This window comes from Puma concolor, chromosome E1 (assembly GCF_028749965.1).
Source record: "Puma concolor isolate L17-30 chromosome E1, mPumCon1.1.hap2, whole genome shotgun sequence".
In the NCBI taxonomy this organism is placed as follows: domain Eukaryota; kingdom Metazoa; phylum Chordata; class Mammalia; order Carnivora; family Felidae; genus Puma; species Puma concolor.
The window spans coordinates 53664647-53736735 of record NC_141680.1 but is presented as its reverse complement, the minus strand read 5'-3'; the positions used below and the strand labels follow the sequence as shown (position 1 = coordinate 53736735).

Genomic DNA, 72089 nt, shown 5'->3' with positions numbered 1-72089 from the left:
TTTATGTAAAGACTGAAATTGCGACACATGCTAAAAGAATCAAATATAATTAACAGATCATTAGAACAGAACTAATTTTTTTAAGTTTTATTTATTTTGAGAGAGAGAGTGAACACAAGCCAGGGAGGGGCACAGAGAGAGGGGGAGAAAGAGAATCCCAAGCTGGCTCCGTGCTGTCAGCACAGAGCCTGATGCAGGGCTTGAACTCAAACTGTGAGATCATGACCTGAGACGAAATCGAGTTGGATGCTTACTGACTGAACCACTCAGAGCCCCTGGAATTGAACTAATTTTTAATGGTAATAATTTGCAGAAAATAGGGTGTGGCTAATAACGTTTTATTGATGGTGCATAAAAGTTATCACAGGTGATTGCTTATCCACTTGAAAGCCAACATTCTTCCAGGGGAATAAGTTTTAGTTATTCTGGTTTGATTCAATTTGATTTTAAAATGGCTTTTGGTTAGGTAATAGAAGTACATGTAAGAAGTTTCAACAGGGATGCCTGGGCAGCTCAGTCAGTTAAGCGTCCAACTTTGGCTCAGGTCATGGCTCTCGCAGTTTGTGGGTTCCAGCCCTGCATCAGGCTCTGTGCTGATAGCTCAGAGCCTGGAGCCTACTTCAGATTCTGCGTCTCCCTGTCTCTCTGTACCCCCCCTGCTCACATGCTCTCTCTCAAAAATAAACAAACATGAAAGAAATTTCAACATCTGACCCTCTTACCCTCAACCATGTTACTTAATCTTTTTTGTTTGTTTGTCTTATTTTGGAAGCAATCACAGTTTCTTTTGTATCCTTTAACAGAGCTATATGTCTAAAAGTCTACGCATATATACACCTAACCATACACATAGTTTATTACTGTAAAAAAGTCATCACTGGAAAATGGCTAAAAACCTAGTTTTCCACAGGTAGACAGAAGGAAAACATTTAAAAACAATTTAAGTAGATTTAAAAATGTGGCTGTGAATAAAAACAAATGCAGCTAATAGAGTATGTATCATTGTTTAGTCTCGTTAGCTGGGAAGTACAGTTGGATGGGGGTTAAAGCAGAGGCTCAGGAAACAGATCTCAGCTTTTAGTTGGGTCTCAACTTGTACTTGTGTCAGGACTCTATGTCTTGGTTGCCTCACCTGTAAAATGGGTATAAAGACTGTGTAAACCTGAAGATTACTGACACAATCCAGCTAACATGCCTAGCACAGTGCTTGACACATATTAGAAACTCAAGCTTTAGAAACAGGAAAGAAAAACTGGCCAGAAACACAGCAATTATGTGTGATGTGTGTGTGTGTGTGTGTGTGTGTGTGTGACAGAGAGAGAGAGAGAGAGAGAGAGAGAGAGAGAGAGAGAGAGAACATGTGTTTTCAGCCCGGAGTGTTTTGGGGGGAAAAATGTCTTTCTAATTATTTTAGGCATTGCTTTCAGAAAATGGTCTTTATTTGTAAGCTTAGGAGATATAACATTGGAAAGCTCATTTACAAATTCAGAACTGGAGACTTAACACTTGATTTAAATTCATTTCTCAGTTTCCCGCCCCCCCCCCCACAAGCAGTGTATTAAAGTAATGGATGAAACCATAACAGAGGTTTCAAATGACAACAGACTTAGAATCTAAGTGATAGGTCAATAAATGATGGCTTTCCTATGGTTCTAGCTTTTGCTCTAATAGATTGTTCCAGGCTATAATTTTTTTTTCTTTTAGGATTCCATTATACTTCTTTTGCTTCATACTTCTTTGACATGCATTACCTTTCTTGGTCTGTTCTCTCACACTTGAGAGAGTAAGGTATATCCTTCTAAAAGACCCAGGCTTCTCCTTCTAAACTACCACCCACCAACCTATAAAATTTTAGAAGGCTCAAAAAAAAATAATAACTTTCACCTGGAGCAAATAGATGCATAAGCACACATCTCTACCCTGTTTGTCATCATCACTACCAGCAGCGATGCTTGATGTTAGCTTGGTGTTAGCGAAAGTACCATGGGAAGGAAAAGGTTGGAAAGTGCTGACAGAGATGTGGGAGAAACTTAACCTTTTGGCAAACAGTAGATAGATGTGAAAATAGAACCTAGCAGATATATCCGGTTGCCCATCACCTCTCCTCAAAGGACCTCACTAAAGTCAATATCACCTTGGCTCCCATGACAACCCCTTGACAAAGATAAATAGGTATCAAATATGCGTTTGCTCCCAAGACCTCTGGGCATTGGTACAAAATGCAAATGCAAAACTCAGGCTGAATTAATCTCCTGATGTACCACTTAACGAAAAAGCCACAGAATGCAGGTTTACCGGTCCAAGCTTCTAGCCCTGCCTCTGCAAGGCTGTCAGCACCCTCTAAAAAAGAAAGTTGATAAAATTAAGCAGGCAGTTTCTGTTGGCATTTTCACACTGTATGAAACACATGTTCTGTTTAGAATGCAAACATGACTCCAGGGTTATAGGATCTTTCTCGGGATGCATGCCAATGAAGAGATTTCTGATCACAGGATTATGGTCTCAAAGTTGAAAACTTGGTTGAAACTACAGCAAGTAAATCAAGGCCCTCTTTGAGGAGAAGATTAGACAAATATCTAGCAACCTGGAGCCACGAAGTCGGTGGGTCTGCAAAAATCAGTGCTCTGCCCTGGCAACCTCAAACTCTCTAACAAGTTCCTGGGCGCTGGCTCAACACTGAATGGATTCCTTCTGTTTGACAAGAGTGTTGTTGTCTGCTGTGGAAGAGGAAAAAGACTAAAGCAGGTGTTACCCTTGGGGTCTCTTTTGCCTTTACCAAGCTTAATGGTACCGAAATGGAAAAGATTCTACCGAAGAAAAAATCACCAAATTATACCTGTGTTAGTTACATGCAGTGTGCTGCAGTGATTAAATTCTCAAATCTGATGGTCTTTACCTGTTGGTCTTGTTTTCCTCTGCTTGAACCTTTATTTATTTTTGAGACAGAGAGAGACAGAGCATGAATGGGGGAGGGTCAGAGAGAGGGAGACACAGAATCTGAAACAGGCTCCAGGCTCTGAGCGGTCAGCACAGAGCCCGACGTGGGGCTCGAACTCACGGACTGCGAGTTCACGAACTGAGCCGAAGTTGGATGCTCAACCGACTGAGCCACCCAGGCGCCCCGTGTTTTCCTCTGCTTTAAAATGAGGATAATAGAAAATGCTCCAGTGAGCACATTTGAAAGTGGAAGAAAATCCTAGCTATAAAGAAAAGCTCAGCTTAAGAGTGGATACTTATTTTATACTCCATATAGATTAATGACCCTTTCTAAAGCTGTCTTGATTTCATATTGGCTGAATTGTTCTGCATTCATATATTAAGGTTACTGTATGTATTCTGTGTTCTATATGGTAAAATTACTCTTCTGGAAGGCAGAAAGTCTGTGGAAGGAAAAGAAGAGATTTCTCCTAAGAAAGAAGTAGGAGGGCAGCAGAGAGATATTGAAGTCCAGTTTTCTATGTTTTCTCCACGTCTCTGAATATCCACACTTTCCCTCCAGCAGGACACAGGCCTGAGGGGAAAAGAACTGGGGATATGTTTGTATCTGTTTTGCACAAAGCTTTGAGTAGAAAGAACTCAAAACCATTGGCAACTCAGAGTTCTTGGAGGGAAGATTCCTTTAGCCAATTAGGCTTAAGGAAATATATTTCCAGGTCCTCTCTTGCTGGTTTGGGTACTAATCCCAGGTCTCAAAATAATATTCTGGCTCTCCCCTAGCACAGTCCTCTTATAGCAAAAGGTCACATAAAGGGAATAGGCCTGGAGCCAGAGGCCTTGGGGGTGTCCCTCGCTGTGTGGTCTACTGGCTGTGACACTAAACCCTCCTGTCCACAACTTGTATCTGAGCTCCGGGCTTCAGCAAACGTATAGCTGTTCACATCCAGGTATTTGGCTATTTGCTTTATTTTATTGTCCCCCCTCCTCCCCTGGAAAGTATTATATATTCACAAATATCATTGTATGTAGCTAATAAATGACCGAAAACCAACCTCAAAATGTATGAACTATAATTTCAGACCACTATGGGTTTTTATTTTCTTAGAGAATTATGCAGCATCATAGTTCGCTTTATTCCCACCCCCCCCCCATCCATATAATTTGTTCAGAAAAGTACAATGTGAAGGGCGCCTGGGTGGCTCAGTCTGTTAAACAACCAACTTCAACTCAGGTCATGATCTCATGGTTCACGGGTTCGAGCCCAGCGTCAAGCTCAGTGCTGACAGATTCTCTGTCTCCCTCTTCTTTCTCTGCCCTTCCTCTGTGTTCTCTCTCACTCTCTTTCAGAAAGAAAGAAATAAACATTAAAATAAAAACAGGAAAGCACAATGCAATAGGTCTTGGTCTGACACAAATCTCTCCTTGTTTTGTATAAAAAAATAGAAGATGCACACACTGATCATTGAGAGAGTTTTCCTGTGGCTGTGTTTTACTGAACTTGCCTTCCAATGGCATGGTTTTTTGTGTTTCTCTTCCTAGGTGCATGAGAAACTATATCGAAGGGTATGACCTGTGGGAGAAGGGCGGGTCATTCCTCTCAAGTCAGCAACACCATCTCTCTTCATCTTCTTGTCTGTTTCCCTCTCTTGCTCTGTCTTTAGCTTCACATGATTGCAATTGAATGAATCCACCTGCTCTGAAAGCTCATTTCTTAGTCCCCAGTGGGACGATTCAAGTTTTATTACTTTTAAAGATTCACCCAGGCTTTCACGAACATGAAAAGTGGATCACCTCAGAGTGGCAGCTTTTGGGTTTAAAAGATTTAAACTCCAAAGCAGAAACTGGCTTCTAATGCTCCACTTGAAAGGCTGCAAAGCCCCATTGGATGTATGTTTAACAGTTTTTATTCTCTTGTGAAAAATGAGGATGTTTATATCTTCGCCAAAATCATAAAAAGACCCAGGTAGAAAATTTTCCATTACAAGTCACTGTTCCTGTGGTGTCATTTTAGGTAGAATAAATGAACGGGATCTGATCACAGGCTTGTAAATGTGAAATAACTCCTGAGTGATGTCAAACATCACAGCCATCCCACCTTCTGTGTGCAGAACACGTCTCATGAGACATCTCTCCACAACCCTTCCCCCATAACATCATTTTCCCCTTCATGTCTCTGGGGCTGCGTTGCAATAAGAGTGATACATGGAGTACAAGCATCTGTGATACTCAGCCTCAGAAAGTTCCGGGCTGGGCTGGGGGTGGAGAGGTGAATCAGTGCCAAAGCACAGCACAGCTCAACTGCCAGATGTCCAATACTGACAGCTGCTGCCTGGGGTTTACCTTGCAAGGGCTGCTGTCTAATTTCAACCGTAGACACAACAGGGAGAGAGAGAGGCTAATGTTCCTAAACCTGCCTTCAGAAGCTCTGGTCTTTGCCTCTCCATCCCTCAATGCTGTTGCGTCTCTAACAGGGATTCAGACAGCTTTAATTGCCCCGGTGGCCATCTTGCCTGATATTCTAAATATACACATAGTTGGTTTGTAAAGAGGTCAGGTTGAATGCAAGTGAATGGACCCAACTCAATTACTGTGAGAATAAGGCCTGACATCTGTGGTCAGTGGATAGGGTCTCATCTGAAAAAAAATGCCCACACTTGTAATCACTTCCCTAAAGAACAACTGGGGTGTTACTCAGGATCCTAAATTGAAAAGGGACATCCCTAACAATAGAGGACATAAAAAGCAAGTGCAAATGCATTGGCTTCAAGATGTTCTAAGACTTGTTATTAACAGTTATTTCAACATAACTGTACCCCAAAATTTGCATTGATCAGTCTTTTACACATAAATATTGTCCATCTTCTTGAAGTCTCGTTAGTGCTGAGTGGTGGATTTATCTTCCATTTAATTCCTCTGACAAATTCCCCACAATTAGTAATAAATGTATCCAATTCTCTTTCATTTCCTAGAATTGATTCATCTTCTCGCACTTTAAACAAAAGTGTGGCATGACCTGGATTGTTTCTAACTGACATGACCTCATTAATCTATTTGTACATAACAACCATTCCCCAAATGTAGTGTTTTAAAACAACCACCACTTAATTGGCTCATGTTTCTAACTGGTTTGCCATGGCTCAGCAGGGAAAGCTTACTTCTTCTCCCTGAGTTGATAGCTGGGCTTGGTCAGGTTGAACCCAGTCCAGGCTGGAAGATCCAAAATGGCTTCCTTCACATGCCTAGCACCTCAGCTGGGAAACTGAGGCTCACTCTCCTCATGGTCCTTCATCTTCTAGGTCCTCCTTTCCCTGTGGGCTTCTACCCTTCAGAAGGTCATGATCTCCATCTGATCTCTCTAGCGGGATAACCAAACTTAGTTATGGTAAATCGAAACTCTAAGCAAGCAAAGGCAGAGTCAGCCAAGCTTCTTAAACCCAAAGCCCAGGAGTGGTGTAGCTAACTCCTAACCTCTAATAACCAAAGCAATTCTCAGGCCAGAGAATGCTCAAGGGAAGAGGAAATTCTCTCCATTTCTTGGTAGGCGAGCAACATCCACATATAAGAATGAGAAGAATTATTGGCAGTCATCTTTGCAGACAATTGACCACACCTATCATGCCATACATCTGTGTAAACACAGAGGGGAAGAAATACATGTGGGAATTTAGTATATATTAAGTTGTATGAGCCAAATACTTGGGGAAACTGATCTATTTAATAAATTGTTTTGAGGCCTTTGGTTAACCGTTAAGAAGAAGGAATCCAGCTACATTAAAGAACACAATGTGATGAATAAATTTTAAAGAACTATAATGTTTTCTTTTTCTCAGAATGTGGAAGAGATTAAATGTAAAATTGAAAAAATACACACAACAAAGTCATAAAGGTAAACTCTGACTGATCTGACAGATCTTACCAAATATAAACTTTATTTTTTTCCCAAATATAAACTTTGGAAGTGGATCCCAAAACCCTGTGTGCTGCCTCTGCTTAAGGTAAAGGAATATACAAAAGAATATTGATCCCACCCTAAAAGTGAAGGGGGAAAAGCCAGATAATTTATAAAATCATCTCCTTTCTTGACCTTATCAGAGAACAGAGGTCACACTGCAGCCAAATGAAGTGAATTCCAAAAGATAACAGCCACTTTAAGAAGAGAAGAAAGACCAGTTTCGCCTGGGGCAGAATATGGAAGGAAAGGTCAGCCACCATAACAGCAGGGAAGAAGAAAACAGCCAAAATTTTGGCAAATTCCTAAAAGCCAAATTTATGGGCTAACAGGACAGCTTAAAATACCTGGGAGCCCTAGACCTGAGGAGAATCCACAGTCCCTTATAGCCTCCTTTTCATGGACCTCTCCTGGTGTTCATGGGAAGCACTTAGGGACAGGGCAAGGGACCTGAGAGAACCCCCTTCAGTAGCACTCAGCATGAAGCCACACCCACTTTCTTGGAAACTTCTCTCATACAAAGCAAATGCCCTAAGTCACCGGGGTAGGGGCAGGTAACCCTTCTGTCCCAAAGGTTCAGACACAGATTAACTGTCTCTGAGAGAAAAAACAAACAAGGGGCATCAGCTACTGAAGGACAAAGCCAAGGTACATTTCTGCTGAGTGAGGGGTCAAAGCAAGAGGTCTGCCCCCGAGATGGGGATAGCATAGCCCACAGCCACAGGAAGGGCACTACAGTTCCTCCCACTGGTCTCAGGCAGTGGCCCAGTACGGCTGCCGAAGAAATAGAATAAAACCCCTCCGCTTGGGGAGGAGACACAAGAAAATCCCTCCCACCCAAGAACCCTCCCCTTCCACCAATACAAGGTACACTTTGGACGGCATGGCAGAGGGGCAGGAATGCTAGCAACATCTGCTTGATTACCAACCCGATTGACTCAACTGCCCATGCTAAGGATCAGAAAGAAAAACAAATGTGCTTGTTTCAGGCCATACATGCCGGTTACCTCCCTCTTTACTCTTATACATAAGCAGTGTCCACTATTCAAACAAGAATTGTAAGAAAGGAGAGGAGGACAGAAAAGGAGAGACAGAGGGAAAGAGAGAAGGAGAGAGGGAAGGACGAAGGAAGGAATGAAAGAAAGGATAAGGCAGTCAACCTTACCAAATCAGAGATTGGACTCATGTGAGGATTACCAGACAGGAAATTTTGCAAATTATGTTTATTTTTAAATTTTTTATGTTTTATTTATTTATTTATGGGAGAGAGAGACAGACAGACAGACAGAGTGTGAGTGGGGGAGGGTCAGAGAGAGAGGGAGACACAGAATCTGAAGCAGGCTCCAGGCTCTGAGCTGTCAGCACAGAGCCCGATGTGGGGCTCAAACCCACAGACCCAGAGATCATGACCTGAGCCGGAGTCAGATGCTCAGCCACCCAGGTGCCCCTCAGACTATGTTTAATATGTTAAAATACTGAATGGAAAAGGTAGAAGACATGTCTGGGCAGATGGAAAAGTATAAAAAGAAGCAAATGGGAATACGGACAGGGTGGGAGATTTACAACATAATATTGGAAATGAAAACTTCCATGGGCTTATTGGCAGATGTGATGCTGAAGATAAAGGATTCAATGAATTTGAAGGTGAGTCATGGATATGATCAAAACAGGGGGAACACAAGCAGTTTTAAAAAATATCAAATAGTACACCAGAGCAGTAGGAAAGACGTAATAGTGGAACATCCGTGCAACTGGGAAGGAAGGAAGGAAGAGAGAGAGAGAGAGAGAACAGAAACAGGAGATATTTGAAGAGATAACATGGGCTGAATTTTCCACTTTTAAGGAAACAAACCAAACCACGGGTTGAAGAATCTTAGTAAACCCCAAGTAGGTTAGAAATGAACAAACAAAAAGATAACAGACATATCATAGCCAAACTGCTCAAAACTATGAAGATATCACCTTAAGACAGCACAAGAATGAAGGATCATTACATATAGAAAAGCACAGATGAGAATAATAACAAGTTTCTTGCAGAAACTAAACAAGCCAGCTTAAAGATAGAGAAATGTCTTTAAATTTGGGGTGGGGGGAGGGTTGCCTGGGTGGCTCAGTTGGTTCACCGTCGGGACTTCGGTTCAGATCATGATCTCATGGTTCATGAGTTTGTGCCCCACGTCAGGGTCTGTGCTGACATCTCAGAGCCTGGAGCCTGCTTTGGATTCTGTGTCTCCCTCTCTCTCTGCCCCTCCCCCACTCACACTCTCTCTCAAAAATAAATAAACATAAATTTTTTTAAAAAAAAATTGGGGGGAGGGAGTCAACAAAAATATTAAACTGAGGAAAAATATCTTCTAAAACTGAGGAATCTATAAAACTTTGTTTTTTTCAGATACAAAAGCAGAGAGAATCATTGCTAGCATGTCTGTGCCATAAGAAATGTTAAAGTAGAAAGACTATAGAATCAAAATAAAATTTAGACCTATACAAAAAAAAGAAAAGTAAGGCACCTCGGTGGCTCAGTCAGTTAGGCGTCCAACTCTTGGTTTCAGCTCAGGTCATGATCTGGCAGTTTCATGAGTTCGAGCCCCATAACGGACTCTGTGCTGGCAGTCAGGAGCCTGCTTGGGATTCTCTCTGTCTCTCTCTCTCCCTCTCTGTCCCTCCCCCACTTGTGCCGCCTCTCCTTTTCTCAAAATAAATAAATAAACTTTAAAAAAATTGAGTAAACATTATTTAAAAAGAAAAGAAGTGAAGAGCACCAGAAATGATTTTAAAAAGAAAAAAATCATGTTTTGTTTGTGTTTTTTACTGTTTATCATCTTCTTAAAAATGATTGGTTATCTAAATCAAAAAGGCTTAACCACTGTGTGATTGATAATGTATGTAGAAGTATGATGTCAGTGTAATGAGTTAGGAGGAATGGAAGTGTAAGATTTTTATGATATGTGATAAGTGGCATGATATTAGCAAATAATTGTGGTAAGTTCAAGATGTAGATTGTAACCACAAACACACAAGAAGACAAATAATACAACAATGAAAACTAATTATAAACTATACTTGATAAATTAATGCAAGAAAAAAAGATAAGATAAATAGAATTCAAATAGCAGGATAATACACTCAAATACTTTATCAATAATTACATTAAATATCCAGACACCCCAAATAGAAAATAGATTGTCAGGTAAAATAAAAGCAAAGGTTCAACGTTATGTTGTCTATGAGAAAGTCTTATGAATTGCTTGAATATGAAAAGATGCAAAAAGAATATGTAACATTAATCAAAAGAAAGCTAGAGTGCTCTATTGATATCAGAAAAGTAGATTTAAAAATAAGAACTATCACCAGCTTTAAAAAAAGACAATACATAATAAATGAACCACTCTGGTGCAGGATTTTGATGGTGGGAGAGACCATGTATGTATGGGGACAAAGGGTATACGTGAATACTCTGTACTTTCTGATCATTTTTGCTGTAAACTTAAAGCTATTCTAAAAAACCAAGACTATTAAAGTAATAACAATAATAACAGTATATAATAATAAATGGTTAAATAAATCAAGAGGAGATAATAATCCTAAATATGTGGGTACCTAGTTCCAGAGCTCCAAAATACATGAAGCAAAAACAGGTAGAACTAAAAAGAGAAAAATAGACATACCCACAAATATAATTGGAGACTCCAATGCATGCCTCTCAGAAATTGATAGAACAAGCATAAAGTAAACAAATAAAAATAGAGAAGATCTGAATAATGCTATTAACCACCTTGACCTAATAGCCATTTAGAGAACACTACATCCAATAGTAATAGAATGAACTTGTAATTTAAGAATACATTATCCACAGGGGCACCTGGGTGGCTCAGTTGGTTGGGCTCTTGGTTTTGGCTCAGGTCATGATCTCACGGTTCGTGGGCTCAAGCCCTGAGTCCGGCTTGTGCTATCAGGGCAGAGCCTGCTTGGGATTCTCTCTCTCCCTCTCTCTCTCTGCCCACCCCTCCCCCCGCTTGCTCTCTCTGTCTCTCTCTCAAAATTAATGAATTTTAAAAAATAAAAAATATATTATCCACAAAGGTAAAACTCATTCTGTGCGACAAAACAAATCTTAACATGTTTTAGAGAGGGGCGCCTGGGTGGCTGGCCAGTCAGTTGAGCGTCCTATTCTTGATTTCCTCTCAGGCCAGGATCTCACAGTTTGTGGTATCGAGCCCCACGTCAGGCTCTGCACTGTCAGCACAGAGCCCACTTTGGATTCTCTTTCTCTCTGCCCCTCCCCTGCTTGCTCTCTCTCTCTCTCTCAAAATAAATAAATAAACATTAACAAAATTAAACTTTAAAAGAATTGAAATAATACAAAGTATGTCCTCTTACTGCATAGGAATTAAAATAGAAATAAAGAGAGAAGAAAGATAAATTATCTATGAGTCAAATAAGAAGTCGTAGGGAAAATTGGAAAACTGAATTGAATTGAATGAAAACAAAAATACAAAATGTCAACATTTGTGGGATGCAATTAAAGCAGTACTTTAGAAGGCTATTTGTAGAAATAAATGTTTATAGAAGATAATAAAGATTCAAAATAATGGTCTAGCTTCCCTCTTAGAAACTCAAAAAAGAGAGCAAATTAAACCCAAAGTAAGCATGAGAAAAGAATAATAAAAATAAGAGATAGATTAAAGAATAGAGGGGATTAAGAGTACACTTATCGGGGCGCCTGGGTGGCGCAGTCGGTTAAGCGTCCGACTTCAGCCAGGTGGCGATCTCGCGGTCCGTGAGTTCGAGCCCCGCGTCAGGCTCTGGGCTGATGGCTTGGAGCCTGGAGCCTGTTTCCGATTCTGTGTGTCCCTCTCTCCCTCTCCCTCTCTCCCTCTCTCTGCCTCCCCCGTTCATGCTCTGTCTCTCTCTGTCCCAAAAATAAATAAACGTTGAAAAAAAATTTAAAAAAAAAAGAGTACACTTATCATGATGAGCACTGAGTAATATATAGAATTGTTGCTTATATTGTACACCTGAAACTAATATAACACTGTATTTTAATTATACTTCAATAAAAGAAATTTCTAGATAAAAGAAAATTTTTAAAAAGAGCAAAATTCAAAGTAAGGAAAGGAAAACAGATAAGCAATCAAAAACTTAAAGGAACCGAAAACTGTTTTAAGAGATCAAAGCAAATACTGATCAAAAAATGTAGAAGAAGGTGTAATATAACAATATTACAGCTGAAAAATTGCTTATCAGTACATACTCTATAGACTTTAAAATGTTAAGAGAATATTATGAAAAAAAGTTTACATTAAGAAATTTGATAACATATGAAATGGACAAGTTTTTTGAAAGACACTATTAACAAAGCTCATTCAAGAAGAAATAGATTAATATCCATTAATGAAATTCATTTAATAATTTAAAAAGATTTCCCCTTAGAAAACTTGAGGCCCAGATGGCTGCACCAGCAAATTTTACCAAACGGTAAAAATTAGTAGTAATAGTAATACAAATCGTGCAGAAAATAGAAGATAGAACACTTACCAACTCATTTTATGAAGCCAGAATCTCTCTATTAACGAAACCAAAGATGTTACAAAAACAAAATAAAACAAAAAAAGCATAAAGCAGCATCTTCTATTAAGTTAGAGATATAAATCCTTCACAAAATGTTAATAAATTGAATGCATCAACAACAACAACAACAACAACAACAACAAAAACCCCCAAAACAGATAACACAACAAGACACATTAGGGTTGGTCTTAGGAATGCAAAGGTGGCTCAATATTAACAAAAGCAGTGTACTAGACTTTTAAGCAAAGTGTGTGTGTGTGTGTGTGTGTGTGTGTGTGTGTGTATACATATATACATACGCAGAAAAAGCACTCAACAAAATTCAATGTCAACTCACTATAAAAATTCTCAGCAAATTAGAAATAGAAATTCCTCAACTTGAAAAATGACACCTACAAAAAAAACAGGGAGCATCATACTTAATGGTGAAGAACTGAACGTGATCCTCCTAAGACAAAGAAAACATCGTCCGCTTAACATTGTTCTAGTGGTTCTACCACTTAAAACAAGGAAAATAGAGGCATGTACATTGGAAAAGAAGATATAAAACAGAATTTTATTTACAGAATGGATGATAATTTACATAGAAAACCCCAGAGCATTTACAAAAGAGCTACCAGGACTAACAAGTGAGCTTAGCAATGCAGGAGGAGGAGCACTAATACATTAAAATTTCATAACAATGAACAATTAGAAATTGAAATAAAAATAGCATCAAAAGTTACAGTAGCATCAAAATCAAGAAACTTTTAGAAATAGCTTTGAAAGAAGATGTGCTATATCTATATGCTAAAAGACTACAAAACATTGAATGTGAGAAGCCAAATTTTAAAAATAAATTATGTAAGTGGGAAAATATATTCATTGATCAGGAGGACCTAAGATTATCAAAGTTGTCATATCTCCTCCGAATCAGTCTGTACATTGAAAACAATCCTGGGGCACCTGGATTGTGGCTAAGTCAGTTGAGCATCTGATATTGGCTCACGTCATGATCTCACAGTTCATGAGTTCAAGCCCCACATTGGGCTCTCTGCTGTCAGTGCAGAGCCTGCTTTGGATCCTCTGTCCCCCTCTCTCTCTGCCCCTCCCCTGCTCATGCTCTCTCCCCCAAAACTAAATAAACACTTCTAAGAAAGAAAGAAAGAAAGAAAGAAAGAAAGAAAGAAAGAAAGAAAGAAAGAGAAAGAAAGAAAGAAAAAAGAAAGAAAGAAAGAAAGAAAGAAAGAAAGAAAGAAAGAAAGAAAACAATCCCAATTAAAAAAACCTAGATTTTTTTGGTGGAAATTGAAAAACTGATTCAAAAATGTATATGAAAACGAAAAAGACTTACAATAATCAAAGCAATTGGGAGAATAAAAACAAAGTTGGAGGACACACATACAGATTTCAAGCTTTACTATGTATGGAGTTCCATAATTTAGACCCTGTGATGTTAACAATGTAACAGACATACAGATTGATAGAACAAAATGCTTATTTTGTTAGTTATTTTCAGATAAATGCCATCCCATTTCTTTGAAAAATAATTCACTTCTGCTTCGATCATTCATCTCAACTCTCTCCTTTATTCTGTTACTCAGTCAATTTACATGATTGCCTTCCTCCCTGTGAGCTTCCCTTCTGCGTAGAAACTGAAGCTTTTTCAGGAGTTTTCTGGAACTTTCTTTTAGCTAAAACTAACAACAGCATTCTTTCTAAACCTATTTTCCTTATCTGGGAATTTTTTCACTTTGCCACTAGTTCCTTTTAGAAACTCTCTCTGTTCCTTTTAGACTCTAATACCACATTTTTTGGTTTCTCTTCCTTTTTTTTTTTTTCTTTCATTTCTCCCCCCTTTGAGAACCTCCAGATTAGAAGGGAGCTGGAAAAAAAAAATGGACAGGAATTAATTTTTATCTTCTAATAATTTTGCTTTCTCTCTCTAGAGTGGAATTTCGGTTCATCTAGGACTAATTTTTATTTATTTATTTTTGTATTCAGTTTATTTGAACAAACCCAAGTTTGTTTTTTGTTTCTGTTTTTGTTTTTCAGTTTAACTGTTTCTCTTCTTGTTGACTTCTCTATTCCTGGCTCACATGGTGATTTTTCTTCCTCCTCAAGCCCTTTCCCAAAGATGCTTAACCTTCTGCTCATTTTTCTCATGTTCTCTCTTTCTATTAGTTTCTGTATCTTTAGTCATCACCCCTGTGTCAACAGCTCTCAGAGCCCCACCTCCAGCCTCAGCTTCCTTTGCAAAATTCAGTCGCTATTTTCACCCCTCCAGGGTCTGTAAAAAGTCTTCATATGGATACCCCATCCTCTCTTTTTGTGCTTCAGATATGAGTACATTTTTATCTGAAGGACAATAGCACTCTTAATTCATCTCTAGTTCTCAGTTCTTATTGATCCTTCTTGAACATTCCTCACCTTTATTTTCTTCCCTTTCCAATCAAGTCTCCAACTCTTGTTATTTTCCTGCTCAGAGAATTCCAGTTGCAATAGCTTCAAATTACTTCCCTTTATTTGTGTGTCTCCAAATGTGACACTACTCAAAACACACAAATTTTATATTCTGTCCTCATTGTGTGTCCTTATTTATTCCCTAACCATTCTCAGTAAAAATCTTTATTGCTATTGTTCTTCTGCCCATACTTACTTCAACTCAAGGATATTTTCTCTGTGTGAGGGGTGCTTGGGTGGCTTCGTCAGTTAAGCCTCCAACTCTTGATTTAGACTCAAGTCAGGAACTCACAGTTCGTGAGTTTGAGCCCCGCATCGGGGCTCTGTGCTGAGTGCAGAGCCTGCTTGGGATTCTTTCTCTCTCCCTCTCTCTGCCCCCTCCTGCTTGCACATGCGTGCTCTCTCTCTCTCTCTCTTTCTTTCTCAAAATAAATAAACTTTTTTAAAAAGGTAACTTTCTCTGTGCAAGATACTGTGTTACATGTTGACCATAAAAGAGAAGTTTAAGCACTTAATTAAAAAGCTGTAAAGAAAGAGACAGATTTCAAAACAACTATCATGAAATCTAGTAGGTGATAAAAAGGTAATATGAAGAGGTCCTTCAGCAACAAGAACGAGGGGTAATCAGATCTTTATTAAAGGTAGGAAAATATACAAATAGGAAATGACACATAAAAGCAACTGATAAAGAAGTGATGTGAGCGGAGAGAGTGACACGTGCAAAGGCTCAGGGGAGTGACACCCCATGATGGATCCGGACCAGGAAGAGTCCTGTGTGTCTAAAGCGCATTTCTCTCACACCTGATAAACACAGGTCATCTGTCCTTCCACACATCTCTTCCATGCCCTAATTCTAATTCCTGTTGATTTCCACCTGTTTCTATAAATTCTCATGAATGGATTATTTCACTTCTATTTTTTTAAGGATTTGGCCATAAACTCCTTTGACTAAACATAACCTATGCTGTTGTGATAGTGATATTGTTGGGTACTCCCTGAGAGAGTATGAGGATCTGAAGGCCAAGAATAATGATTTACATTTATCCTCCTCCTTCCCCTCTTTCTCCTCTTCTTCCTCCTTTGTTTTGCCTCATTGCCATGTGCATAAAAACTCCTTGAAAATTATTTTAAGTAGGGTTTCTATAGGTAGAGAATGGGGGTTACTTAGATGTTGTCTATATAAGTGGCTCTAAACCAAGGTACCTGATTAGTGTCACTTGGATAGCTTTTAATAAATACTAATTTCTTTAAAAATCTTTTTAATGTTTATTTATTTTTGAGAGCGAGAGGGAGAGTGTGAGCTAGGGGTGGGGCAGAGAGAGAGGGAGACAGAGGATCCAAAGCAGGCTCTATGCTGACAGCAGTGAGCCCAGTGTGGGGCTTGAACTCACGAACCATGAGATCATGAGCTGAGCTGAAGTCAAACGCTTAACCCACTGAACCACCCGGGCACCCCAACACTAATTTCTTTAGTGTCTGGACTTCACCTACGGCCCACTTAAATCTAGAATCTTGGAAGAAAACCTGATCCCTGATGTCTAGGTATCTCTATGTATGTGATGTACATGTACCTTATATCTACAACTATATATGAGTCTGATGGGGAATAGGGAGCTAGTTGAAAAATATTGATGTACTTTTTTTTTTTTTTTTTTTTTTTTTTTTTTTTGATGAGGAATTTAAAGCTCGGAGAGGTAAGAGCTTGATTCAGGTCACCCGACTTGAGGTAAAGCTGTAAATGGAGGCCTGACTTTCTGACTCTCGGTCATAAATTTCAGTTTATTCCCTGCTATCTCTGCAGAACAAACTCTGTCCTCTTTTTGAGTGTGACAATCAAATAGTCTCCATTTCTGTGATTCTTCAAGACACAATACCTACCCGTAGGAAGAAAACAGCATGACATTCTTTACGTGTTGAGTGGTCTCCTTCCTGACTTGCCTAGCTGCCTTCACCAAAGCAAATTCTGGGTGTGTGAGAAAAACCCAGATCTAAGGAACTGCTGAAGTCACTCCTGCTTTAAAAAGAAAAGAGCACATGTGTAAATCTAGGGGGAAAACTTGAGGGAAGAATGTCTATCTTCAATGTTAGGAATGTAGCTCCAAAGTCGCACAGGGAAGCTAAGAACAGGCTGAAACTTCTCCAACATGTCACATGGCTCTGTGCAGGCCAAGCCAACGCAACAAGAATGTCCTTCACATGACACTGAGCCACTTTATAAACTGGAGCAGGTGGGGGCAATGTGAGCAGATGGAAATAAGGCCATGGGACTGAAGTGTTTTGTTTTGTTTTGTTTTGTTTCTTACACTTTTCCGTTTGTCCTTATGAACTACCTTGAATGCACAGCCCTGTGTTGCCTCCTTGCTTTTTAATCATGAGAAGTGGGACAATCAGGACTTTATCTCCCTCGATCTTATTGTAAACTACCTGACTTTCTTTTTTCTTTTACCCTCTTTGATGCATTGTCTAATATATTTCAATTCCCAAGGAGGTTGGGTTTTTTTTTTTCTTTCCTTGTGAAATTATTTATTTATTTTTCTGGACAGCTCATTGCTTAATGCCTCAAAAGTCTGCAATTTCTCAACATCATTTCCTCTTTGGTACACAGCGGTGGAGACCATTTCTTTCAAGTTCTCCCTTTACAAGAAAAACTACAAATAGTAAAATACCCTGTGGTGTTTTTTTTTTTTTTAACTGAAGTAAACTTGTCCTCGGGGAGATGAGTATTGAGCTGTTGTCTTCTTTCTACGTGCTGCAATTTCCCAGATACCTATTGAAAGTAAAGAACACCAGTAAGTTCTTGGTTGTTTGCTCCAAAAGAGAGATAAAGAAAAAGCTATAAGTTTTGACTTTGGACATTGTTTTTGCACCGGCATACTTATGGGCCTTGTGCTATAGGACACAGCTTCAAATAAAATAGCGAAGACATGTGACCCATGAGTAGCCACAAAGTTGTCATACCATGCACACCAATCCCCTTTCTGCAACAGGGAAAGGGTATAACCTGAGAAACATTTCACAGATCTCAGTCTGTAGGAATAAAGACATATGATGCATTCAGGAGCAAGAATAATAATCTGTTAAGTATTGTAGTTTCAAATCCCTGCTGAGATGCACACTGAATCAAATTTAGACCAAATAAAGAACAAGGTCTCAAAAGAATGTCCAATTTAGCCAACTACCTCAGATATTGTCAACAATTGGAAACACATTTGCCTACAGAAAATCTAATGTCTCCTTTTTTTTTTTTTTTTTTTACATTTTATTTATTTTTATAGACAGAGAGAGACAGAGCACAAGTAGGGGAGGGGCAGAGAGAGAGGGAGACACAGAATCCGAAGCAGGCTGCAGGCTCTGAGCTGTCAGCACAGAGCCTGATGTGGGGCTTGAACTCACAAACCGCAAGATCATGACCTGAGCCAAAGTCGGACACTTAACCAACTGAGCCACCCAGGCACCCCCAGTGTCTCCTTCTTTGACATTGAACCAATGAACTCCATTGGTTCATTTTTTTTTTTTTTAACACAGTAAGAGAGCTGGTTTTATCCCACTCTCTGCTCATATGTGATTTCATCTTATGTTTGTCAGACTTTAGGCTTTGAGTTTTCAAGTTTCTGGAGTTCAGAAGCTTTGAAAAATAAATTTGTTATTCCTATGGATTATTAACAGATGTCATCATACTATCCAGTGAAGTGTTAAGGTTCTTGTAGATAGGTACACAGATGTGGGTTCAAATATATACTGGGTAACCTAAATATCATGAGAAAGTACCATATTCTTCTAAGCATGAGTTTCCCCACCCATGTTCCAGGACTACTTATGATGCTAAAATCATGCCATTGTTAGGAGAATTAGGTGAAATCACCAATTTAGATGATTAATGACTACCATGTAGTAAGCACTCAATTGATTACAGCTCCTTTTAGTTAACTAATAAAACATAGTATTATTAGATGATAGTGGGATCAAGCTTACAACAAAAGTATTTTTCATTCCTAACTATTTTTTAAAATAATGCAATAAACCTTATTTCCCTGATATTACTCTACCATGCCAAGACAAATATTGAAAGCAGAAATATCATTTTGAATTTTACATAAGGACACCAAGCTATAATCAATCAAGAGGTACATGAAGTACATTTACAGCTACCAGCCCCGGATTTTTGTAGATATAATGGGAAATTACAAGCTATTGATTTAAGCAAAACACACTTGATGTAGCTTCCCTTTATAGCCTTGGTCTAAATTACAGCACTTTGCAGTAGATTTATGACTCCTGAATAACTCCACTGGAAGACTGATTGGTTTCTTGGTATCTCAGTGGAGTGAAGTACTTAGTTTTATTCAACAGCACAGTGTTCCTGGTGTTGTTCAGTAAAAGTTGTATTTGTGACTTGGGAAAATCCTATATGCACAAATATTGCCCCTCACCTTTTCATGACCTAAAGGTGAAAGACACAACAGAATCAAAATTCTCAGTAGTCTCATCAGACTGGAACAGTGACATTTAAAAGATCAAATATAAAATCCAATATTCTGATTTGAAAATAGCCACTGGACAGATCAGGGATAGTAGGAATGAATTTAACTCAGATTTCCCGAACAGAAATCCAGGAAATACTACAGTTATCCAAGACGATAGTGTAGCCTTTCTCCACCCACAACATATATTATCATTTGTTGTCCTTCCTCCTGATTTCATGCTAGAATACTTCCATCTATATAAGTAAATGAATATTAATAGGGAAATAATGACATAGTTGAAGCAAGCCAAAACACAAAGAGTAAATGAAAAGCAAGTATCTATTTGACTCCTCTGTTCTCTACCTTCTGTTAATGACATCAGCAATGACACACATCCTCACCATCAGTTTTCTTGGTTCCATCTGCCCAAATTTTACTTTTAGGCCCAATCCTCATTCTTTGGGGGACTCCTACTGTCTAACTTGTTATTCTGTCTCCACTGCTTCCCCTCTAAAAACTCTTTGTTGTACCTCATTCTTCTAAAATGCACACAGGAGCTTAGCATTTTTTGCTTAAAGTTCTTCCATAAATATCTATATCCTAGACAATTAAGTCACAACACTTTTACGTAGCACAGAAGGCCCCTTTTAACTTCCTTTACTTCCTTTATTTCCACACTCAGTCATGTTGAACCATTTATGTATTTTCCACACTATCCCAAACTTTCACAAGTCAATGGCTTCAGCATCTTCCTACCTTTGTTTAGAATTACCCTTATTTCCACTTTTTTTTTGTTTTTTTACTTTTTCATGCTTCAAATCCAAAGGCAGAAATCAAATCTATATAGGATAATTAACTGATCTATCCTTTTTCCTTCACAATGTTATATGCTTTATTTTCTAAGTATTAATTTATATGAATCTTTCTCAAACAGTGGTGAACATTTTTAAGCTTTAGACCACAATGGATTATACCCAGCTTCTATGGAGAAATTGACACATTGGAGGTATCTAATAAAGTTTTGAAAAATTAAAGGCATTTAATAATTCAGATAAAATGATTGTTTAAACTGGATTGTGACACTTGGAGGTTGTCATTGGTCAGCTATTCCATGCTATAATCCTATGGAGTAATTAACTTTGTTTTGAGTAAACAAAACAGGACTCCGATACAATTTGGTAGAGAATTGTGTATGACTAGGTCCTTAATATGCCTTTCTCTTGGCAACTCATTTCCCCCCTGAATTCCACAGTGAGAAGCATGCATTTAACTCCCACAGTGGAAAGCCTTGACCTAATTTTAAGGAAATCCTAGAAGAAACTACAGTCATTAATTCTGGAGCTGGTTGTTTCAGAGAGAAAAGCAGATCGATATGTGTATATGCTGTCAAAACGACAGGCCTGTTTCCAAGATGGGAATGCAAATTGGCCATCATTTCACCCACAAGTTATTCCCGTTCTTGATCAAATAATTGCTGGGGAAATACTATTTTTAATTGAACAAGTGATTCATGTCTCTGGAGTACAGAACATGTATTCCACGGACTGCAAATAACCAGCTGGTGATAGCTCTCAACGTTTGCTGGTTAGAACCTCTATCGGAGCTGAGTGTCCTAGTCCTGAAATGACATTACATCTATTCAGCTGTTGTGAAGGAAATTTCTAGAAAACTCTCTGAAAGGTACACAGATTGATCTGCTGTTGGAAAAATTCCTTCTTTGGGGCCTTATAATTTTAATCCTCTAAATGGCAATCTCCTAAGAAATAGATGGCCTCACCAATGCAGCAAAACCATTGGATTGGTTGGTTTCCAAGGATACTGAAGGGAAAGTAGACTACTTTTAAAATGAAGCCTTTGCCTAAAAATAATAGAAAAGAATAGAGATGAGGAAGTCCCCAATTAATTGCATTCACCACAGCAGCCCATCTAAGAAGCGAAGCTGTCAGATTATAAATTTTCAAAGATCCCTGATAGTTTGTAATAGTAAATTTGAATACCAACTTACTCTGTATCTCGCTGTATGATCCTATCAGGAAGCTCCTCTTTAAAAACCACTCGATAGGGTTAACCCATTCAGAAAGAGGGATTCTAAACAGGAGGGAGGATTCTAAATGAGGGAGACTAACTGCAAATTTCACTGCTACTCACCCCAAGTTGTGTTTTTGCCTAGTTGAACCCTGCCCAGCTGGGGATCCCAGTGCAGAACTATCTGAGCCACACTCAGAGGAAAGACTCACAAAAAAATAATTGAAGAATAAACTTTCTGCCCAGGCCAATTGGGTAAATTGCTTTTGTGCTTTTCCATGACTTGCTTTTGCCAGATGGAATAGTTGGCACTCAGGACGGTGGCACTGGACCAGATTTTGGAGCAATGGGATTTTTGAAAATGATTTATTTTTTCCCTCTACAGACAGTTACTCTGGCACAGATGGTTTCTCTGAATGATGAGCCCAGAGTCTTTTCCGTCATATTTCGCCATTGTAAAAATCTATCCGCTGCAGTGGCTTCGGCTTTTCGCTTCGTGTATCCAAGAGAATGTGTAAGGAAGTTCAGAATGAAGACCAAAGTTTGGCACCCAGCATGTATAAGACCAAGCCCTTCAGAGATGGCTCTGTGATCATCATAAGCTGAAATCCTTCTTTTCCCTCCCCTTCTGTTCCTACTATGAAATTCCATCTTCAGCAAATAATGTTAATAGGGGAAAATCAACCAGAGAAGAATGGAAAATTATAGCTGTCCTTCTCTGGACTAATACGCAAGCTTAGATTGTGTTATGTGAGTCCTTAGTACTTACTGTTAACTCTCCCAACGAGATTAAGACCTAATTAGGAATGCCATGTTAATATTCAAGGCCGAATTAGGGTAAAAGAAGTACTCGGGTTAAAACTTATCCGTGATAACTATGCAAACAGGATCTCAAGGACTGCCCCATTTCTACGGAAAGAAACCTGTCTTTGGAAAGGCAACTTAATATTTCTTGAGAATCAATTACATGCTGTAAATGTAAATCTCTATAAAATCCCTGAGACTCTGTGAATCCTTACCCCCATTTTACAGACAGGTAAAATGAGAATTAGAAAGATTAAGTAACTTGAAGTGATCCGCTAGTTTACAAGAGAGACAAAAGATTAACTACAGGCTTCTATACGCCAGAGCTCTGCCTTGTAGCCTAAGATCCCCTCCCCCCCATTTAAATCATACGTTGGCAATTCATGGTATTTTGGTGCGAGGAGAAAAGGTGGTAGTGATGCATTCCTTGACATCATTAACAGAATAGAAAATATAGAATGATATGCCTGGCATAGGGCACTCCGTCAGGGAGCGACCCTAATGGAGAAAATTACAATGATGACTACAGGATGTGATGACACCACATGAAACCCAGCCAGAATTTGAGCCCATCACAGCAAAATAGAGTGCAAGGAGCACATCTAATTACATTAAACGGACTTGGCAAGAAAGCCTGAGCATAACAGTGAATTATGATTAATTATTTTACTTCTATCTGTCACAACTGTGAGAGGCACACATATCTTTACAATAGCGGGTCTTTAAAGGAGTATAAATGTATTAATAATTTTCTATATTTGTACATTGTATATTTTGGGTACTTAGAAATGATTCTATTTAAAAATTGAGGGGCACCTGAGTGGGTCAGTCGGTTGAGCTTCTGACTTCGGCTCAGGTCATGATCTCACAATCTGTGGGTTCGAGCCCCACATCAGGCTCTGTGCTGACAGCTCAGAGCCTGGAGCCTGCTTCGGATTCTGTGTGTGTGTGTGTGTGTGTGTGTGTGTGTGTGTGTGTCTTTCTCTGCCCCTCCCCTGCTCGTGCTCAGTCTCTCTCTCTCAAAAATAAACATTAAAATTTTTTTCAACAATAAAATAAAAAAAATGAAATGACTTCATCAGAAAATCTAGATGTATGTGTGTATGTGTGTGTGTGTGTGTGTGTGTGTGTGTGTTTGTGTGTACTGTCTTACACCAGCCACATCATATCAGCATATCTCAGGGTGTTTGATAGTCTTGACTCAACTCTGTAATTTTTGAAAGTCACTTTTCTTCATTGGAGGCCAGTGGCTTCATGATCATGCCGAAACAATGGCATCACACCTAAATTTCCTCATTTGTAAACTGGAAGTACGTAGAAGGTAATTCTGATCAATAAATGAGATAATACACTTAGTATAGTCTCTGTGTTGTCATGTCAAGTTAACATTCACTGCTATTATTTTTATTACAAATCTGATGAACTAGTTGAACCAGATGTCTTCTACGGCTCTTTCTAACCAGCTCTCATAATCTTTGTTTTTTTTATGTCATGATCTCTTGATCTATTTTTTTTTTAATTTTTTTTAACGTTTATTTATTTTTGAGACAGAGAGAGAGCATGAACGGGGGAGGGTCAGAGAGAGGGAGACACAGAATCTGAAACAGGTTCCAGGCTCTGAGCTGTCAGCACAGAGCCCGACGCGGGGCTCAAACTCACGAACTGTGAGTTATGACCTGAGCCGAAGTCGGCCGCTTAACCGACTGAGCCACCCAGGCGCCCCATCTTGATCTATTTTTTTAAGTTGTATATTTTTTCTATCCTATTCATATGAGCAGAATCTTATGTCTTGTCATTAATTACACCTCCCCCCCAACCTGAGCATGGAATAATATATGGTTTTTGTTCATTTATTTGTTTATTTACTTGTTGATTTATTTACCGAGAAGTTTGCAAAATAGATTAAAATAGCATCTCCTTTTAATCAATGAGTCATAAAATACAACAAGGAGCAGTAAAAATGAGATAAAGCAATCCAAAACCTCAAAATGATTATTTGCAAATCTTCATCAGGTTTGGGACAGATATTATTTCTTTCCAAACTTTGGTTATGTATGTAAGTCAAATGTGTAAAAAATATTCAAATGATATTTATAAAAATGGCTTTTTATCAACATAGCCATTGCTTTATTAATTTAGCTTAAAACATAGTTCAACAGTAGTAAAGAAGGCATAAATGTGAACTCCAATTATGTTATTTTAAAATGCCATTGAGTTCACACTGAAGTACATAGTAGAGTAAGTGGCAACAAATTGGAAAATAAAAAAGCACAGTGCCTTAAATCTCTCCATAGAGTAAATTAAATTGAGATATATAGATGTAAATATAGATGTAGATATAGATATAGATATATGTCTATATAAAACTAGAGTGTATATTTTACAATGAAAATAGAATTGAATATTTATTAAAGTCATGGAAGGGAAATAGGTTTCTAAATGGACAAGTGAAAAAGTCACAAAAAGAAAAAAAATTTCAATAGATTTCTATGTAAAAATTTAAACTTTATGCAGGTTAAAAATATAACAAAACACAAAGGTAAACAGCAGAGTAGACACTATTCTTACAAAATAAGATGAGAAAAGAGCAAGAGACCTTAGTAAAAATAGAAGAATATTTGTCAAGGAGAGCAAATCACTGATAGATAAATGGGAAAAAATAGGAAAAGAAATGTACAAGAGAAGACATACAACTAGTAAGCAAACTTGATAAAAATGTTCAATATGAATGCAAGCAAAATAAAACACCAGACTTTTTTTTTTTTTTTTTTTTTTTTTTTTTTTTTTGTCTATAGATGTCATAACCTACTGTTGGTGCTTGAAATTACTAACAGGCATTTTCAAGTAAGTAGCAAAGGCAGTCAAAGACATTAGTGTGTTCTTGCATTTGAGGGCATAATTACAGTTCTGTAAATATGCCTTATGGCACAATGTTGGTGATGAAATGTTACACAGCCTTTAAAATGATGGTGGTAAAGGATATGTGAGAACTGGAAACAATGTGCATGATATATTAAATAAAAATATAGAATGCTGGAACAAGTAAATATCCACATGCAAAAAAAAAAATGAATCTAGACATAAACTTTCTACTCTTCATAAACGATTAACTCCAAATGAGTCATAGACCTACAGTTAGGTCATAAATCTAAAACTCAAAATTATGAAACACTTAGAACAAGACATAGGAAAAAATCTAGGAGATCTTGGGTTTGGCAGTGCGTTTTTCATACAGCACCAAAAAACACAATCCATGAGAGAAGGAATTAATAGTAGAATTCATTAAAATTACAGTCTTCTGCTCTGCAAAAGACATTGTCAAGAAATTTAAAAGACAAGCCACAGACGGGGAGGAAATATTGGCAAAAGACATATCTGATTAAGGTCTGTTACCAAAAATATCCAAAGAACAATTAAAACTCAACAGTAAGAAAACAACCCAATTGGGGCGCCTGGGTGGCGCAGTCGGTTAAGCGTCCGACTTCAGCCAGGTCACGATCTCGCGGTCCGTGAGTTCGAGCCCCGCGTCAGGCTCTGGGCTGATGGCTCAGAGCCTGGAGCCTGTTTCCAATTCTGTGTCTCCCTCTCTCTCTGCCCCTCCCCCGTGCATGCTCTGTCTCTCTCTATCCCAAAAATAAATAAACGTTGAAAAAAAAATTAAAAAAAAAAAAAAGAAAACAACCCAATTAAAAATGATTAAGGATCTTAAGAAACCTCACCAAAGAAGATACAGATATGGCAAATAAACATTTGAAAAGATGCTATATCATCAGGAAAGTCAAATTAAAAAAAATGAGTTAGGGGCGCCGGGGTCAATCGGTCCATTAAGCGTTGGACTCCTGATTTTGGCTCAGGTCATGATTTCACGGTTCCTGAGATCAAGCCCTGCACTGGGCTCTGTGCTGACAGTGCAGAGCTTGCTTGGGTTCTGTCTCTCCCTCTCTCTCTGCCCCTCCCCTGCTAGCATGCACTTCCTCTCTTTCTCTCTCTCAAAATAAATACATAAATATTAAAAAAAAATTAGGGGTGCCGGCGTGGCTCCGTGATCGAGCGCCCGACTTTGGCTCAGGTCATGATCTCACAGTTCATGAGTTTGAGCCCCATGTCAAGCTCTGTGCTGACAGATCGGAGCCTGGAGCCTGCTTCGGATTCTGTGTCTCCCTCTCTCTCTACCCCTCCCACCCTCTCTCCCTCAAAAATAAATAAACATTAAACAATTTTTTTTTTAAATTAAAAAATGAGATACTTCTACATGCCTGTCACAATGGCCAAAACCTAACATACTAACTAACACCAAATGCTGGTGTCGACGTGGAGCCACAGGAATTCTCATTCCTTGCTGGTGGGAATGCAAATGGCGCAGCTGCTTTGAAAAACAGTATGGCAGTTTCTTAAAAAAATAGACATACTTTTACCATGCAACCCAGCAATCACACTCTCTGCTATTAACTTTATGTCCACCCAAACCCCTGCACACAAGTGCTGATAGTAGCTTCATTCATAATTGCCACAATCTGGAAGTTCTTCAATAGGTGAATGGATAATGAGACTATGGCACATCCATATATCCAGGATAGGAATATTATTCAGCACCCCCCCCCCAAAAAAAAGTGATCAATGAAGCCACAAAAAGACTTGGCAAGGGAGATCCTAAATGAAAGAAGCCAGACTGGGAAGGCGACATACTTATTCCAACCACATGACATTCTAGAAAAGGCAAAACTGTGGAGAACAGTAAAAAGATCTGGTGTGGAAGGACTCAAAAAGTGCAGCACAGAGAATTTTTAGGGCGGTGAAACTATTCAGTATGATTGATTCTATAATGATGGATATACGTCATACATTTTTCTAAACCCGTAGAAAATGCAGCACCAAGAGTGAATCTTGGTGTGAACTATGGACTTTGGGTGGTTATGGTATATCAGTGTAGACTCCACAGTTGTGAGGCTTCTAGGTGGCTCAGTCCTGACCGACTCGATTTCAGCTCAGGTATGAGCTCATGGTTTGTGAGCTCCAGCCCCGTGTCAGGCTCTGTGCTGAGAGCATGGAGGCTGCTTGGGATTCTGTCTCTCCCTCTCTCTCTCTGCCCTTCCCCTGCTTGCTCTCTCTCTCTCTCAAAATAAATAAATAAACTCAAAAAAATTGCAACATATGTACCACTCTGGTGGGGGATGCTCATAATAGGTGAGGTTATGCATGTATGGGAGCAAGGAGTGTATTGGAAACCTTTGAACCTTTTGTTCAGTTTTTCTGTGAATCTAAAAGTGCTTTAAAAAGATAAAGATTTTATATATATGACATATATATACCTAACTTGCAGCATCTTATACTTATAACTGTTTAAAATGCATATTAAAAAATATTGGGACAATATATAACATCTATTATATTAGAATCATGTGGTTGTGTATTATTAACTTCCTTCAATTTCATGAATATTGCTATAATATATCACGTGTTTAAAATAAATGAACAAAGTAATAAAACTACACTAAGGTGAAATTACATCCTAAATTTCAAAGATTTTAGTGGCTTCAAAAGATACAAACCTAAATACTCAGTTGACTGTAGCCCTGACTTACCTTCTCTTTTCTATTCACCAATGCTGTGCAATATTCCCTACGGAAGTTAGGAATATTTTCCCTTCCCAGCTCACCCAGCCATCAGAACAATGCTTATTTCATGAGGCTTTTGTGAAAATCACCTATTTGGTTTCTGTCTACAGCCCCTCTTGTAAGGGTCTGACGTAACTCAGCACAGGGAACTGATGTCTAAGGGATACACATGGATGGTGGCAATCAGCTGTTAGTGAGGAAAACTCTCTTCCTCTCCAGATAAAAACACTCATTCAAAAATGGGAGTGCCATTCACTAGTTTATCATTAAAAGTACCTGCTAACAGAGTGACCAACTCTCTTTGTATGTTAGGACTGTGGGCAGGTGGGTGGAGGTGCCAGGCTTTAAAAGTGGGACCAGTACAGGAGCGCCTGGGTGGTTCAGCTGGTTGAGCGCCCAACTTCGGCTCAGGTCATGATCTCATGGTTCCTGGGTTTGAGCCCCGAGTCAGGCTCTGTGCTGACAGCTGGGGGCTTGGAGCTTGCTTCAGATTCAGATTCTATGTCTCCCTATCTCTCTGCCCCTCCCTCACTCATGCTCTGTCCCTCTGTCCCTCTGTCTCTCTCTCAAAATAAATAAACATTAAAACTGGGACCAGTCCTGGGTAAACTGAGGCAAATAGGTCACCCCACCATCTAAGTACCCGGCACTGTTTTAAGTAATTTATGTGTACTATATTATTTAATTTCCCACGTTGAAATCCCAACTTAGACTCCAGCTGAGATCCTCGATATATACGGGGTCAGGATGAGCAGTGTGGGAGATCTTGACATTATGTAGACACCAGGTAGCTGAGTTCAATGAATGGTATACATGTCCCTCCCTTCTTTCCTTCTTTCTTTCTTCCTTTTTATGTGGTTCACACTATGCTGTGCAAATTTTATGACAATGTATATGCTTTTTATGGAGTTAATTTGTTTCTAACTAAAACTGTTTCATGTTCATTATAGAGAAATAAAAATACAGAAAAGCATAAGGAAGAACACTGAAGTCACAAGTTCTCTCCCACCTCAGGGACACTGTTCCTAAGCTTGGCTCATTCTCACCCCTGAGGTCTTGGTTGGAAAAAACCCTCCCTGTCAACCAGACCCCAAGAGGACTCTTCGCACTGATATACTCTGTCACTCTACCTTGTTGCATGGTCCCCAGAAGAGCTTCTAACTTGGAATTGGCTTTCTACATATTTAATTATACCTTGTTAATCATCTGTCTCTACCATGAACAAGTAAATTCCATAAGATCAAAGTTCTCATCGTCTTACTTATTACTGACAGCCAGGGCCCAAGCCTGCAACTTGAACGAGGCACACCCACAAGCCCTCCAGGCTGCAATAATCAGTGTCAACGGTCTGCTAGTGCATTAATTACTTCCTGCAAACATTCTCCACCTTTCATAGAGTGATGATCGTTATATTTTTGTTGCCTTATACCTTTTTGTTTGCACTTACAGTTGCAAGCATTTTTATGGGAGAGTGTCAAATGTGAACATTGTTTTAATGGTTATCATATACCATCTTACAACTATATCACCACTTATAAACAAGTACTCGGCTCTTGAATTTTTAGCTTCTTTTTAATCTGTTGCTATTGAAATTATTGGTATGTTTATTTAACAAATACTGGCCGGGTGTGTGCCCTGCGCTGCCAACACTGTGCTTGGCATTTAGCTACGGAAATAAGAAAGATAGAGCTGTTGCTGTTCACATGGAAGTTAGAATATAGAGAAAAGACAGACTCTCAATACATGTCTGTAAATGTTTGGAGGAGAGTGAGGACCTATGAGTGATATGTAAGCATATTGGTGGGGGGAGGGAGTTTTGGAGTCAACCAAACTTCTGTTCTTCTGTGAGAATAGAAGGAAAGTAGTCCTGGAAGAGGGATATTTAAACTTAGTAAGAGGTGAAGATACATAGGATCTAGCTGAGAGAAGAAAAGGTTTGTGGCAGAATACTTCAGGCAAAGGAAAAAGCAAGAGCAAAGGTCCTGAGGCATCCTAGAGTGTACTGAATGTGATGAATTGAAGGTTGACCCATGGTATAGATAAAAGAGGAGAGACTAGTATCATCCTATATAAACCATTGCTCCAATGTTTATTTATGTATTTAGAATAGATTGCTTGAATGAGAAAGAATGAAAGATGGCCCTTTGTAGCAACGTGGATGGAACTGGAGAGTGTGATGCTAAGTGAAATAAGTCATACAGAGAAAGACAGATACCATACGCTTTCACTCTTATGTGAATCCTAAGAAACTTAACAGAAACCCATGGGGGAGGGGAAGGGAAAAAAAAAAAAGAGGTTAGAGTGGGAGAGAGCCAAAGCATAAGAGACTCTTAAAAACTGAGAACAAACTGAGGGTTGATGGCGGGTGGGAGGGAGGGGAGGGTGGGTGATGGGTATTGAGGAGGGCACCTTTTGGGATGAGCACTGGGTGTTGTTTAGAAACCAATTTGACAATAAATTTCATATATTAAAAAAAAAATAGAATAGATTGCTTGAAATGAAATAATTGGAGTGAAGTTATGGACTTCCCAAAAGTTTCCTGATAAAACCAAAGTACTTTTCAGAAAGTTTATGCCAATTTATGTTTCTATAGAATGTATATGACATTGTATGTCTTTCTCACTTTAACCTCTGGCATTTCAAATATTCCACTTTCTTAATGAACTGTTGAATGTGTTAGTCACTGGAGCAAAAAAAAATAACAATATCCTTTAAGATTTAGCTCAAGAGGTATGTCTAAACATCTTTTCTGATTACCTCTTACTCAACTACAATAATTCCTTACAGTGTATTTCTCCAAGATGAACATATTCACTTTATCCCATATTATTTTGCAGTTGTAATTCTGATGCTTTGCCTTTCTTTTTTTCTGCTGCTTAATCTGTCTTTTTTCCCAATTAGACTAAAAGCCTCATGAGGCCAGTTCAGTACAATTCAATTCAACTAATAGTTATTGCAGTCTTACTTTGTTTTTTTTTTTTTTTTTTTAATGTTTATCTATTTTTGAGGCGGGGGGGAGAGAAAGGGAGAGAACACAAGTGGGGGAGGGGCAGAGAAAGAGGGAGAGAGAATCCCAAGCAGGCTCCACACTGTCAGTGCAGAGCCTGATGTGGGGCTCGAAACCACGAACTGTGAGATTATGACCTGAGCTGAAACCAAGAGTCAGACGCTCAACCAACTGAGCTACCGAGGTGCCCCGCTTTCTTACTTTGTAGAAGGGGTACTGCAAAGTGCTGAGTCAAAGAAAAACCAAAATTCATGATCTTTGTCCTCAGAGGAAGGTAACGCTTGCACAGTTAGCAAAGCCAGAAGGCAAATCCGTCACTCATTCCTTCATACAATAAGTAATGGATAATTAGTGATAAGTAATAATAAAATAAAATTTCAGAATAATGTATTGCAACTCAGGAGAGACAGAGTTTAGTAGTGGCCAGGGAGACCAGAGAAATACTTGTGAATCAGATGATCAGAGCTAAGGGTTGATGAATCAGTAGAAAGGCAGACATGGGTGGGGAAAATGCACTGTTGACATAGGAAATGGAGGTCATAGGTGAGAAAACATAGCATGCCTATTGAGGCTGAATTAGAAAAGTTTATTGAGATTGCTGGCCAAGCAATGACATAGATTCCCGAATGGCATGCTGAGTTAGGATGTTATTTTATAATTAATGATTTTTTCTTAAAAGTTTTGCAAAAACAGCAAGGAGATGATTCCCTGTTAACAAAAGTCCATAGCAGGGCACCTGGGTGGCTCAGTTGGTTAAGCATCTATTTGGCTCAGGTTATGATCTCACAGTTCGTGGGTTCGAGTCCTGCAATGGGCTCTCTGCTGTCAGCACAGAGCCCGCTTCAAATCCTCTGTCCTCTTCTGTCTCTGCCCTTCCCCTGCTTGTGCTCTCTCTCTCTCTCTCTCTCTGTCTCTCTGAAAAATAAATAAATAAGCTTAAAAAAAAGTCCATAGCAATTTTGTGGTTGCTACGATATTCACTGATAACAATATTTCCAAGGGCACAGCTAAATTTCCATTGCCACACATTTTTTCCAAACACAGTTTACCTTTGTTTGTAGCAAATCATGATATCATAAACACTAAATTCCTTACACCCTGTCCCAGGTCAACCTTGAACTGCTTGCTTCTAATGATGTGGAGGTGTGTTATCTTCACTGGGGATGATTCCCATTAAGGGGGAATTACTCCTTGTCAGCAGGTGGGCATACCAAGTGACAAGAGAGGTGATGATTCATCTAATTTTGAACTCACCCACTGTTTGATGGCAACATCCACAAAAGAATGAGGCAATTGGACCGCTAACCCAGACACCTGCTACATTGACAGCTCTCTGTTATTCCAAATATAGGACAGCGTGGTCTGACAACTCTACATGGGGGCTGGGAAAGGAACAAGTGGTAAAATGAATGTGATTACCTGAATGCATGTTTTCACAGAGGATCATGTTTCCACCAATCATTCAGACATTCATTCGGCAAATATTTAAGAGCCTTCTATACAATATGTGTTTTGTGAGACGCGGGTGAATAGATGATGATCATTCTATAAATCCTACCTTCTGGAATTTTATAGGCTAATAGCAGAAAAATTTCCTTTTGAAAGCGACACGCTTTAGGTGGGTTGATTTATGTGAACTCGATACTTCAGTCTTCAAAGTCTTACTTTGTCCACGAAATGGTCACACACACACACACACACACACACACGCATGCCCCACCCCCATTTTGTCTAGTCTAATTGTCCATTTGGCCCTAGAGAGTGGAAAAACTAATTGACTTTTCCTATGCCTCTCTGCACAGATCGGGTTGATCTGGGTTGCAGCTGTGGTTTAATTTGCGAATGTGCAATTGAAAATAAAACTTATTGGATTACAGCCCCCGACCAACTTTTTGGCAAACTGACAGCATTGGCCAAACATATGAGGGTCATATAGTAATTAGAGAAATGATTACAACTTCCAGAGGAATATCCTGGTCATATCAATGGGGGGACTTTGCTGTGGTTTGTTTTAACTATATCCCCAGCCTCTCAGGATGAAGTCAACCTAATAGTCTTCTGGATTCTGCCCTCTCTGGCACATTCATTTTCTCCACATCTGTATGAGAGGCCCTCACCAATCTTTCATTTATTTAAGCAAAAAAAAAAAAAAAAAGTAAACTATAAAGAATACTTTCTTTCCTTCCCTATGTTTGATAAATGCTAGTCTTTGCCTTTTAATTCATCAGATTACGATTAGGGAGAAACTCAATTAGAAATATCCTTGTGCCCTGGTTGTCAAATTCATCTCTCTTAAACTTTAGAAATAGGTGTCTCCAAAGGGACTCATAGTTTATGGATGAAAGAATACAACCTGGTATGCTTTCCTAGGTACTGAGCATTTTTACACTAGACTGAGAGTCATTCTATTCCTTCCTTCCCTCCTTCCCTGTCTACCTTCCTTCTCCCCTTCCTTCCTTCCTGATCTCCTTCCTTCCTTTGTTCCTTCCCTCCTTCCTTCCCTTGCTCCTTCCTTCCTTCCTTCTCTCCTTCCTTCCTTTGTTCCTTCTCTTTCTTCCTTCTCTTCTTTCTTCCTTCACCCTTTCCTTCCTTCCCTCCCTCTCACCTTCCTTCCTTCTCTCCTTCCTTCCTTCTCTCCTTCCTTCCTTCCTTCCTTCCTTCCTTCCTTCCTTCACTCCTTTCTTCCTTTGTTCTTTCTCTCCTTCCTTCCTTCTCTCCTTTCTTCCTTCCTCCTCCCCTTCCTTCCTTCATCCTTTCCTTCCTTCCCTCCCTCTCTCCTTCCTTCCTTCTTTCCTTCCTTCCTTCCTTCTCCCCTTCCTTCCTTCCCTCCCTCTCTCCTTCCTTCTTTCTTTCCTTCCTTCATTCCTTCTCTCCTTCCTTCCTTTGTTCCTTCACTCCTGCCTTCATTCATCCCTTCCTTCTCTCCTTTCTTCCTTCCTTCCTACTCTCCTTTCTTCCTTCCTTTCGTCTTCTTCCTTTGTTACTCAATGCAGTGATTCCTTCAGTATTGTTACGACTGGGGTTGAATCTGCACATTAAGTGGCATTAGACTCACAGGTGCCTCCTCTGTGTTTGCTCTGGGTGAGTGCTCCCTCTCATCACATCCCATAATACGTCACTCTAAGCTCTGTCTGCTGTTCTCCCCCCTCAGTGGCAGAGCAGCAGCAGCAAAGCCTTTACTCAGATTGGTGTCCTCACTCCAAACTTCCATTTATCAAGTTACAGTCACAGAAAGCTTAGAGAGGCACAAGGGAGACTCTTCCATGTAGGGCTGAGTAGACTCAGAAGCCAACTTTTACATAAGTGACATCTCTGTCCTTGCACACGTTCACAAAAGAAGATTTGGACTATTTTTGCTCTGCTTATTCCCCAGTAGAATTTCGAATGACTTGACGATAAAGGATGCAGTGGTCCCTCAAAGCACGTGTTGCCTGCTTTGCCCAGGTCAAGCAGTTTATAGAATTTGAAAGTGTATGTGTTTTAACTCATTACAAAGAGACCAAATAAAACTTATGTACTGTTCTCTGATCTCCATGTTAACTGAAATCAGAGCACCATTGTGACAAGAACGGTGACAAACAGAGATGCTGCCTAAATCGGGGGGGGGGGGGAATACAAAGTGCGTTTATGTTGTAGATTTCTTGATGCTGCTACAAGAATGAATACATTATTGTGCTTTTCGCAAATGAGTGTTCCTAGAAATCAAAGAGGGATGGGCTTGTTCAGGACATTTGCGGTGGCGCAGTTTGCTTTTTGATTTGTCTGGCAGAGGTCTGCTGAAAAGAGAGAGGCAGGGGTTGCAGGAAAGGAGAAATGAAACAGGGACGAGGGAAAATTAATTTGAAGGTCAAATGACATACCCCAGTTCCCCCGACACTTATTTTAGTAGCTGATTCATGCTCAATACAGTCGGCGGTTCTCCCACACGACAGTGAGCAATTGCAAGAGAATAACTCCACAGGCTGACAGAGACAGACAAAGAGGGTTAATAAGCAGAAAACTTAGAGAAATCTGCTTAGATCTATTGTTGGACACCCAGTATAGTTCACCTGAAGCAACCACCTCAGCCTCTTTTTTTTTGTTTGTTTGTTTTTTCTTCCTTTTTCTTCCTTTTTCAGTGTCTGTCAGTAACCCGGCAAGCTCTAATGACCAAAGAAGCAAATCCAATCATATATTTTCTGACATCGGGTTTAGCACTGTGGTATTCGGGGTGATGGTAGAGTGGGTAGACCCACTCTTATGGGTCTAAAAAACTAGCATTTTTTAGAATGAACTTCTTTTTTTTTTTAATTTTTTTTTTTAACATTTATTTATTTTTGAGACAGAGAGAGACAGAGCATGAACAGGGGAGGGGCAGAGAGAGAGGGAGACACAGAATCTGAAACAGGCTCCAGGCTCTGAGCGGTCAGCACAGAGCCCGACGTGGGGCTAGAACTCATGGACCGTGAGATCATGACCAGAGCCAAAGTCGGACGCTTAACCGACCGAGCCACCCAGGCGCCCCTAGAATGAACTTCTAATAAGAGTTCCAACTACTATAAAATGGAATTTCTTAAATGAAGAAAAAAAAACCCTAAAATATTTGGGGAGCCATAAAGCATGAAACTAAGTTGTTTTTTGACCTAGATGCCAAGTAGAGATCGTGGAGATAAGACTTTATTCTACTAGGACAAATACATTTTGAATTGATGCAAGAATTAAGTTTATTTCTTTCAGTAATTTACTAGGATTGCTGCTATTATCATAAAGAAGACAGATGTGTTTAACAACTTTTGCAAAGACAAAGGAGAGTGTACGGATCGGCTAAAGGTGGAAAGTATGATGAGCTAGCCAGAGTGAGAGAAGAATTCAGGATTCTTGTATCTTTAGCCAAATAATTTTATTCTCAATTTAAATCAAGTGGGGTAAGGTAATCAAATGATGAATCAGTTGCTCTTAACTGCCTTTTCCCAAAGCTCTTTGTAAATTTGAGCAGTTATTCCATTGCGATTTTTTTGTTCCCTTATTTTCTACCTCGATACTGGATTGTGAGCTACCAGGTGTCAAATAGCACATCGTATTTTTCCCTTACTCCCCAGATTCCAGCAACCTGCCAGGTTTTCATTAAGTGCCCGATACCCGATTTAGGGGATGGATCAAATAAAGCCTGTGTAACAAGATCTATCTACTTCTGGGATGGATTTAGATATATGAGTGGTAACATTTGAAAAAAATGCAGTGATGACACAATAAATTGGAGGTACAAACAATATTCCAATGAGAGCAATTTGCTCTCAGATGTTCAGTAAGGAGATCTGTGGGGTATTGGAGCATGATATCACAACTGCCCGTGCTAAATATCATATGCGCAGTAGCATTAACATATCAAGACACTGTCACACTGGCTACACTTCCTAAATTTCGCCACACTTCTATTGTTACCATTTTACAAATGAAAAAAAAAAATCTCTATATATTCCAGGTCCTTCTGACACATACTATCTTAAAATTGTACAATAACCATGAGGAAGTTATTCTTAATTCTCTTTTATAGATAAGACATCTAAAAATCAGAGAGGTTAAAAAATATGTCCAGATTATACACACGGTGAATGGTAAAGCTGAGAGTAGAATCTATGCATGTGAGATTTTTATTAGCATTGTGTTTGTGGTCCGTGTTATTACATGTACCTCTGTTCACTTTATCATATGTACAAGATTATATTGTAGAAACATACAAACAGGTTTGCTTGTATATACGTTTCATATTTTTGGTGAATACCTAGGAAGGATGTGCACATTTTCAACTTTATCATGAAATTAGTTTCCAAAATGGTGACACTAATTGTACCCTGTCTTCAGCAAAGTTTCCGTTGTTGGATACCTCCACCCCCGTTCCCCACCCCCCCAGTCCCGCAGACTGTGGACAGGGAACATGAGGCGTGATCAATATTCTTGCTCTCTCCTGACTCTGTGGGGCCATGCTTCACTCAGACCTCAGCCAGATCCCGGGAAACCTGGTGTTTTCACTGGAGGATGCTTGCATATTGCTTTTGCTTGCCTTTCCTTGTCTGAGTTCATGAGAATTTTCAACCCAACAAAGGCCAGAGTTCCTGTCCACAGAATAGATTACAATCTATCAGTGGGAGAAGGACAATGCAGCTGGTACACACAAGCTCAGTCCTTGTTCATAAACACTTGTTGGCCTTTAGAACACTTGTGACCAACAACAGGCTATGTTTATACAGCTCCTTCCAAAAATAAAATTCAGGAAAAAAAAATCAGTAAAGCCATAATGTCACAATTTCCCGAACTCAGAAACGTAGTGATATTTTTGTTTTCGATCTGGAAAAGTTCCCCATTGAGAAATAAGGTCCTAGATACTAAAGGAAAGAATGGATTCTAAATGCAGTAAAACACGCAAAATGCAGAAAGGAATGTGGTCTCCTCCAGAGACACAGAAGCTGCAGGGAGGATGTCCTTAGATTTATTTCATTCTGGATTCGTTTATCCCACAAAATACAGGTGCCTTCTTGTAAAAGGACATAAAGAAGCCCAACAGTAAATCTTAGTCCTCCTAATATTGATCTGAAAATGCATAATTGACTTGTTTATATACACGTGCTTTAAGAAAGGATGCCATTGATTCAAACCAGTTGAGCTCATTAGCCCTGTTGACTCATTATTGATCAATAAACTGACTTTCTCTCATGATGTTTCTCTCAATCCTAGGAAGAAACAGAGTTCAGTGTTAAAAAAAAAAAAAAAAAGTCAATAGCTTTCAATGCCACTGAACCAAAGTATTCACTTTAGCTTTCTGTTTTGAACTTTGTTTATTCTTATTTTGATTTTTCATGGCACAAGAAATATATTTGTATTATAATATTTAAAATACAGAAATAAAGAAAACCAAACAAAAACAGTTTACTATGCCCCATTCCACCACCTTCTGCTGAGGTTATCACAGCTTTTAATTTGGTGTGGATCTTTTAAAACTGCTTTCTATGTATCTATTTAGAAGTACGGTACATGGTTTATATTTTTCATATCTTTACCTATGTGACATAATGTATTATTCTATAACTTGCTTTCATATTCTTAACAACATACCTTAGAAACATGAAATTATTTTATTTTTTTTAAAGTTCATTTATTTTGAGAGAGAGAGCCAGAGGGCGAGGAGGAGAGTGGCAGAATAAGAGAGAGAGAGAGAGAAAAGAATCCTGAGCAGACTGTGTCGGACTCGGCACAGAGCCCAATGTGGGGCTCGAACTCACTGAACGTGAGATCATGACCTGAGCTGAAACTGAGAGTCGGACGCTTAACCGGCTGAGCCACCCAAGAGCCACCTTTAATTATTTTAAATGGTTGTATGATAATCTACAGTAATGGGTACACTCTGGTTCATTTTACTATTCTTCTAATAACAGACATTTAGATTGTGGCTAATTTTTGCGACTATGCTCACAATGCTGCAGTTAAGTACCCTAGTGCTTTCCTAGAATGCTTCTTTCTGTCAGAAATTCCCAGATAAGCTGACTATTCAAATACAACTGTATAATGTATGCATTATTAGTTTAAACTGAAGGGGAGGGAAGAGTGGTTACAGGTAATAATTATTGCCAACTTTTGCTAAGTACCGTTTATCAGCTACTACTTAAGTTCCTTACATGCATTAACTACATGACCTCTAAAATGACCCTTTAATGTAGCTACTATTGTTAGCCTTGTTTTACATATAGGGAGACTGAGGCATAGAGAAATTAATTACATTGCTAAAAGCCATAAAACCAGCAAATGAAAGAAGAGATTTGAACCCATATATATTCCTGTAGCCTATATTTTTAACCATTATGCCGCATGGCCTCCCAACGTGACTCTATAAGGAATTACTAAAGGAGTTTGTAAAAGTTCTTGGGTAATTTCAGGGTCTATAGTTATTTTTGGATGGGGCGAGGGTGTGTGGGATTTATGTGGTGATGTGTGAAGTGTATAAGAACTGTAAATTAGAAGGGGACACAAAGGCTCTGTCAGCCCAGATGAAGGAGATTTATAGGGAGTAGCTAAGGAAATAAAAGTTTTAAAAATATTCACACGGACTCCAGTGACACAGCTTTATTCTTTACACATGTGTCCCTGGAAGGTACTTTACCAATGTTACTTTCAAAGGATATTGAGGATCCAGAATGCATCCAGGAGAAAGGAAAAAAGTGCCTGAAGTGATAGAAAGTGAAGTCCTCGGAATAAAAGCTGGAGAGAACTGTTCAATGGACAGTAATTACTAGCTGGGTCCATGGTCCTGCCCTCTGTGCAGTGGTGAAAATCAAGATGAAAATTTTGTTTTGTTTAGTTTTGTTAATTTCCAAAAAAAAAAAATGTTTATTTTCTTTGAGAAAGAGACAGAGCACGAGTGGGGGAGGGGCAGAGAGAGAGGGAGACACAGAGTCCGAAGCAGGCTTCAGGCTCTGAGCGGTCAGCACAGAGCCCGACACAGGGCTCGAACCCACGAACCGTGAGATCATGACCTGAGCTGAAGTTGGATGCTTAACCGACTGAACCACCCAGGTGCCCCAAAGATGAAATTTTTGAAACACACTCCTTCTGAGATGCTGCCTGTTATGGAATAAGGGAGATGAGACCCGGGACAAATACTTATAGTATGATACACGGGTTATACAGACAAAAAGGAACAAATGGTATGAAACATATATGGCCCCCCCAACTTGTGCCAAACACTGTCCACAGACTCACCTCACTTAATTCCCGCGAGTGGCCATCGTCATAGCTAAGGAGACAGACAAATGCTCTGAGTTATGAAACGGTGTACTATGATGTAACACTGATAACTTTGATTCAAACCCCAAATCTGCCTCACCCCAAAGCTCAAATGCTTCTTAGCCACTCCCTCACTCCTTTGGAAAAGAGAAGAAAACTGGAAAATAATGACTCTTTTCAAATAAATGAAGAGTTCTTATAAGAGGTCCATAGCATGGATGGTTCAATTGGGGAGATTGCAGATGAATGTACTGAGAATCTTTGTATTAGATGAAAAATGCTCTATAAAGAGAAGAAGGCTCATTCTAAGAAAGCATATGTAGGGCTAGTATGTGTGTGGTTTTATCTAGTAGACTCATATTCCTTGTTAAAATATTGACCTATGTCCAAGTCCAAATTGTTTCCTACATAGCTACTGTTCAGGCCCCCCAACTAGCTCACAATGCCGTGGCTTATCCCCAACTCCCTCCCCATTACCCAGCAAAACATGGTCGTAGGATGGAGAACAACATTGGCCCTCCAGAATCCTTCTTCAGAGCAATGGCTGTCCATTCTGGTCAGTTGGCCCCCATGCCAAACCAACTGTTGTCATTGGAATATAAGTCCCATATATAACCATCCAACCTCAGATGCTCAGGCAGACACCTGCATCATGTTCTCTCTCCAGGTCCCTTTCACGTCTGTAAACATTATTTTATGCGCTCAGTAAGGTATTTATAAGTTTGAATTTCCATCAGGTGCTGAATTAAAGCCAGAGAGGTTGTTTTTTAAAAAGTGGGTTTTTATATCCTCATTTCATTCTCCTTTTCATTATCAGCAGGCCTAAAAGAATAGTCATTATATGGATCCTAATCTTAGGAATCCTAAACTTCACCATAATAGTGTCATACATCACTGCCATCTATGTAGCCTGTAAGAATTCACTCTGTAAAGCTTGAAATATTACAATTGTAATTTGAAATGTATTAAAAAAACCCTCAAACTGATACATAAAGACAATAAATAGAAACAATGCCAACAAACACAGAATGAGCATTTTAACACACACAGTAAAAAGTACCAAACACCACATAATTAGGCTTCCCAATCTTTATTGTAATCCAGTAATAAGGGGAAAGGGTGGGTGGCATTGACCTCTGGATTCCTCAATAAATATTCCACTAATGATGATTTTCCTCATTAAACTACACCCCATATATGGGGATATAAGGAAGAAAAGATTAGTCTAAGTAGGTGGCATGACCAGAAGCAGCCAGTGCAATCCCATAGGGGTTAATTTGTTCATCTGTCTTTCCTCTAAGGCCAGGAATCTTTTTTGAAACTCATAAAAGATAAATATTCCCAGAGAGATTGTGGACAAGAACAGCAAGTTGGCACAGTGGAGCAAACATTTTAACCATCTTGCAGCTAGGACTTCTGGAGACTCCAGAAAGTCTATTGCTATGTGTTTGTATGTTGATGCAAACACACAGCACAGAGTTGGGATACACAGTGTTTGTTGAGGTTAAGAAAAGCCAGTGGAAATAAACGCATACGAACTGAGGCTTTAGGCAAACTTGCTATCTTTCTCACACAGGGGAAAACAGCACTTCCAAATTTCCAATGCATTCCTGTGCCCACATCACTATTTACTTACAATAATTTTCAGCCGTAAATTTTAGCTTGCTTTTATGGTACCATTTATAATGGGTCACTTATATTACCTCTCGTTCAGCATCCATCTCTACCCCTCTCCCCTTTGCAAGAGTGGAAATAAAGAATTGAATTATTTAATCGAAGCGAAAACAGAAGTACATAAAATAGAAATCTGAATGGCTGCTCTGGTGTCCCCAGCACATTATACACTTTGCCTTCTCTTACACAGCGCAGAATGTCACATATCCAACTTTTGATCCTCTGTATCTCTGCCCAGTGTGGTGGAAACTATCGTTTGGAAGTGACTCATGTCTTCTGCTTTCATAAGCTGTTTCGTGGTCCTTTCTAGGAGAGGAGAGCTAACCCATATCTCCCCGACAGCCTCAGTCGCATGCAGGCTGAGCCATCTTTGACATAGTGCTACCTTCTGCTGACAATATGTGGTCCAAAATTGTCTCAGATGAATACAGGGTTTAAAAACTCCCAGTTGTTATAATTCTTGATTTAAAAAAAGTGTCTATTTATTTATTTTGAGAGAGAGAGAGAGAGAACATGAGCAGGGGAAGGGCAGAGAGAGAGAGAGAGAGAGAGAGGGAGAGAGAGAGAGAGAATCCTCAGTACACTCCATGCCATTAGTGCTGAGCCCAACATGGGGCTCGATACCACGAACTGTGAAATCATAACCTGAGCCAAAATCAAGAGTCAGACGCTTAACTGACTAAGCCACCCAGGACCCCCTTGTAGTTCTTGATTTTAACCTTGAATTTAAATTATACACGAACTGGGTGATCTTGTCAAGTTATAGAATCTATTTCTTCATTTGCAACAGCATGATCTAGCTATTTTTTTCAAGTTAACGTGAGGATTAATTGAAATTATTCTTGGCATAGAGTCTATCTAGCACAATGCACGGTTCATGGTCATACTCAATAACTGTGTCTGGTACTAGTGTTATTGTGCTAAAAACAACAAATACAACAATACAGGTTGATATCGCATTGCCAACATAACTTCTCAGTAAAAAAAGAGGCAAAGAATTCAGAGGTCAAGTTACAAAGTAAGGTAGATACCAACTCTTCCATTTTGGGGATGAGCAAATTGAGGCTGTAGAAAAAATAAATAGTGATCTTGATGTCTTTAATCTTTCAACTCTCATGCAGCCAAAATGATCCACTGTATTCTAAACACCACTGAGCGATCTGCGTGAAATGCCACATTATGAAGCTATGCTTGGCTGTTTATGAAATGTCTATATCATATTTCTCAAAGCCACGAAGTCCTGGCTGGTATGAGCTCAAAGAAATCATGTTCATTCTTAAAGCTCACATTGATTTTAACTAGAATAAGCCATATTTCAATAAGGAAAGGGAAGATCTGACGGCAAAAAAAAAAAAAAATAAGACAAATTTTAGTTATTCAAAATTTAAATTATTTTAAAGCAAAATTTTAAATATTAATATATTTACTGTTTTGTGTTTCACGGACAAGCTTTCATGTCACTGAGAAATCTATATAGGCCAATATCAGAGTCTCAAATCTTTGCTGAACTCATTCAAAGACTACCAGTTACCATATGCCTTCACAACAGTAGCAAGGAAAGTCATTTCTTTGGAACACACACTCACACCCACTCACACAAATCCCACACACATGCACACACATGTGTACACACCCTCATGCATACTCACACACATACTCACTTATATTCATGCATACTCACACACACACTCACACACAATGATACACATTCACATAGCCATTATGTGTTGATTATCCAAGAGCTACTAAAAAACTTGAACCAAATCTATGGTTATGTCTAGAATTATAAAACCTTTTGGTGTCCATTCTCATCTGAGTTAATGTTACCCTTGGCCTTAGCATCATACTTGACTTTTTCACCTGATTTCCCCTAGAAGTTGTTTTTCTTTTTTATTATGCATAGTTTTGTAAAGTTCCTAAGACAGTTTGGTCAGAAGGCACTTCACTCTTGGTATCCTGGAGACAACCCTTAATTGGGAGTCATAGACAGCCCTGCCTGTCTTGGCTAACCTATTTTGTTGAGTTGATTTATCTATTTTGAGAGACAGAGAAGTAGGGAAGGGGCAGAGAGAGAAAGAGAGAGAGAGAGAATCCTAAGCAGGCTTCCCACTGTCAGTGCAGAGACCGATGCGGGGCTCAAACTCATGAACCACGAGATTATGATCTGAGCCGAAGTCAAATACTTAACCAACTGAGCACCCAGGTGCCTCACATCTTCCCTAATTTAAAGTTAGGGGTTTCCCATTTCCAGTGTTTTCTCCTTCCAGCTGCCTAGTTGTTCAGAGAATCCCTTCCTTTGTTCAACAAACTGCCTTTCAAATTGGTCCTAACCTATGGAACAAAAGTATAAAACCGGTTCTTGCCAATACATTATAATGAAACAGTTTAATTTGGGGGAAAATGCTGTGTTTGAAGAGGAGTTATATTTGACTACGTTTTTTTTTAAATATGTGTGGTCCATTGGGACCTCAGCAGCCCAGATCCAATGGCCTGCTTCCCTCTGTGGGGGCTAGGACTATAGCCTTACCATCTGACCCTCTCCCTGGAGCAGCCTAAGATGACAGGACCCATTCTGTTTCTTGCCAGTGGTGTGGCACGTGAAGAGACCTGCCCTTGGAATCACTATTCCCCTCTTAAAAGGACAAGTCAAGATCCAGTTTGTAGGAGACTCTGGGGCTTGCAGAACAATGTCTGCCTTCCCTCCCCACTACCATCATATGCCTATCTGGCTTAGAGTCCAGGCAAGAGGTGCCTGGGTGGTTCAGTTGGTTAAGCATCTGACTCTTGGTTTTGGCTCATCTTGGTTATGGCCATATTGAGATCCAGCTCAGCGTCTATGCTGACAGTGCAGAGCCTGCTTAGGATTCTCTCTCTCCTTCTCTTTCTGCCCTTCCCCCACTCATTCTCTCTCTCTCTCTCCCTCTCTCTCTCAAAATAAACAAACTTGAAAAGAAAAGAGTCCAAGCTAAGAAGCCCCACTCCCTCCCCACTCAGGACACACCTCTTTTCCTGGGACAGTGGAAAAAAGGAAGCAGCATGAATCCTGTCTTTTGTACTGGAAATCTGTTGTCTCTGCATAAAAGCCCATTCATGTAGCATGAAAGAAACCTAACTGATCCACTTTCAGAACCTGAGAAAAAAAAATTTTTTTTTTTTTAAAAATCAACAAACAAACAAACAAACAAACAAAAAAAGCCATTTGTCTTTGATCCAATTAGCACATCCACTGACCAGCTAAGCAAACTCAACTCACCAGGACATTCTAGATTGTTGTTTCCAAGATGAGTGATCCTCCCGTTAAGCTCTCTTAAGTTCCTTCCAGGTCTATTTAAGAATCTGTAATTGTATCCCAGTATCCTGCTTCTAAGCCAGGACTTTAGCTCATGGGTAAGGACAAAAATAATTTTTGTAGAGAACATGCCACGTGCAGCCCTCATCTCGGGAAAGACAAGGGATCTTCCTATTTGAGGTTAAGTGTCACTAGCTGATGTCTCAATAAATATTCACTGTCAAAAATTACGGTGCGAGGGATTTAAAACAAACCTTGTGGGTGGCTCCCTGCATACTTCTGGGTGAGGGTCTGGGCTCCTTGAGATGTGTTCACTGTCTTTTCAGGTATGGCTTGAGCCTAAGTCTGCACATAACCAAATAAAGGAAGTGATCGCTTCCAGAGACTTCTTCCATCTCTGTAACTCATGTTCCTCTACTATTGCTTCTTTATTTTTCCCCTTTCCATTAAAATAAAAACATTGCTTTATTTTCACTTAAATATAATTGCTCTAAGGGAAGACTCTGCGAATGTATGGTGTGCTCTGGGATGGAGGCATCCAAGTTTGTTTGACAGCTATTTTAAATATTTCACTCATGGTGGGGGGAGGGGTGGAGTTCGAGATCTGCTTCTTACTGGGTGGGCGCGCAAAGTAAAGGACCATATAGATTATTCTTCACAAAAGATTGAGGAGTATACCTATTGATGAACGTTCGGAAAGCATCGAGTGAGCCTTACGAGGGTTAAAAATGGGAGTTGGAAGGACACGGGAAACAAGATGATTCCTTTATCCAAGGTCATTGATTAAGGGCTGTCCCCTTCTTTTTTAAAAAAATTTTTTTAATGATTATTTATTTTTGAGACAGAGAGAGACAGAGCATGAATGGGGGAGGGTCAGAGAAAGAGAGGGAGACACAGAATCCGAAACAGGCTCCAGGCTCTGAGCTGTCAGCACAGAGCCCAACACGGGGCTTGAACTCACCAACGTGAGATCATGACCTGAGCCGAAGTCAGACACTTAACCGACTGAGCCACCCAGGCACCCCTAATTTTTTTTTAATTTTTATTCATTTTTGAGAAAGAGAGAGACAGAGCGTGAGCTGGAGAGGGACAGAGAGAGACACACAGAATATGAAACAGGCTTCAGGCTCTGAGCTGTCAGCACAGAGCCTGGCACAGGACTCGAGCCCATGAACTGCGAGATCATGACCTGAGCCAAGGTCGGTTGCTTAACCAAATGAGCCACCCAGGTGCCCCAGGGCTGTCCCCTTCTTTAGCAGCCCTCCCGCTTCCTTTTGCTTATAAAACTTAAAGCTAAAGATGAGTTAAGAGACTTGGAAAGAGACATGAAAGCATATACTCTATAAAGACAATGTTTGCTCAGTGGCTGGTGATATTTTCCCAAGGTTAACAGGTCTTTTCACACATATTAGAACAAGTTTCATGTTTCTAAAAGGCTGCAGCTTTTGAGTATTAGAATGGCACTGCCCTTTCAAGGCTGTGACATCTCATACCAGCCCATACTTGTCTCCTGCTTTGTCTGATTAACTGGCCAGCAGAGTGGAACACATTGGGTGGGAGTAAAGTATGACTGAGAGACTGAATTGTGGAGCACAAGGACAATAGTTAGTCCCTGGGACTTGCTCATAGGTGTGTCTATCACTTAATTCCCAAACCCCACCTTAATCCTTAAGGGAACTGGGAGAACTGCTCTGTACTTCTGGGAACAAATACAGTAAATGGAAGTCAGTCAGTCCCCACCCTGGCAACCTTACCATAATGACACAGATTTGACATGAAATCTGTTTCCGTTCAGGTTCAAGAATGACAAAGTAAAGTGGTAAGTAGGTCTATGCATTTTTTTTAGAGCAGGAGTTCCCATGAGTGCCTGTTACAGGATGCCGTGGACACTTTGGTCCCTCCCTTCTGAATTCCCTTATCATCTCTTTGAATCTCGCAGCACCTCTTACTTCTTACACGTAGATTTTTTAATAAATGTGAATTAAATTCATTGAATTTTGAAAATATTAAGCATAGAAGTCACTGGGATCACCACACACCACACATGGGAGTTAATGATTTTCAGCAAGGAGTTCAGAAACTACAACTCACGGACCAACTCTGGTCCATCTGCTGTTGTTATATGTCTCATGAGTGAAGAATGTTTTAACTTTTTAAAAAAATTTTTTAATGTTTATTTTATTTTTGAGAGAGAGAGAGAGACAGAGCTCGAGAGGGGAAGGGCCAGAGAGAGAGGGAGACACAGAATCTAAAGCAGGCTCCAGGCTCTGAGCTGTCAGCACAGAGCCCAATGTGGGGCTTGAACCCATGAACCCCAAGATCATGACCTGAGCCGACGTCGGACACTTAACCAACTGAGCCATCCAGGCGCCCCAGAATGTTTTAACTTTTTAAAATAATTTTTTTAATCAAAAGAATGAGACTATTTCTTAATCTGCAAAAATTATGTGAACTTCGAATACCAACGTGTATAAATACATTGTTTATCAGCGCAGTGTCCGTTCGTTTGTTTATGGATTTTCTGAGGCTGCTTATCTGCTGCAACAGTAGATTTGAGTAGCAGCAATGGGGACCAAATGGCCCATAATGTCTGAAATGTTTACTGTCTTGCCTTTTACAGAACAGGCGTGCCAGCGACTGGTCTAGAGTTTCACCTTTATTTAACCATCTATCATTAATATCTCTCAAAATCAAGGGAGTCCAAGAACTGTAGGAGTCATAGAATTTAACATCATAACTTGCTTCAACTGCAAGATTTTTTTATATTTTTCAGATACCTCTAGAGAAAAGTGGAGCTTTGCCTTCAGAAATGTATTTTGGGGCTCCTGGGTGGCTCAGTCGGTTAAGCCTCTGACTTTGACTCAGGCATGATCTTGCAGTTTGTGAGTTCGAGCCCCGCATTGGGCTCTGTGCTGACAGCTAACAGCCTAGAGCCTGCTTTGGAATCTGTGTCTCCCTCTCTTCATTCCTCTCCCCTACTTGTGCTTTGTCTCTCAAAAAGTGAATAAATGTTTAAAAAAAAGTTTTAAAAAGAAATGTATTGTGCCAAAGGAGATATAGGACTTAAGAACATAGGGACACCTTGATGGCTCAGTCGTTTGAGCATTCAACTCTTGGCTTCAGCTCAGGTCATAATCTTGTGCTTCATGGGTTCCAGCCCTGCATTGGGCTCTGTGCTGCTGGTGTGGAGCCTTCTTGGGATTCTTTCTCTCTCTCCCTCTCTCTCTCTCTCTCTCTCTCTCTGCTCCTCCCCTGCTCTCTCTATCAAAATAAATAAATAAACTTAATTGTTTTTTAATTTTAAGAACATATATTACCACCTTTAGATGACAAGGAATCCAATAGAAAATCAATAATATGAATATTCTGTAGTCAGAATGTGTTTGCTCTGAAAAATCTGAGTGAAGTCTTCCTCAGTTGAAGGCCCTAAAGGTACGAACACACATATGTCCCCTTACAGTATATGCATTCCCCTGAAAAACTTGTGCTTAAAATCATTAACAGTGAGTTGAATCACTTCCACACAAGGAACAATTGATGTATTTGGTTTCTCTCTATTTTTTTTCATATTATATACAGTATTAGTTATTTCATGTTGCTTTACAGATCATCATAAACTTAGCAACTTGAAACAACACACATTTATTATGTCACCGTTTCTGTGGATCGGGGGTTCCTGCAGAGCTTAGTTGGGTCATCTGCTTCAGGGTCTCAGAAGCCACCATCAAAGCGCTGGCCGGGGCTGCAGTCTTATCTCAAGGTTCGGGTGGGGAAGGATTGGCTTCTTTGCACATGTGATTGTTGGCCAAATTAAATTCCTTGGGACCCATTAGCCTGGGGGCCTCAATTTCTTATACACTACTGGCCAGAAGTTACAATCACTTCCTGGTCACGTGGTCCATTTCTTAGAGAAGCTACAATCACTTCCTGGTTACGTGGTCCATTTCTTAGAGAAGCTACAATCACTTCCTGGTTACGTGGTCCATTTCTTAGAGAAACTACAATCACTTCCTGGTTATGTGGTCCTTTCTGTACAGAAGCTGACAACACAGCAGTCTGCTTTCTCAAGCTAGCGGTGGGGAGGGTCTTCCAACTAGACATGTTTTCTCCTGTAATGTAATTATGGGAGTGACATTTCATCATCCTTCCCACGTTCTGTTAGTTCATGCAGTGACGGCTTTTGCCCATATTTCAAGGGAGAGGGGTACACAGGGTACAGATACTGGGAACTGGAGCAACTGGGAGCCATCTCAGCCATGGTCCATGACAAACCAATTATAGTCTTGTTTCTACAGACTGACCAGGAATGTCTTCAAAGAGAGGTATGCAAATGGGAGACTTATGAGAGAAAGGGCCCAAAGAGATCTATGCATCTTCGTGTTCACTTTGGTAACTTTTTTTTGCAATGTTTAATGATTAAAAAAATCCAAAAACCAAAAACCAACCAAACAAAAAAAAACCCTTCTCTTATATTGTTGAAGCTTGCCTGGCTGACCTGAATTTGACCTCCTTAGTTTTCTCTGCCCACCACTGGGCATCCCTCTCTCCCATACTAATGCTGACTGACAAACAGCAGCCCTTCAGGCTCTCTCACCATAGTCGGACTCCCTTAAGGTCAGAGACTTCTGCTTGATCACTGAAGTGCTACGTGGTACAAAATAGACTCTCAGTAAGGGCTTCCTGAGTGTGTAAATGCATGAACGAATCAATGATTCAAACTTCACATGACTTTTCCCCTTTGATTCAACTCTTACAATAACCTGGTATGATACAAATAGTAATTTCTTCATATATTTATTTCATATATTCTTCATGTAAATTGATATGTCTTTTTCCCAAAACATTGCATACTTAAAACATAGAGCATCCATAGGTTTCTCAAGGCCAGAATTTAAAACCAGTGTTTTTAATTTAAATTCCTCATTTTTCCTCTTAGATCTGCAACATGATTCTTGACCTTGTCTTTGAAATGTTGACCAACTGACCTTGATTCTAAGGACAATGTATGCCAAAGCACATGTGCTCCCCTAAAGTGTGGTATAAAGCAGCATGCAGGGCCACAGGGCATCAGGCCAGAGAGTTCTTTGATGGAGGTGGAGGGTGGGAAGGGTGGACGTACTTTTTTTTTACTTTTTATTTTTTATTTTTTTTTTAGTCAGAATCCAGAATGTTCTGAAATGTACTAAAAATAAATTTATTTAGGCAGCCCCTTTGCTGGGATAAGGAATGCTGGTTTTTTTTTTTTTTTTTTTTTTAAAGAACTTGGGAGGAATGTTTTGGTGAACTTGTATACCGTACCATAAATATTTTTGCTAAAATTATAGAATTGTCTGTTTCCTTTCAAATTGCATCAGGACCCAGGCAAGAGCGATGAGTTTTTAATGTGGAAATTTCGTGCACACGTTTCAGCTTCTTCCTTTTCTTCTTCAACTTTGCCAAGTCTCATTTCTGTTTAGTAAAGATTGATTTATTGGTGCTTTTTTGGCCTACCTGATGTGTTATGTAATTTCTCAGCAAATGCAGGGACACAACCATCAGTTTGCAAACTTGTTTAGTTGTAGCCAAAAAGAGGTTTATTAGGATTCAGTCTGATTTATTTACTATGCTAAACGGTTTTTGTGTGGCCTAAAGGCTGATCTTCTCTTTGCCTCCATTATTTCTTCAAAATAAAAGGAAAGAGAGACAGAGAGAGAGAGAGAGAGAGAGAGAGAAAAGAAAAAGAAAAAATTCAGTCAGACACAGTGAAACATGTTCTGTTCCTCAGGGTATAGAGAAAAGATTCTCTGCTCTGCTGCTGTTCGGAAAATGATAGAAATTGTTGCTTTGGATGGCCTTAGAGAAGAAACTCCAGAAGCTTGATTTGTTTTCCCCCCCAATAAAACATCAGTGAAGCAGAAAAGAGAACCCAACAGGATAATCTGTGAAAGTGAATATGCTCCTCTTGGTGACCGTAAATGGCAGAGGAAGGTGTCGAGAGGCACTGTTGCTTTTAAGTGGAAAACACAGTGACCAGGGTCACCATGCCTGGCCACCACACTGTGGTTTACCCTCTGTGGAGATGCTTCAGATGTGGTTTCAATCCCATTGAGTGTAATTGACATGAATGTTTGTTGGGTGAATGGCCCCGTAATACATCCAGCCTCTCCTTCTCTCTGGGCATCGCCAAGAATGGGCTTCAGTTCAGCACAGAGTGAGTTTGCTCCAAGTTCTCATCAAACATAATTTCCACTTGTTTTCAAACTGATAAATCCTGAAAGGAGCCTGTGCTGTTCACTTTGGTTTCCTGAGATGACTGTTCAGCTACATATGTCTTTGCTTTGCATCTGCACAACTCGAGCTGGATTTATCATCCAAAGTATCATCTCATGTTCAATAGCACATGTTTGAGTGAGTCAGGAACCTCCTCATACTGTTGAGCAAGAAGGAATTTTAAGTTATTGAATCATGAAAATGGGTAAAGCCCCTCAGGGATGGCTGCTATGGGCTGAATTATGTACCCCCCTACCCCAAATTCATATGCTGAGGCCTACCTTCAGTATGTCTGAATGTGACTGTATTTGGATACAGGGTCTTTAAAGAAGTAATTAAGGTTAAATGAGATCACTGAAGTGAGCCCTAATCCAACATGACTCCTGTACTTATAAGAAGAAGAGATTAGGACACAGAAAACACAGACCAAGGGATGACCATGTGAGGACACAGAGAGAAGATGGCCATCTACAAGCCAATGAGACAGGTCTTGGAGGAAACCAATTCTCCAACACCTTGATCTTGGACTTCCAGTCCCCAGAACTGTGGGAAAATGAATTTATGTTCTTTAAGTCACCCAGTCTGTAGTAATTTGTTACGGAAACACCAGCAAACTAATACAGGGAGTTTCTCTTCTAGTGAAGTCACCCTCTTCAGGCAAAATTACTCTTTCTGGGTGGAATTCAAGCTAGATATCAGCTGATGTGGCACGTGGCTTCTCTTTTCTATGGCATGGTTTATTTGTGCAAGTGATTTGATATGTTAACTCACATGGTTTCCCTTGACTCTGTATTTATCCCGGCATCAGGACTGTGTACTGACTCCTCTATGGGTATAAGAAAACGTCACAGGAGGTCTAGAGGACAATTTTCTTTGAGGAGATTATATTGATGAAAATAAGAACAATTTGGATGTAAAAGAACCATTGTTTTACTGCCTACGTTGATAGGCTTAAATCGCATTACTTAAAAGTCCTTTCTCTTCAGTGAAGAGGACTATTTAATACAGTAGAAAAAGCATTAAACTGGAAGCAGGCAATACATGTGAAATGGCTTCAAACTTATGAAGGTCACAAAGTGCTACACGTGAGTGTAGGCTGATCTTTGGAATTCACCTTGAGTCATAAGTGGGGCTGGTCTTAGCCACTGCCATTTTTCAGCTAACGAGACAAAGACTCAAAGAATTTAAGAGATTTGCAAATAAAGTACTTAAACACCAAATTCAGGAATTCTGATCTGGAAGTGTATCCATTTTCTATTCCTCCACACTGAACCCTGTAGATTTAGTACATTCAATGAGGAAATGAGTGAAAAGCATATATCATGTATCTGTCACATCGAAAAAGTCAGCAATGTTACATGAGATTAATATTGATATGGTAGCCCAAACCTCAATTAGGAAGCAAGATATGTGTAAATGATTGGTCAGTTTTAGTTCATTTACCACTTAATGAGGAATCTTAAATCTAATATTTCCTTTGTTAGGCATTCTTGATGAGAATTATTGAAAATGCAGTACTCTGTTTTATTAAATAGTATAGTGATATATGTATATATATATATATAATTTGTATTTTATTATATTTATTAGTTATTATAAATTTCATTTTAAAATTTTCATTACAGGATAGACCATTTTGGAAAAGTATGAGATGTTTGGAACCTATTCTGACCTAGAGTTCTACCTGAATTAAGCCTCTTTGACTTAAGAAAATTAGCAAATGCTGTGCAGGCATTTTGAAGTCAATGAAGTTTAAGATTAATTTTTCCATTTAATGGGAATGTACTGAGAACTTATTATGTTCCTGGCCCCAAGATATGCAACAGAAAACTGTGTAACAAAAATAATATTTCAGGAAGTTGAATGTGGAGCCGTGAGAAATATGTATGGAAGGAAGAGATAAGGAGAATTCATTATGAGGCCTTGTGTAATTTAGCTTTGATAGGAGTGTGATCATAATAACATTTTATTGACATTTGAGGAAAGTTTCTTATAGACAGCACAAAATTGTGTCATATTTGCAAATCCATTCTAACAGTTTCTGTCTTTTAAGTGCTATATTTAGACATTTACATTTAATGCAATTGTAGATACACAGTTGTTGATATTCGAGTAAGTCTAACGTTAGTTTTATATTTTTCTGTTTCTGCCCTCTGTTCTCCTCTCTCCCTGCTTTCCCTTTCTTACTTTCTATTAGGTTATTTGAATCCTCCCCATTTTTTGTATTCCATTTTAATGTATCTGCTGAGATTTTGATTATACCTTTTGTATGGTTATTTTAACGATTATTCTAGGGATTACAGTTACAGACTTGACTTGTGTCCGTGTACTTATAATCAAAATTCTACTACTTTAAGTTGAACATGGAAACCTTATTATCCCAAAGGTTTTTTGATATAGTTGTTATATGTTACCTGCACATACTTCAAAAACCCCATTGGACATTGTTATGATTTTGTTTTCAACTATTAAACCTATTTTAAAGAACTCAAGAAGATCATGTACTTTCTTGATTGCCTCCACCCCCTTGGGATCACAGTGTACTAATCAAAGAGAAAAATTCTTATTATTTTTACCCAGACATTTACCATTTCTGTTGCTGTTCCTTCATATTCTTGATGTTCCAAAGTTCCCTCTGGTATCAGTTCCCTGTAGTCTAAATAACTTAATTTAGCAATTATTTTAGAATAGACAACACATCTCTTAGTTTTCCTTCATCTGAGAATGCCTTTATTTCACCTTCATTATTAAGGACATTTTTGCTGAATAAAGATTCAGGGTTGAAAATTATTTTTTTCTGTCATCATTAAAAAAAAACATTTTGCTCTTTCTTTCTGGTCTTTATGGTATCTGATGAGAAATCTGCAGGAATAGAATCATTGTTCCTCATAGATAATGTACACTTTTGCTCTGAATTCTTTCAAGATTTTGTTTTTGCCTTAGTTTTAAGTAGCTTAATTATGAGGGATGTGGGCCTGAGTTTCTTTCTTTACACATATCCTTTGGAGAGTCAAATCACCTTCTGGAAACTGTGGGCTTATTTTTGCCAAATTGGGAAAGTTTTAGCCTGACTTCTTTAAATATATTTTTTCCAGCATTACCTTCTTTCTCTTTCTGATAAGCTAAGGACACGAATATTAGAGGATGTTATTGTCCTACATTTTCTCAAATGGTTTATTCTCTGATGTTCAGATTGGATATTTCTTATTGGTTTATTTTCAAATTCATTGACTCTTCCCTCTGTCATTTCCAAACTGCCATTGAACTCATCCACTGAGTTGTGTTTGTTTTTTTTTTTTGTTTTGTTTTTTTAATTTCAGTTCTTGGTTCTTCTTTATATCTTCTATTTATTCACTAAGACTTTCTATTTCTATTTGTTTCAGAGTGTTTACAATTGCTTATTAGAGCATTGTACAACTGGCTTAAAATATCTTTCACATAATTCCAGTATCAGTGCTATGTTAATTATCTGCACCTGTCAGTTATCTGTTCCTATTGTGAGTTGAGATTTTCCTAATTGGAATATGCTGAGTTATTGTGAATTATGTGCTATAGATTTTGAATAGTATATGATGAGATTCTGGGTCTTTTTCTAATTCTACGGAAAATGTTGATATTTTTGTTTTCGTAAGAAATTAACCTTGTTAGCTTCAAGCTAGAAATTCTTTTTTTAAATGATTGATTGATTGATTTAGAGAAAGGGAGTGCAAGAGAGGGAGGGACAGAGAGAAAGGGAGAGAGAGAATACCAGGCAGACTCCACACTGTCAGCACAGAGCCTGACACAGGGCTCAATCCCATGAACTGTGGGATCATGACCTGAGACAAAATGAAGAGTTGGATGCTTAACTGAATGAGCCACCCAGGTGCCCGACAAGCTGAAAATTCTAACCCACCTTCTATAGGCTGTGGTTCCAAAGTGAATTTGTTTTTCAAAGTCTTTAAAGTGCCATTTGGACCTGTCCCATGTGTGCCATGTCTTGCTGTTGGTTCAGTTCCCAGAGTGCCCTAGGACTAGCATAAGATCTACGAAAACAAGCCATGGTTATCCCAAACAGTTCACAGTTTAATGGAGTCACTTTCCTGAACTTTAACCTATCCACCGTCTCTACTCTCATCCTTTCTACTTTGTTTTTGTTTTTTGTTTCTTTGTTTGTTTTGTTTCTGCTTTCCTCTGAGGCTCACCTTTTTATTCCTCCAACCAGAAAAGCTGGAGCTTTAATATCTCTATCCCTTCATGTACTTTCTTGATTGCCTCCACCCTCTTGGGATCACAGTGTACTAATCAAAGAGAAAATTCCCTTCTCCTAGAATTTTGGTTCTTGCTGGCCTCACCGTTACTGAAGATACTGAATTGTTTCAGGGCTGAAATGTACAAGTATGAAGAAAAGGTGAAATAAAACCAGAGAGCGATTTCTGTACTTTCTCACGGTCAGTTCTCTTTCCTGGAGGCAAACCTGGAGGGCATCTTCTCTAGCTTTTCTGTCTGTGCCAAAGCCCACTCTGGTGTCTATGCCCAATTTCATTCAGGTTGGAGGACTGTAAGAAGACTGTTTGTAAATTCACAATAAGTTCAATGGTAAATTGAACTCTTGTTCTCCACACCACCCCAATTTACCTTGCTACTGACTTTGCGTAGTTTTCAGATAGCTGCTGCATATGATCTGTTCAAGGTTTGCATCTATAGTAAATATAAGAGACAAACAAACAAACAAAAAGAAACAGAGTGTTGTGTACTTACTCCATCTTACCGGGAACCAGAAACTTAGTAGAGATTTAAATGGATTTCTAATTATCTTGTGTTTGGAGGTGACTGATGTATTGTTGTATGATATCTGTACAACGGAGCAGCTTTGTTTGTACAGGTCACATAAATATTGGTGATCACGACATATATCACTTGGTTATCAGACATAAGATAGGGCAGGCATTGTCAGTAGCATAGCTGTATAATCTCAGCTTTTCTTGACACTATAAACACCTGAGATTTTCTACTCAAAGGTTATATTTAGCTTGGGCACAAGGCAAGCTAGAAGTGTCAGAGAAATAAAGGTCCCCAGAATGAGACTTCAAACAATGACCGAAGTTATTGGGTGGCCAGTTCAGAGGTATTCTAAACCAGTCTCCTAGAGTTCTTCAGCAGGACTGGACTCACCTGCTTATAGTGAGAACAAGCTTAATCATGTACCCTTGATTGGTTTTTCTTTTCCTGCCTTACTCTTTCCCCTACTAGAGTTTGCTAGCAACACCTCCCAAGCCACGTTTACTCAAAACTTTTTCGTAGGAAGCCTGATTGCCAAAACATTCAAACTATGACCAACTTGAATAGGCTTTTTAAAGGAAAATTTCTGTATAAATTCAAATGATTTTTGGTTACAATATCATAAATAGCTCAGGTAAAATAAGTGGGTAGTCTTCAAGGAACATGGGGAAATACTTTACAGATCTTAAGAAGCTTCAGTGACACTGGAGATTTTATAGATAATTAAAATATAAAATAATTCTGCTCTTATCAGAAACAATGTATCAGGAATCAATCCTGATATATTGATACCCTGATATATATCCTGGTATACGTCAATGTAGCAATATACTGATTAATAAACTATTTCTCATAGATGTATCCGTAATGGAATTCTCATTTGGCACAAAAGAATACCAGATTTGATTCTAGACCAATGGCAACCTGGTTACAAAGTAGCTTTGTGTGATGGAGACTCTGAAGATTTAGGAATCAGATACCCTTTGTTGTCTGCCTTTGGGCATAGTCTTTGTTTCCATGGGATTCATTCATTCTATTCCTTCATATACCCAAGGTGTTGGAATTAAACAAAATTTTGTGGTGTTTGACTGATGGATTTCTACTGGGTTTATGCACGGATTTCTAACAGCAAACTGCTGAAATTATTGGGTATGTCAATGTCTGTGACTACCAGCAATTCACAAGCTCTAGGATTCCAAAGCACCTTACCATTCTATTATTCTGGCTATCCAAGATGAAGACGAATTACTGTGCAAGGTTATCCCAAGACAAGCATTAGGTCAGAATATTATAGATAAAAGTACACATGAGGAATAAGATTATAGGCATAAGACCAAGTCTAAGAGAAAGTAGGAAGCAAAAACAAATCACATGTAAAAGTTGTAAAATATCTTCTTGCAAACATTCCCTTTGGTTTATTTAAGGTGATTTTGCAGAAAAAGGCTGTAAAGCATGTGACAGTTTATAAATGACTCAACCACAGGCAATTTCCACATATAATTTATTCTTTTGCTAATGAGTGAATAGTGAGTAAAGCCGTTGAAGTGATCACATCTGTTAAATATTCTAGGTGCCAGAGCAGAAAATAAGAAAATAAGAGTGTTAATTTTTTTTAACATTTATTTATTTTTGAGAGAGAGAGAGGGAGAGAGAGAGAAACAGAGAGAGAGAGAGAGAGAGAGAGAGAGAGAGAATGAATGGGGGAGGGGCAGAGAGACAGTTGTTGAGTTGTGGGAGTTGTTGAACAAAAGGGCGATCCATATCAACGGAGCAAGTATTGCAATGGCTCAAGAAGGGAACAGGTGTGTTAAGTTTGAGAGCAAGAGAGAAGGCCAGTGTGGCTGATCATGGTGGCCAATGTGAAAATTCATAGAACATGGGGTCAGAGAGTAGGCAGGCACTAGGTCACGATGGTGGGACCTTGTAATTCAAGGTTTTATTCTGATTCCCATTGGAGAACATTTGCAGTATTTTCAGGCAAGGATGGAAATGATCAAATATTTAAAAGCTCACTGTAAATACTGTATGAATTGTGTATCTACTCTATGTGAGACATTGTCTTAGCTTCTTGGAATGCAAAGATGAATTAAGAGGTTCACAGTTGAGGGGGCAAAGCAGAGGTGTGATCATACAATTACAATTTAGAATAAAGACATTTTAAAGCATGTAAATAATTACCTCTAAAATAAATCCCTTCTTCAATGATTTGTGTGTGTGTCACCCATATCCCTAACACAAGAATCCTCTTTTTTTTTAAGCTTATTTATTTATTTTTTGAGAGAGACAGAGAAAGACAGAGAGAGAGAGCATGAGTGGGGAAGGCGCAGAGAGAGAGAGAGAGAGAGAGGGAGAGAGAGAGAGAATCCCAAGCAGGCTCTGTGCTATGAGTATGGAGCCTGATGCAGGGCTTGAACCCACAAACCTTAAGATCAAGACCGGAGACGAGATCAAGAGTTGGACACTCAACTGACTGAGCTGCCCAGGCACCCCTAGAATCATCTTTACTTTTTTAAATATTCTGCACTAGATTACAATAGAATCTTGTTTGGGATTTAGGGAGAAGATAAGAAAACAAACAGCAAGAAATTAAGGTCTCACATTCATGCATTCCTTTTTCTTCCCCCCCGAAGCATGAGCATGGAAATTTCAAAGTTCATTTCATCCTAGGTGAAATAACAGTAGTAGTAGAAATAGTAACAGTAGTAGAAGAAATCATAATAATATCAATCACCCGTTGTTCATTTGTATCATGCTGTTTATATGATGTTTTTGTGCATATCCATTTTAGTTATCCTTTTCTTTCCAACACCACATGGTGGAACAATAAAAGCAGACATTTTACCTTCTCTTTTGCTAATGAAAATATACACAATGAAAGGCAACTTGTAAAAAGACAACCCAGGGTAAGAAATACATGTTGCTTTGTAAGATGCTAAGCACATATATAGCTATATATTGTATAGTATATCTGAAATAAAATTTCATGAGACAGTACTTTCCCTTACAAAGCACTCTCCTATTTTATATCTATTCCATATTATGACATTCTATTCCACTTTTAAAATGCTGATCACAACCAACTAAATTGATAGGTTGCATCCCACAGTATGAAAAACTTTAGATCAAGTGTTTGCTTAAGATCACACAGCTAGTAAATTGCGTGTTTGAGGTTTAAATTTGTGTCTCTGCGTTCCCCATCTGATTCTCTTTCCACATAACTAACATCTCTGGTTCTTCATTTTATCCACTCTGATCCAACCAGCAGACTTTTGCCATGTTTATCTTCCTAAGATACAATAAAACATTTCAGTTCTTTTCTTTTTTTTTTAAATTTTTTTTTAACATTTATTTGTTTTTGAGAGAGACAGAGAGAGACAGAGCATGGTTGGGGGGGCGGGGGGAGGGGCAGAAAGAGAAGGAGACAGAATCTGAAGCAGTCTCCAGGCTCTGAGCTGTCAGCACAGAGCCGGACGTGGGGCTCAAACTCACTAATCCTGAGATCATGAGCTGAGCAGAAGTCAGATGCTCAAAGGACTGAGCCACTCAGGCACTCCCATCAGTTCTTTTCTTTAAAAAAAAAACAAAAACAAAACAAGCAAAAACGACTTTAGTGGGACCCCCCTGCCTATTGGATGCAGATATACAGAACTTCTAGAAGTAGAATAGAACCCATGTTCTTCCCCTTGAGTCTATAGATTTCTAGCAGGTTTGTGAAAGAGCTTCCTGGCATCAGTGATCCTTCTCCCCTGAATTTTATGCCTGCTCTCAAATATCCCTCATGCCTGTATGATGCATTATGTACAACATGTTTCTTGGCATTCTCTAAAGACATCAAACACGTTCCTACCTCAGGCACATCATTTGTAGTGTTCCTGTTGCTGGAAATACTTCATTATCACATACCATCAAACACCCCCATAGACTAGTAATTATCTACCTCTCAGCTTTCTCTGTGAAATAGAAGTTATTTGCTTGGTTTAAAGTTACAACTAACATATTTCAGAACATGAAATTACACTGGGCCAGTGGTAGCACAGAAGTGTGAATACATAAGCTAGGTCATTGAATGAGTGTAAGTTCATCAAGGTAAAAAGAGTAAGTTTTCCCTTTAAGTGCCTCGTTGTTCCAGAACATGAGAAATGATAGTGAGGGACAAAGCACAAATGGATATAAGAAGCTGGAAAAAGTTTGCAGAAAGGGCATTTTTATTTGCTTTGGTTTATAAGACCTGCAAATACTGAGTCTGAAAAGAAATACTAAAAATGTGTTAGAACTTCCCAAAATTGGCTCTGGTTAATGGGTTTATTTAAGAGAAGGGAAAAAACTGGTGAACTCTTTATTGTCAAACAATTATATTAAAGCAATATTCAAACTGTTTTACTCAGTTTAAATGATAAATTGTTCTTAGAGCTCTTAACAAGCAGGTGTTATAAGTTGGCTTTACTTTTCTAGTTTTATTCAGATATAATTGACCTACATCACCACATAAGTTTGTTCCCAAGTTTTCGTCTAGGAGTTTTATGTTGGCAGGTCTTACATTTAAGTCTTTAATTCAATTCAAGTTAGTTTTTTGATAATTTTTTTATTGTCTGTGTAATCTGCCCAGATAGCAGAGATTCCATATCTTATAATAATTATGTGATTTGTCTCCACTTCATCTTTCCTTTAATTATCTTTTATAACATCCTTCCTTGTGATAAAGTTCTTTATAATCATGTTTCTTTGCCATATTATTTTTAGAATAGCTTAATGTAATTTTATTGTAAATAAATAACCAATTATTTTTTTTCTCAGGCCCCGATAAGCCTATTGCAATTAAGTGCCAAACTTTCTTGAGTTAATACGTTTAATTTTGTCTCCCCAAGATCAGACCCTAAAAGTAGGGAACAAAGTCAAGACATCTTTCACACGTAAAACTCTCTTTAGGACTTCTTAGAGGACTCCTGGAAAATCACAGTAGTTTGTTCCTTCATCTTCTAAAGAGAGATGCTAGCAATAATTACGATTGTCTCAGATGCCCTATGCTTCTTAATTAACTCAACGCTATTATAAAAGCTGCATAGGAACAACTGTCAGATTAGAAGCGATGTTCAGCCTTTTCTAGATTAAGCCAATGTAGCTGAAATGCAATTATTCTGTGTGTGTATCTCTGTATTTATCTTTATCTATCAATCACCATATATATAATACGTATTATGGTAAAGCTCTATATATTCTTCAGTGCTTTCTCTGTTCCTAAAATATTCTTTTTTTTTATCCATCACCTATTTCACCCATCCCCCACCCACCTCCCCTCTGGTAACCATTGGTTTGTTCTCTATAGTTTAGAGTTGGTTTCTTGGTTTGCCTCTTTCTCTTTTTTCCCCTGTGCTCATTTGTTCTGTTTCTTAAATTCCCATATCCTGTTCATAATATATTCTTATCCCCAAGGATATCGATTCCTCTCCATAAAATGTTTTAGAACATACTCCAATAGAATTTGATGTCCACCATTATATTTTTGCTTACTGTAGTAAATTAACCACAGCCTTTCATCTCAGTATCAAATTGCTTTTTGTTTTCCTGTGGTGCTTGCCTGAAGTCTCTGCTACAGAAATTTGTGTCTTCAAAAGGGGAATCTCACAGTCCTGTAAAGAGATTATCTGAACTTTTGATATGTCTAAGAACACACTCTTAGTTAGGTTTCTAAGCTAACATCGCTTAGACAATTTTCAGAAGGCTTTAGTAGGCTGAGTCAGGATTTCCAGTGTTTTTTTTAGTCCAGAAGCAGACATACTTCACGAAAGCAGATGATTCACTCCCAATGTCCAACCCGTGAATATATTACATAGAACATAATGAACTAATAAGAAAAGCTTACTTGTTTAAATGGAATATAATTTAGCACCAGTTTTTAATATTCTTCTGTATCATTCTCTGGATATCAACTTAGCAGGCATTTGTAAGCTGAAATAAAACATTTTTTTTTTTTAATTTTTTTTTTCAACGTTTATTTTATTTTTGGGACAGAGAGAGACAGAGCATGAACGGGGGAGGGGCAGAGAGAGAGGGAGACACAGAATCGGAAACAGGCTCCAGGCTCTGAGCCATCAGCCCAGAGCCTGACGCGGGGCTCGAACTCACGGACCGCGAGATCGTGACCTGGCTGAAGTCGGACGCTTAACCGACTGCGCCACCCAGGCGCCCCTGAAATAAAACATTTTTAAGTGGTGTTACACCTCACTGTCTCTCATAATTCAGGAACCAATACTTTTACATGAGCTTCATAAAAATCTGTCCTCCTTTGTACCAGGTCACAATTGGACAAATGAATTGTGCAACCAGGATCACATAGAAGTGCCATGTTTGAGAATGAGTCTCATTTATTCAGGTCTTACAAGCCTAGTATTCAGGAATAAGGATTGACTTTATGTGTGGAACCAATGCCTATAAAAATTTTCCAGGAACACGGACTCAGGCTTGGCTCACAGGTAAGAAAGGAACCACTTCCTGGAAGGTCAGGAACTTTAGAAGAATTTGCAGACTAAAAGAAGAGAGAAACCCACCCACATTCATAAGTACTATGAGTGACATTTGATAAAGGAATGCCTTGGGCTTGGCTTCCTGGCCTCAGGATAGAGAAGTAAATGAGAGAGGCTTTTGCAAAGTCTAATCGAGATTCCTTGTGAAAATTTCCCAAACAGAAGTAAATTCTCTGGCAATCATGTTTACTCAACCCTATAAGATTGTAGATTTTCATAGTAAATTCAGGGAGAGTTACATGGTTAGTTTATGCTCTTGTTGCCGGTCAAATGTAACAAAACTAGCCTTTCTTGGTCAGAAGAATGAGTTTTGAAGATTGTTTATGATCACAAGAGCCGGATGGACAAGGGGGAACACTAGAAAAATAATCTAAATAATCAAAAATAATCCAAGACGTAAAAATAGGCCAAAGAGATTACTGGGAATCCTTTCAGAGAAGTGCTAGGCTTTCTATTGTCTGCGTATTTTGTAGAGGCAAACAGGAAGACAAATTTTGTCCAGTAAAGACGCAAATGATTTCTGACGAGTGAAATGATAATCCCCAAAGGTATATTGCCCTGTATGGCATTAACCAGTTTTGTCTCTGAGTCAACAATCCTATCTTAACTTTCTTTTATTAAATTTTACATACCTAGGTGTGCACAAATGCACATGTACCCACACACGTGTCTGTACTTTCAATCAATTACAACACCCATTTATGTTACCCATTAGATAATAATGAATAAATTAGTTAATAATGAGGTAATGTTAAATAAAGTCTTTGGCCTCTGTTGATATTTGGCCCTTGTTTAGTGAATGAAGAATGACTGCATGTCAATAGAATTAGCTCACTTTTTTACATATGAAGTTGACTTTTTGTTCTTATTAGAATAAAGGCTTGGGGCGCCTGGGTGGCGCAGTCGGTTGAGCGTCGGACTTCAGCCAGGTCACGATCTCGCAGTCCGGGAGTTCGAGCCCCGCGTCAGGCTCTGGGCTGATGGCTCAGAGCCTGGAGCCTGTTTCCGATTCTGTGTCTCCCTCTCTCTCTGCCCCTCCCCCGTTCATGCTCTGTCTCTCTCTGTCCCAAAAATAAATAAACGTTGAAAAAAAAATTTAAAAAAAAAAAAAAAAATAGAATAAAGGCTTTATGTCATAGATAAAGGAGTAGAGATAGTGTCACTTACTGGTACCAGGAAACAAGTTCCTGGTAAGTAATGGAAGGTAAGTAAAGGAAGAAGAGACAAGAGAGAGTAACTAGGATTCAGTACCGATGGATGACTTTCTCCAGCTGCCCAATACCTTTCCAAGAGAAAAGCGATAAAAACAAGCATTGTTTGTTTTTACATGAATAAACTGGAAAAATATACAGGAGCTCACGGGACCAGCAGCCACCCTGAATTTAAAGATCATATGGAGTAAGAATGAGAGAATGCCAAGTCGGAGAGCTACGAATTGAAATATTACAGTTTAAGTTGCGAATATGGCAAAACTAGAAGTCAATCTTGAAAGTGAGGAAGTTGTTGAAAGAGTAAAGGTGAAGTAAACGAAGCTACAAATTTAAGGAAATACAAAGCCAGCATGTTGAATATAACGTTTACACTGATATGCACAGCATCTACTAAAAGTTGGGCCTAGGGGCGCCTGGGTGGCTCAGTCAGTTAAGCCTCTGACTTTGGCTCAGGTCATGATCTCACAGCTTGTGGGTTCAAGCCCTGTGCTGACAGCTCAGAGCCTGGAGCCTGCTTTGGATTCTGTGTCTCCCTCTCTCTCTCTGCCCTTCCCCCGCTCACATTCTGTCGCTCTCTCTCTCTCTCTCAAAAAATAAACATTAAAAAAATAAATAAAAAATAAAAGTTGGACCTATAGGATCTACAAAAAGTGAGATGTCTACAAGTAATCCACAAAAAGAAAGTGAGTGATTTTATTAGTAAAGAACTCGATACATGTTCAGAAAAAAAGTTGAGAGGAATATAGATGAATAATTTGATTCCTAAAAGAAAAGAAAGTGTTTGCTTTGTTTTGCTTGTTTTCAAGAATAGATAAGAATAGACTGAAAGTCTCAGGATGAGACAAAACTTACCCACACTTTGGACTGTGTGTGTCACATGCTGTGTGAATGAATAAAAACCAAGCGCTAGATGGGACTCAGTAAAAAGTGGGTTCACAGGAGAAATCCCGGTTTCAGTTAGGTTCAAAAAGAGGATGGAGTAGATTGTAAAGATGTAGATATTATGAGGTAGTTTGTTTATAATGAAACAGGGGCTTTAGAATTTAGGAGGTCCTACAAATTACATGGTTTAAATCCTTAATCTTCATTTGCCAGCCAGTGAAAATACTGTACCCCTGAGCCTTGTTTATCTATTCACAAAGAAAAGGGTGATAATAACGTTCACTCCATGTAAAATACTAACCCAGCACTTGACATGTGATTAATGCTCTGTAATTGTTATGTAGTATTTATACTGTGCAAAGGACATCAGTAGAGGGCCACCTAGCCAATGAGAAACATAGAGCCAAATGAGGACAAGAATATAAAAGAGAATGGATGGCTGAAGTGTCATGCATTGGAGAAAAAGGAAATATTTTAAGAAATGGATAACATGGACCAGAATTGGGCAATGCCACTGAGGATGTGATCAAGTAGGAGGTTGGAAGAAATATTTTCAAGACAGAAGCAATAGGATTTGGCAAATAGTTGGGTGTAGTTATGGGGAAGAGTGGAGATAAAGATGTCCAGGCTGTAAGCCTCTGTGCCCAGAAAGGTGATTCCATTGACAAAATTAATAAATTGAAGAGGAAGCTCGATCTGGGAAAGGGACATGGACATTCAGGCATTACTTCTACTTCATTTAAAATATAATGACTTGGTTTCATTGGTCAACACTCAAGAGAAGATATCCTGTGGGCAGTTGGTCTCAGAAGATATCCTGTGGGTAGCTGGAAACGTGAGACCAGAGATTAAGGGTTGTGGCAGAGACTGGCTAAATGTTCACCTGTTCCACTTACTCCTCCCACATAGGCAGGAAGATTATACTTCCCAGTCTTCCTTGCATTATGTTTGTAGCCAGGTGACCAGTTTGACAACAGAATGGGGGCAGAACTGAGGCACACCATTTCCAGGCATGTCCTTAACATATGTGCATCATTCTACTTCTTTCTCTTTCCCTGCCTTTTGTATGACTGGAAGTGAAGTGAATTGGGTTGGCCGAGCCAGATGAGCAAAGAGCCCATATCCCTGAATCGCATCAGGGACAGAGATACCTTCAGGATGGTGTCTATGATATAAGCAAGCAAGCAAGCAAACTTTTAGTTCTTTAAGCCAATGATATTTGGGGGTTTATTTCTACTTGCCCTACAATGACTAATAACATAGCCAAGATTGGAGATCTACATAACCATTTTCTAATCAACTGCATTTGCTCCCAAATAAAAATGTATGCACTGGCTGCATCTGAATTACTTGGGGCAGGGAAGGGGGTGCTTTTGAAATGCATATTCCTGAACCTAAACTAGACCTGCTGGTTTAGAAGCTCCAGTGAGGGGCCCCAGACATTTTATTTTTAACAAGCAGCCATTTTTTTTTCTGAAGTTAACAAACAACCTATCTAGGAAGGTAACGGAAGACATGAACTGGAATAGATTACTGAGAGAGGAAGAGAGAAGATGAGGGTGGCGGTGGGGGACGGGGGAGTTAAGCAAGGGCCAAGATGAAGAATTTGGTAAATAACTGCATCTATGCAATGGAAGGAGAAAAATAAACCAGAAACAATGAAAAAAATAATAATTCCTATTATAATAAAGAAGGCAATAAGGAAAGCACAAGAGAAGAGAATTTCAAGGACTCATGGGTGGTCCACAATGTCAAGTGTTTTACAGCAGCGCTTCTCAAACATTAATGTGTATATGAATCACCAGAGTCTCGTAAACCCCAGACTCTAATTCAGTAGGTCTGAAGTGCAGCCAGAGATTCTGCATTCCTACCAAGCTTCCCAGATGATACGGATGTCACAGGTCCACAGACTATATACTTTGAGTAGCAAGACTTTACAGAAATTGATAGAGCCTAACAAAGAATAAGCCATTGGATTTCTTTTATTATTTTTAAAATTTTTTTTTGATGTTTATTTATTTTTGAGAGAGAGAGAGAGAGAAAGAAAGAAAGAGGGACAGAGCATAAGCAGGGGAGAGGCAGAGTGAGAGGGAGACACAGAATCCGAAGCAGGCTCCAGGCTCTGAGCTGTCAGCACAGAGCCCGAGGTGGGGCCCAAAATCATGAATCATGAGATCATGACCTGAGCCAAAGTCGGACGCTCAACCGACTGAGCCACCCCGGTGCCCCAAGCCATTGGATTTTCTAACTAGAATGTCAACAGTGACTTTTAGCAAAGAGGTTTTTAAGATGGTAAGGGAAGAAGCCAGATGGCATGTCTTTAAGGAGTGTGTAGGTAATAGCAAAATGGAGATATTTATTTTAGACTATGCTTTCTTTAAAATGGAGGCTAATGAGAAGAGAAGCAAAAGAAGCATACAAAGGTGGGAAGTTTCTGAACAGGATCATTATTTAATATAAAGAATATTGTGGGCTGAGAAAGTAGTACTTGCTGATAAAAAGTAAATAAAGTATATATTTGCCATCTACTGCTTAGGAAGATATAGATCCAATTTTACTTCTCCTTTTTTTATTTTTATTTTTTTACTTTTATTTTTATTTTTTTTTTAAATTTACATCCAAGTTAGTTAGCATATAGTGCAACGATGATTTCAGGAGTAGATTCCTTAATGCCCCTTACCCATTGAGCCCATCCCCCCTCCCAGAACCCCTCCAGTAACCCTCTGTTTATTCTCCATATTTAAGAGTCTCTTCTGTTTTGTCGCCCTCCCTGTTTTTATATTATTTTTGCTTCTTTATCTTATGTTCATCTGTTTTGTATCTTAAAGTCCTTATATGAGTGGAGTCATATGATATTTGTCTTTCTCTGATTGACTAATTTCATTTAGCATAATAAAAAATCAATAGTACTTCCCCTATATTATGAAGACCTTAAAATGTATAGCTATTATTATCTTATTCCCATCTTACATATCATTCTTTTTATTACTTTATTTCTACATTGCTTTCTTTGCCAACTAAATTATTTGTTGATGTTTTATATGAACATTGTCTAGATTTCCCCACATGTTTACCAATTCCTTTCCTCACGTACCTTCTAAACAACTAATTTTTTTTTCCATTAAGGTTTGAGAAGTTCTAAATGAGACACAAGATGCTACATTTCTGTTACCTTCTAAGTAATGTTCATGCTGCTGGCTCTGGTCAAAGAGATAGTTTGCAGCAAGGCTGGTGGCTCATTTCATGTTGTTTACTGGTAATAAGTAATTTTGAGTTTTGAGTTTCAATGTCTGAAAATGTCTTTATTTTATGTCATCTTGGAGTTTGTGTTTAGTATGACTCACAGTCTAAGGTAAAGCGTTATTTTTAAAAATGATTTATTTATTTTTGAGAGAGAGGGTGCTAGCATGAGTGAAGGAGGGTTGGGGTGGGGGACAAGAGATCTGAGGCAGGCTCTGCACTGACAGCAGTGAGCCCAATGTGGGGCTTGAACTCATGAACTGTGAGATCAGGACCTGAGCTGAAGTCAGACACCCAACCAACTGAGCCACCAAGGTGCCCCGAGAGTTATTTTTTTCTTTTGTTTGAGAGATATGCTTCTGTTTTCTGAGTTCATGTGTTTTCGTTAAGAAATGTTCTATTCCTATAATTGGGCTTCTTTGTAGGCAACCTGTCCTTTTTTTTTTTTTTCTCTTGATGTGTTTAAAATATTCTCTTTGTCTTTGAAGTTTTATAGTTTCTTTACTAATGGTTTGTGAGTTTTTAAAAAAATACTGCTTCAAATGTATATTTGACTCCGTAATCTAAGGATTTGAGTCTTCAAACAATTCTTGAATTTTCTTAGTTATTTTCTCTGTGAATATTTCCTACCCCATGTTTTCCCTATTCTCTCCTGGAATGCTTTTTAAATATGTGATAGATCTTCTCCATGCTTAACCTTTCTTTCTCATTTTATAGATTTCTCATCTCTGTATAGCATTCTGAATAATTTCTTTTTTTTAATTTTTTTAATGTTTATTCATGTTTTGAGAGAGAGCAAGAGAGAGAGGGAGAGAGAATGAGTGGGGGAGGGGCAGAGAGAGAGGGAGACACAGAATGCAAAGCAGGCTCCATGCTCTGAGCTGTCAGCACAGAGCCCAACATGGGGCTGGAACTCAGGAACTGTGAGATCATGACCTGGCCAAAGTCAGATGCTTAACCAACTGAGCCACCCAGGTGCTCCTGAATAATTTCTTGATGTATGCCTTCCAGTTCACTAATTCTCTCTCCAGCTATGCTTTATTTTCTACTTATTATTTATACCGAGTTTAATTCTGGTGCCTTTATAACTATGGTTTCCATTGATACATATCTTCCAAGGTTGTTGTTGTTGTTGTTGTTGTTGTTGTTGTTGTTGTTGTTTTAACACTGTAATGTTGTTTCATATATTCTGGCCGACTTTTTAATTACATTATTCTGAATGCATTTATTTTTAAGTCTGCTTCCAAAAATTCCCCTATTGAATATTTTTGACTGTCTAACATATGGTTTGGTCAAGATCTTGCTTATGGTAGCTTGTCTTCTTGAGCAGTACTTCTGAAATTTTAATCTATATTTGAATCATATGTACATATTTTAAATTGCATGTTTGGGTTCAACCAGTCTAGAGTAAGGCCTGAGATTCTTCATTTTTAACAAGTTTCCAAGTGATTTTGATGCTGTTGGCCCACCTGCCCATCTTTGCACAGGAAGTCTTAAAAGTATTTTCTTATCGTCTTATATATACTTCTGTCTAAGGGGGATTTCTGGGGAGGAAAACTGGGCCTAATATGTGCATATGCTGAGTTTTTTGACTTGTGATCTTCAGGACCATTCAAATAGTATAAATTTGCATGCCAAATCTTCATCAGAGCTGTACTATTGTTATGAGTTCTCAGAAGAGAGTTTTCTCCCTCCCTTCCCCTCTAATCCAGAGCCAAAACAAAACCAAGATTTGTGTCATATCGCTCAGCTAGTGAGCAGATATCTTCTATTGTACTCCCTCATTAAAGGGGTAATCTTTCAAAAATCTGGATTTTATTTGAAGATGTTAAGTCCAACTTCCCACCTTGTGTGGGTCCATGACCTTCTCTCTTTTTCACTTTATTCACTAAACTCAAATTCGCAGGACAGTTAAACAGTAAGTGGCAGCTTATTTATGGTTCCACCTTTCTCTTCATTTTTTGACCTTTGGGAATGTTTCTTATATTTCCCCTAGTATTTCTAGGTGTTTCATATTGAAACATATTTCAAGATATCTAGTTTACAGTGTTTTGGAATGTAAATCTGTTAAATATTTAGAAGGACCTCTAAACAGAATGGTTAGAATTTTTTTTTAATGACTAATATTAACAGTTGAAGTACTAAGAATCTAGAAAGCCTCAATTTTAAAAGACTCCCAAATAGGTGAAATTTTATTTTATTTAGAATTTTCTCAACTAAACTCCACCATTATTACACTGAACTTTTCCCTTTTTAACCAGTTGTGTTGGCGTAATATAGACACAGCCTGAATCATCATGAAGGACGGGAATTGGGTTTTAATCTATAAAAAGCTAAAAAAAAAAAAAAAGAGATGTGATGCCATGGAGACCGATGATTTTTTTTTTCTCTTTCCTAGGGAAAGATTCAGAACCAAAGTGATGAGCAAATTCAATTTCAGATTACTAAACCAAAGTACAGGTACGTCAAGTGTGGGTATTGGCAAATGTGTTTGGCTCTGATAAGTAAGACACCTTCGGAGAGATTATTCCCCTAGTGCTTAATTCCAATTTTGAGATAATGAACTGGCTAGGAAAACAATTGTGTAGGCACTTTCTGTCTCTCAGATGCTTTACATTTAGTTCTTTAAATTGCTCTACAAAATATAAAACACAATATAAGCAGCAAAGTGCTCCCCCACCACGAACTTGAAATACCCTGAGCAGTGATTAATGTAAAATATGCTGGGATCCAAGGACCATCAAAAATAAAAATGATGGGTCCAAGTGGTCTAGAAGCTTGGAAGAATAAAAAGACTCTAGAGATTCATGCCTCAGATTTTCTTCCAGAATGTCCAGTGTTGAGCTCAGAAGAGGCTTTAGACCCAGGGAAGATTCAAGCAATCTTCAGTAACAAAACGGAATCAAAAGGCAGGGTGAGCTACTCTCTAATACACAAGGGAAAATAATAAGAAGGAGGCCAAGCTGTGGGTGATAATATTAAGTATAGCAAGAGTAATATAGTCTTAGATAATTGTTTATTGATGCTTGAAGTCCAGTGATAAAGTGGTGGGTGGAGATAATAAAGCATAGTAGTTAAATATGCAGGCTCCAGAGACAGTGTAAGCAGCTTCAAATTCCACCTTTACCACTTATTGGGGATGTGGTCTTGAACAATTAATTTTCTTTGCTAAGCCTCGGTTTCTTCATCTGTACAGGAAAGGTAACAAACCTCTTAAGATAGTTGGCATCGTTATGTTGAGATCATAATGTAAAATGCCTGGCACCACACCAGACATTTAGTATGTGCTGAAAAAATAATGATGGTGACGGTGATGGTGGTAGCGTTAGTGATGGTGGCCAAGAGTTGACCTGGGGTCTGGACAAGAAAGCTGGGGATTGGATACGGCTTATCTAGTTGATTGTTTACCCACTTATTAATCATTCACCAGGCATTTAATACACACCAGATATTGTTCTAGGTATCTGGAATTTGGGAATGCTAACCAGAAGACAAAGACTAATGCACACTTTCACAGACAGGTCAATGGGACTAAGAAGTAAGACTACAAATGAGAGGTTCCATAACTAACCACAGCTCGTCACCAGCATAAACTACTTAATCCACCAACAATAAGACCACTTCTGGATGACCCCAGTTGTTTAGACTGAATCCACTGATACATTTCCCCACTTATCACAGCTGACTTAAATATGAACAAGTTGTCAGTGATGGCAGCAATCTATGGCAATAAGAAGTATTACTGAAACATGATAGGCTATGCTTAATTCTGAATTACGCCCATCTTCCACCAGGAGCTTGACTCTTTCTGACATTCTGGTACAAAACAAAGTGCTTGGAGTCCAATGCTTACATTTGAGTGCTGATTTGACCACATCATAGTTTGTAGAAACTTTAGCATGTGAATCCTCCTCTCTGATCTTCAGTCCCTTCATTGTATTCAGGATTGTAAAGTTAAATGAGTTCATGGGAACGCATACAGCATAGGAGATAATAGTGGGTGTGTTGGGTATTTCCAGGTCCTCTCTCGACCATGTTTCGCCCAACCCATATAGAGACTGCATCAAAGAGTTCCATTGCCTCTGACTTCTGGTTGAATTTGCCTAAGTGGAGGCACTGGGTACGTGGGAAGAGAGTGACAGCAGACTACTTATCCCTTAATACACCCCACATGATCTGTATTCCTGTAAAGCAGTTCATAACTACCTTCAGAAGTCCACTTGGAATAGTTGGCTCTGTAACTTATGGTAAATTCTACCTCCCACCCATCCTTAAAGATGTAACCTGTCACTAGTCTCAGACATTAAACACCTCTTATCATTGGTTCTAACCCTGCCTACACCGCTGTAATAATCCCTTTATGAAACTCACTTAGAACTTCCCAATTTGTTTGTGCCTCCTGTTTCCTTCCAGGATTGCGATCTATTTCTGGACTCCGCTTTTTCAGTGTGGATTCAAATTTGCTCCCGTCTCTCACCAGCCCTGTGAACTTTGGCAAATTAGTTAACCTTTCAATCTCCAGATCTCTTGTTTTGAGGTCTGGATTGTTGCAGAGATTGTGTGGACCATAATCAGCATTGAATACATGATAATGATTGACGAGCATAAAATATGCTGTCAAATCTCAACTACTATACACACAGAATGTCATTAACTAATGTCATTAGTTAATGATGATGGTTTTATAAGTTAATG

At 38.9% G+C, this 72089-nt stretch overlaps 1 long non-coding RNA gene across 1 annotated transcript; it reads right to left on the bottom strand.

The window, feature by feature from the left end:
- Positions 1–13838: 13838 nt before the first annotated feature.
- LOC147574502 (uncharacterized) lies at positions 13839–44557 on the bottom strand. The gene is made up of 4 exons (XR_015244268.1): positions 44495–44557; positions 44243–44371; positions 16778–16910; positions 13839–14321 (listed from the first exon to the last, which is right to left on the bottom strand). It is a non-coding gene; the product is annotated as an uncharacterized LOC147574502 (long non-coding RNA).
- Between the last annotated feature and the right edge of the window lie 27532 nt (positions 44558–72089).